This window comes from Bidens hawaiensis, unplaced genomic scaffold, assembly GCF_021521415.1.
Source record: "Bidens hawaiensis isolate Kalapana, Puna unplaced genomic scaffold, B.hawaiensis_p1.1 tig00022140_1, whole genome shotgun sequence".
Lineage (NCBI taxonomy): Eukaryota > Viridiplantae > Streptophyta > Magnoliopsida > Asterales > Asteraceae > Bidens > Bidens hawaiensis.
In genome coordinates this window covers 6,843-78,931 of record NW_027493426.1, presented here as the reverse complement: position 1 = coordinate 78,931, position 72,089 = coordinate 6,843, and the positions used below count along the sequence as shown (strand labels likewise).

General features: G+C 34.6%; 2 protein-coding genes, 1 long non-coding RNA gene and 1 pseudogene across 4 annotated transcripts; 1 reads left to right on the top strand and 3 right to left on the bottom strand.

Moving 5' to 3' along the window:
- Nucleotides 1-16,874: 16,874 nt before the first annotated feature.
- On the bottom strand, nucleotides 16,875-18,117 carry LOC143564640 (uncharacterized). Of its 2 annotated transcripts, XR_013140909.1 has the most exons (4): nucleotides 17,796-18,117; nucleotides 17,630-17,725; nucleotides 17,436-17,544; nucleotides 16,875-17,109 (listed from the first exon to the last, which is right to left on the bottom strand). It is a non-coding gene; the product is annotated as an uncharacterized LOC143564640 (long non-coding RNA). The 2 variants fall into 2 exon arrangements; XR_013140908.1 differs by having other exon boundaries at nucleotides 16,875-17,544.
- Nucleotides 18,118-18,530: 413 nt separating this feature from the next.
- Nucleotides 18,531-22,197, bottom strand: LOC143564647 (uncharacterized). Its single transcript, XM_077051860.1, has 10 exons — nucleotides 21,991-22,197; nucleotides 20,341-20,472; nucleotides 20,016-20,270; nucleotides 19,825-19,945; nucleotides 19,606-19,745; nucleotides 19,397-19,531; nucleotides 19,282-19,335; nucleotides 18,920-19,212; nucleotides 18,729-18,845; nucleotides 18,531-18,546 (listed from the first exon to the last, which is right to left on the bottom strand). Exons 2-10 carry the CDS (start codon nucleotides 20,464-20,466, stop codon nucleotides 18,531-18,533), a joined length of 1,257 nt encoding a protein of 418 aa, XP_076907975.1. The 5' UTR covers nucleotides 20,467-20,472; nucleotides 21,991-22,197.
- An 11,924-nt stretch (nucleotides 22,198-34,121) lies between these two features.
- On the top strand, nucleotides 34,122-36,477 carry LOC143564639 (protein TUNICAMYCIN INDUCED 1-like). Its single transcript, XM_077051855.1, has 2 exons — nucleotides 34,122-34,520; nucleotides 35,268-36,477. The coding sequence occupies exons 1-2, from the start codon at nucleotides 34,158-34,160 to the stop codon at nucleotides 35,973-35,975; spliced, it is 1,071 nt and encodes a 356-aa protein (XP_076907970.1). The 5' UTR covers nucleotides 34,122-34,157; the 3' UTR covers nucleotides 35,976-36,477.
- A 23,729-nt stretch (nucleotides 36,478-60,206) lies between these two features.
- Nucleotides 60,207-62,218, bottom strand: LOC143564638 (L-type lectin-domain containing receptor kinase IX.1 pseudogene; annotated as a pseudogene).
- Between the last annotated feature and the right edge of the window lie 9,871 nt (nucleotides 62,219-72,089).

Below are 72,089 nucleotides of genomic sequence, written 5' to 3'. Positions count from 1 at the left end.
TTGCACAACAATACATTTTGGCATGCCTAACTACATATCCATATGGGTGCTAATAACAGTCCGGATGTGGCAACCATTTGATATAGTGACGCATTTTATTTTGAAAATTAGTTTTTATACATATCTATGTTTTGTTTTACACCTATGTAATTTTTTAGTACATGAATTTTAACATATATAAAGTTGTGATTAATATATGTAATCAAAAACTTTTATATAAAATATGATAAAACTACTATTAAATAATGTTAATACATAAAAGAAATTAAACAAATATTTTGTTGTTTAGAGTTCTTAAGAGTTCTTAAATGACACCAACCTTATATATATATATAGAGAGAGAGAGAGAGAGACCTAAGAAAATCATTTGAAAATTAAGAACTTTAATAATCATTAATTTGGACCACTATAAAACATTTTAAAAAAACAAAGAAATTTAAAAAGTAAAAAAAAAACAAAAATATTATATTTCATTTCGGCTTCATAAAAAAAACTTTGTATTATACTGTCACACCCCAGACCACGGCCTAAACGTATGACACATATGTTGGTACAACAATTGTAAATGAATCAGAGTTAGCAGATTAAAGCGGAAATATATTTTACGTGGATTTAAAATATTATATATACATAACAAAACACAGGATTACAAAATACCCGTTTAGTGTTTATAAAAGATTACTTGTTTATAAAAAAACCACCATTTATATTTTAATATTAAAATGATCCGATCCATCAGATATCAAAGCACTTCGAGCATTCCAAGCTCCTAATCTTGATTACCAGCAAAATGTTTAGAAAATACGTCAGCAACACATGCGGGTGAATAAGCTGACGCGTAAAATATTTTCTTTTACTCGGTTATCCCTCGAGACATAACTTAGGTTCGGTCCATCGTGGCTTAGGAATAATCAAGCTTTAAAAACAAAACACAATTATAAACTTAAGTCACACACAAGACACCCCAGCAAACACCGCAGCGTTCGACATTAATTAGGTACCATACGTATACACATGATCACCTTCACTCGGACGTAACTTAGGTCCGGTCCATCGTGGCGGAGGCAAATGACCATGTGTGGTGCGGTGTGCCCACCGACTTTTTACCACATATGTAAGGATCCAAAAAAACGTACACAACAGCCTGAGGTCTAGTGATTACTTTTGTTTATAACGTTTTAGAGATACGTAATCTCATGTAATTTATTTTATTTGACTTGATTAAACAAGTTTATAAGTTGGGGGCGTATTCACCTTTTATTGAATTGATCAGCTCTAATACACTGATCGGTTCTTTTCTTTCTTTGCTATCTCGCACCTATATTACGAGTATAACCTTTTATTAATACCGGATCCTTAATCCAGCTTAAGACCTCTAGTCTATTTTTATAATCTTTACGTCAATTATATTTTCTTTACGAACCTTTAGTTCAAAAACATCTTTTCTTTATTTTAAACCTTTATTTTAAGAATATATTTTCTTTCTTTTCTTTTACAAGTTCAAAACCTTTAATTTAACTTGTTTTACTTTTCTTAAACTCTACGTTTTTTTAAGAAACTGTTGGGTCATAAATTGGTTAGACTGATGCATATCAAAAAGCCACGACATGATAAAGACTAAAGTGATGTAAATGAAGACGAGTTGAAGAATTACATTGGTGTAATACCGAAATCCATAGGGATTTCGGTTAGGCCAGTTTAAAGACGAGTCATAAATCATATTGGGTTTCGTTTTGGGCTATGTATGTAAACCGAGATCCATTATGGATCTCGGTGAGCTTTGGGCTTTGTTGGGCTTGTGTATTGAGTACCCTATATATAGAATGCATTGTATAGGGTTCTAGGTTGCTAGTTCAGTGTTTTGGTGAGTAGAAACGTAAATCATAGCCACCATCTAGAGAGCAATACAGATTGTGTAATCTCATGTACCGGACGGTTTAATAATATAATCGTGTGCATTTGGAGTATTACATCATTGTTCATTAACTCACTTGTATTGTGTTTTGTCCGTCAACGTGTTTACGAGACGTGGTTGTAATAGTGCTTAAGCACCCGATGTATAATAAACATACGTGTGTTTTGAAGCAATCCCGTGTTACATTATTGTGTTTACTTGTGTTCTTAAGTCACCAAGTATTGGATTTCCGCACCAGTACTTGTTTAATGATATCATCATTGTATTGATCCAGATTCGGGACTTACAGAAACGTATACTTTACTCCTTTACTTATTATTATCTAAGAATACTCAAATAATAATAATATAAATAACAAAGATGTATTTTATATCTCATATTTCTTATTCACATTTATTTTGTTATATTTTCTTTATTTTATCCTCGAGGTGTTGAGTATATTCTCGACTTAGGGTTTTAAACCTTTTAATATTTTATTATTATTTTATTCGAGAATTATGTCTACCTTGTTTTGCTTATAAATACCCTAGGAAATTGGGCAGCACTTCGACGTCTCTTTGGTTCTTGAGTTTCTTGATCAACACCTTCTTCGACACGTTTATCGAGGTACATCGTTTCTTCAATCTTGCTTGGCACGTACTTCAAGGCGGTCGTTGGGTCGTCTCTTGGCAGCACGAACATCAAGATAATGTTGTTGGTACTTTGGGGTATTAGAGAAACGTCGATTTAATGGCACGGAAAACGAGGTTTGTCGTGGCACGTTTTACGAGGTAACCTCTAAAGAGAGAGTGAGATTTTTAGTGAGAGAGAAGAGAGATCAAATTTTGGTGTGATGGAATGAGGGCTGGAACCTGCTATTTATAGACTTTTCCAGGGACCCATCGTGATACGCGATGGTCCCTTAATCATTCCATCGGGTATCACGACGTAGGTCAAGTGAGTCACACATAGGGCTGCCACGTGGCGCCACGAGGCAGATGCGGTGCCACCTGGTGACACGTGGCGAGACATAGTGCCACTAGTTGACACACGGCGACACGTGTCACACGTGTCAGACCACGTCATCGCGATACGTGATGACGTTGGTGCTTTAGCGTCGCGTATCGCCCACCGCCCATATTCTTGGGTTTGTAAATAGCCCTCGCGATAGTTGATGGGCTTGTCCTCTAATCCGCCGCGTATCGCGACGGGACAGGAAATCAGAATTTTACATTTTAGTCCTTGGACCTTTGGAATGTTGGTATTTTTTATCCGTTATTCACGATGTCACATCCTCCCTACCTTGTAATGAATCTCGCCCGCGAGATTCGCTTTTTAGAGCAAGTAGGGGTACTTTTTCTTCATCTCAGATTCCAGTTCCTAAGTGTATTCGGGGCATCTTCGTGAGTCCCATTTTACTTTAACTATTTTCAACTTTCGTCTCTTTAGTTTCTTTCTTTTAGAGTCTTCGATTTGGATTGGTCGTTCTATGATATTTAGATTTTCATTTATTTCGACGTCTTTTAAAGTCGGTGTGAGTCACACACCCCGACTTAGGGCCCATATGACCAACAGTTGGTACCGGTTTTGTAAATGTATTAGAGTTCAGCGGAATTCTTTAAAAAGTATATTTTGAAATATTAATTTATTTATAAACTTTTATTTATAATATATATATTTTTAAACATTAGTTTATTTGTACACCTTAATGAAACATTTTGATTTATTAGAAAACTTCTCGGATAATAAATATCTAAGTGGTTGATTTATAAACCTTGTTTTGATTTTATAAAACTTGTTTAAATATTCTTTTCAATATTTTATTCATTTAAAACTATGAGCCATCTCTACCTTGCGAACATCCACTTCATGAATGGCTCCAACTTTTGATGCGGGGATCATTTTCCCCATTTCTGATAGTGCTTGGGTGAGTCCAGTCCAAGTGGTTCCTAAAAAGGGTGGCATGACTGTCGTCACCAACGAGAGGAACGAGCTTATTCCCACGAGGACTGTGACAGGATGGCGAGTCTGCATCGACTATCGCCGACTGAATGATGCCACCAGGAAAGACCACTTTCCTCTCCCATTCATTGATCAGATGTTAGAGCATTTAGCAGGTCAGCAGTACTACTGCTTCCTAGACGGTTTCTCCGGGTACTTCCAAGTTCCGATAGCTCCCGACGACCAGGAGAAAACCACTTTCACCTGCCCTTACGGAACGTTTGCTTACAAACGTATGCCGTTCGGACTTTGTAACGCTCCGGCCACATTCCAGAGGTGTATGGTGGCCATTTTCCATGATATGATCGAGGACTCCACGGAGGTGTTCATGGACGATTTTTCCGTATTTGGGAGTTCCTTCGATCATTGTTTATCAAATCTCGAGAGGATGATGTCCCGCTGCGTTGACACCAACCTAGTCCTTAACTGGGAAAAATGTCATTTCATGGTTCGCGAGGGCATTGTTCTAGGTGATCTAATCTCAAGTGCGGGGATAGAGGTTGACCGGGCAAAGGTCGAGACCATTTCTAATCTTCCCCCGCCTACTTCTGTGAGATCGATTCGTAGTTTTCTAGGTCATGCCGGGTTCTACCGCCGGTTCATCAAAGATTTTTCTAAAATAGCGAGACCCATAACCAAACTTTTGGAGAAGGATGCTCCATTTGTTTTTTCTGAGCAGTGTATCGAGGCGTTTGATCTTCTAAAAGACAAACTAGTTAACGCCCCGATCATGGTTGCTCCCAACTGGTCGTTACCATTCTAGTTGATGTGTGACGCGAGCGACTTCGCAGTCGGGGCGGTTCTTGGACAACGGAAGGATAAACATTTCCATCCGATCTATTATGCGAGCCAGACCTTAAATGGCGCACAGGAAAGCTATACCACCACCGAAAAAGAGCTTTTAGCTGTGGTGTTCGCTTTCGACAAATTTAGGTCTTATCTGGTTTTGTCCAAAACGATTGTTTATACGGATCATGCCGCTATTAGGTATCTTTTCAGCAAGCAGGATGCTAAGCCTCGTCTTATCCGATGGATCCTGTTGCTTCAAGAGTTCGATATAGAGATCCGTGATAAAAAGGGGGCCGAGAATGTGGCGGCTGATCATCTTTCACGTCTAGAGGGAGTTGATTCAGGAGTTAGGATCGACGATCGTTTTCCGATGGAGAGTCTGATGTTCGTTACTGCACAGGAGGAAGGTTTTCCATGGTTTGCTGATTTCGCGAACTTTCTTGCTGACGGATACCTCCCAAAGATGCCTTACCAGCAAAAGAAGAAATTCTTTGCTGACATCAAATTTTACCTTTGGGACGATCCATATCTTTTCCGCATTGGTGCTGATCAGCTTATTAGAAGGTGTGTGGATATCAAGGATGGATGGCAAATTTTGAGCCATTGTCATGTGGGACCGACTGGAGGTCACCACGGTGTGAATTCTACGGCAAAGAAAGTCTTTGATTCTGGTTTTTACTGGCCGTCTATCTTTAAGGATGCTCACCTGTTCGTTAAGAGTTGCGATAGTTGCCAGCGTGTCGGCAACATTTCTTCGCGAAACGAAATGCCCCAGAATGCCATTCAAGTTTGTGAGGTTTTTGATATTTGGGGTATTGATTTCATGGGACCGTTTCCATCTTCGCGTGGAAACAAATACATACTTGTGGCCGTCGATTACGTTCTAAGTGGGTTGAGGGCAAAGCTCTACCCACCAATGATGCCCGAGTGGTAGTCCGTTTTCTGAAAAGTCTATTTGCTCGTTTTGGAGTCCCGAAAGCCTTGATCAGTGATCGAGGTACTCACTTTTGCAACTCGCAAATGGATAAGGCGTTGAAGCGTTATGGGGTCACCCATCGGCTTGCGACCGCCTACTACCCACAGACTAGTGGGCAAGTGGAAGTGAGTAATCGGGGAATCAAACGTATCCTCGAGAAAACGGTTGGTTCAAATCGTCGGGATTGGTCCGACAAATTAGATGACGCTCTGTGGGCCTTCCGTACAGCCTACAAGACTCCGACTGGTTCCACACCATTTCGAATGATTTATGGGAAGGCCTGTCATCTTCCTGTTGAATTGGAACACCACACTTCATGGGCCCTTCAAAGGGTTAATCTTGAGTTTTTACAGGCATTATTATGCGCATGGTAGCTCTGATGGCGTTTTGGAACTGGTTCACCCGAGGTTGCGGCCGCGAATGAAATGCTATACGGTCGTTCGTTTGAGTCGTACACAGCTGATGAAGAATTTGCATCTAAACCAGGGGAGTAACCCGTTCTCTATTTTAATTTCTGTTCTTTAAAGTTTTAATTTTATGCTTTACGTTTTATTTTTATTTTATTTCTTTTTCTTGTTCTCATCGAGGACGATTTCGTTCTAAGTGTGGGGATGGAAATTTATTTTACTTAGTTGTAGAAAAAAAAAAGAAATTTAAAAAAAATAAAAGTTTTTCACTTGTTTTTCGTTTTCGTACGTTGTTTAAGTTTAAAAAAAATAAAAAAAATAAAAAGTAAAAAAAATTGTCCCTTGTTTTTAGCTTCTGTTGCATTAAAGTGGGAGATGATGATATTTATCGGAAATCGGTTTTTCAAACTACTAATAATATGAGATAAATAATAGAAAACACACTTAACTTGGGGTGTGTCGGTAGGCTCAGCCTTGAAAATGAAAGGGCAAATTTGATAAAACGGTTAAACGGAAATCTTTTGTGGGTAAAGCGTTTTGTCCGTGGAAAATAAGCAATGAAAGGTCGGGCCATACTCAAGCCTCAAATTTTGGTATGAAAAATTGGAAATATCATGAGTTTTAAAAATTTGAATACGTTATCATATGATGCTTGGGTAGGTTTAACGTTAGAGTATGCCGTGTAGCCTGTGATATAAATCTTAAAATGCTAGTTTAGTGTTTTACACCTCATCGGCGTATGGTTTTATAACCTTAAATCCTGTATTGATGTTCGGGTCCGGAGACCATGGGTCTGTATGCAATCTATTTAGCTGGGTATTCACAATTCCTAAGTGGGGTTGTGGATATTTAAAATAAAGCCAAAGAGGAAACCCTTATAAGTCTATAAACATGATCACAAAAAGTACGAAAGTACAAATACACTACAGACTTGATCATCCACGCTGTTAGCCATGTGGGGTCCCCTTGCTCGCGTCTCATTACCATTAAGAAACGGACCACAAGGGACACGCTACATGTAAGCCCTACAGATAAAATTTTGCATACTCACCTATGGTTATGGATTTGGGGTATTGCTTGATAACGGGGGTATGTCATGTTGTGGGGAGCACTGGCTATAAATAATTGAACCTTAATTGTATCTAATGGCTGCTTGGTAGACTTTGATGCTTAAGCTTAGGTGGATAAACAATACCCTTGATCGTCTTAACTATTCATAAATATTGAGCAACAAAGTTTTAATTCTGCTAATTTTGAGGTTTAAGTCAAGTTGGGGTGGTCTGGTCCGGTAAAAGCAGAAAATAAGCGGGTCTTAATTGTGTAAACCACTAAGTAATATTATTGTCGGATCTTATTTGTCCCGGTAAAGATTAAGGCATGGGTTTAGGTGGACAACAATATCGATGATCGCGGTTTTTGCGTTTTTCTGAGCTTTAAAATATAACCTATATGTTTGATTTAACTTTGATTTTCCGATTCTGATCCAACTGCATTAGACTTTTTCAGGGACGAAAAAGGTTTAAGTGTGGGGATGTTTGATGTGTTGTAAAACACGCTTACTTTCCGTATCATTTTTATCATGTTTTAATTGCTTTTTAGTTTAATTATTAAGTTTTATGGTTTGTTTATGCTTAATGTTACAAAGATGATTGTTTACTTGTAGGTTATGAGGTTTGGTGGAAAAAAGAGTTAAATTTGAAGAGTTTAGGGGCTTAATTGGTCAACTTTCAAACTTATAAGTCAAGGCCCGACCCAAGCCCACATCTTAGAAGCCTTTTATAATATTATATGAAGTTAATTATTAGAGAAATCAGTCATTAGAAAGCCAAGAAACCCGAAAATAATAAACCCTAAAACCCTAGCAGGTTCCGATCGGAACTCAGCAGCCAAAAGAAGAAAGAAAAAAAAGAAAGAAAGGCGGCTGTTGGTGGCTGTGACGGCTGGAGAGGAAGAGGAACATCAAGGGGGATCTTGTGCAGCTGCTAGGAGTCTTATACATCATAAATCTTAGCCATAAACCCTAAGTAATCATCTTTAAACTTTGGTTATTATTCAAGAACCCTAACTTAGTTGAATTGGTCTTTTGTTTTGGATTGTTTTGAAATTGATTGATAGTTTGACTTGTGATTGATTGTGTTTGAATCTTGAATGAGTTTGATTATGTTTATGATGTTGTTTATGATGTTTTTCTTAAGTATGCATGGCTGTCCAAAATCTATGTTAGGCTAAACTTGCTTGTTCTGCCTAGGATAGATGATTGTTGAGTAGTTTAGACTTGTATAATGGATTGTTAATGTTCAAGACTTGAATTATTGATGTAAAGTTTAACTAAACCATAAATTAGATTGTGTGTGATGGCTGTGTTTTATGTTTTATTACTTATAATCCTCTTGCATTAGTTAATTGAATTAGTTTTGATTAATTGATTGCTTGTTAGACTCTTGACTTGGTGTTTAGGGTTTATTTGCGGGGTGTACAACCGTAGGGATAAGTGGGTAATATAAATCATCTAAAATCAGTTAAAATACACCTTCTTTGAGACCGAGAGGTGATAAGAAGTAATATTGTCTCGTTGCTTTTACTTGTTAGAATTAAGACCGCGCGAGAGCGGGTTTTTGTCTTGTCAAGTTTGAGTGTTTATGTGCAATTAGTTGGTTTAATTTGGGTTAAGTTAAATTGTTCCTCTATCCTTGGTGACATAGTATTTGTCTCCATTAGGATAGTGTGTCGGTGAGACCGAGAGGTGAGTCGTCATTTGAACACGTTAATAATTGTTTTTCCGGTTTATTCTTTAAAATCAACTAAGATAAGTTAGAGATTGTTAGAGAGACTGAGAGGTAATTTGACTTTCTTAAACAAGTTTTAGTTGTGTTATCTTTTATAACCGGTGTCGTGAATATTTTCAATCCGTTGTCTTGTTATTTTTATCAACATGATTCATTCCTAGGTAGACGTTTTTTTATATATTGAATTTAAACCAAAGTTTTCTAAAAGTGTTTTATCAAAAGTTTTCATTTAATTAAGTTAAGTAGTTTAATCAATTTTAAAATCAAATAATAAATCAATTAAATATTTTGGTGAGTCTTGGTTAGAGTTTAGTAATTATAAACGTTTTCACGTGTCTTCGAGTTCGATATCCGGACTTTCCTTATCTGTGCTATACGCGATCGGTACACTTGCCGTTTGTGTGAACTAGGATAGATTGTTTGGTTTTTAAAGCTTAGTTGCGACTTGTGTTTTATTTATATATATATTTTCGCACATCAAATACACTGTCCGAGGGTCTTTCCTTCTTCTTCGTTATCTCGCACCTATAGTACGAGTATAACTTTTTGTTAGTCGGATATACAATCCGGCTTAAGACCTCTAGTTTCTTTTATAATCTTTACCTCGATTTTATTAACCTTTAGTTCAAAACATATTTTCTTTATTTTAAACATTTAGTTTAAAATATCATTTATTTCTTTTCTTTTTCAAGTTAAACTTTAACTTGTTTTTCCTTTTTCTTAAACTCTACGTTTCTTTTTTAATTAGAAACGTATATTTTTCTTTTACTTATTATTTAAGAATAATAACCATAAATATTATCAAGTAGAACTATTTTTTATTTTTATCTTTTCCTTTTCTTTTATAGTATGTTTAAACCTATAGTTCAAATCATATATCTTTTATTATCATATTTGTACCTTTAGTCCAACATGTTTTTCTTTTCTAAAATCTACGTTTTCCAACAGCATATATATATATATATATATATATATATATATATATTCTTTTATCCATTTAATATACTTTAAAATGATACTCATATCTTTATTTATTAATAAAGATTCTTTCATTTATTTCTTTATTCTTTCTCTTGTATTATTATTTAAAATCTATTTAAATAATAATTATACTTTATTTATAATAAAGAATTTATATTTTTATCTTTATCTTTATACTTTATTTATTTTATTTTCTTTTGTTTATTTTCGAGGTATTGACTATACCATTGACAAGGGTTTAAGTCTTTATTATTTTACTATTATTTTATTCGGGTATTATGCCTACCTTGTTGGGCTTGTTATTTTCTAGACTCTCGGGTAGCACTTCGACGCAGGCACGTATATCGAGAATCTTGATCAACACCTCCTTGGCACACAAATCGAGGCAGGCCGGTCTTCATGTCCAGTCGGCACGCACTTCGAGGCGGGTCTTCGGGTCATCTCGGGTCGCCATGTACTTCGAGGCGGGTTGTCGGGTCGTCTCAGGTCGACACGTATTTCTAGATTATGTTTTCGGTATGCCGGGGGTATCGTTGGTTTATTGGAACGGATTATGAGGTGGTCGGTATACGTTTATCGAGGTGATTTTTAGAGAGAGATAGTATATTCTAGAGAGGGAAAGTAAATGTGAGATTTGGTGTGTGTGAAAATGAAAGATTTGATGCCTTATTTATAGGCTGAAAACGGGTTCCCATCGCGATACGCAATGCTCTAAAGAAGAACTGTCGCGTATCGCGACTAGCTTTGGTGAGTCATAATGTAGACTTGCCACGTGGCGCCACGTGGTTGACGTAGTGCCATGTGTTGACACGTGACAGACGCTATGCTACGTGGTGACACGTGGCGGGACACAATGACACATGGTGACACGTGGAAGCACACGTGTCGCTTCATTAGACCACGTCATTGCGATACGCGAAGACGTTTGGTCTATGGCCGTCGCGTATCGCGATCGGGCCAGATGACAGATTTTTCATTTTTGATTTTTAAGTTTAAGAATTGTCATATTTGTCTGCTCATTTACTTTCCACCTCATAAAACAACTGCTTGGTTGCTTACCTGTAGGCACCGTTTCTTCAAACCCTTAGCGGTACGTTTTTCTTTTGTTTTATAAATTAAAACAAAGAATAATAATGTTGATGCAAGATTAATTTTCTTATGACTTTTTTAAAGAATATATATCCATCAAATACGTATTCATATTCAAGAGTTCCAACGAATTGATTTTGGTATGTTCCTCCCTATAAGATTGTTTTGTAACATCATACTTTTAATAATAATAAATAAAAGAATTTCGTTTACTTAATGGTATGTTATTATTTAGTTAAGTTAAATAAAAATAATAGAGTGTGGGCTTGGACAATAAAAGATAGAATAAGGGTGGTGATGGGCCTTAAATCCATGGGCTTAAGGGTATATAAACACCCTTAAATTTCCTTAAAACCCTCATTTCCATCTTCCGGCCACCATAACACACTCAAAAACACACACAGACACTCTCATCACTTCGGGCCTAGATACGAGCTGAAGAAAGGTTGGGTTTCGTGCTCAACATTATCAAACAATGAGAAAAACACGTCTGGATTCACGTGTTGAATCCAATCCAAAGCAAAACCAAACCTAAAAGGTATGTTTATGTGTACATGTTAAGTTTTTGAGGTCGGTTTTCCCTAGAATTTGATACTAAGGCAAATCGGGCCTTATTATGTAAGAAAAATGTAAACTTGAACATAAATAAGGTGTTTGGAATGAAACGGGACAAACGAGTGACGTTTGGACCGTGTTAGAATGAGAAAAACAAAGTTGTTATGGTCTGAAACTCGTTTTATCAGTAAAACGGGCATAACGTGATGTAACGATATGATTAAAATGGAAAGACACGAAAACCCATGTTTGAATCGAGTTCTGGAAGAAACTTGAATCATTTGGAAAATGATTCGAATCGAATGGAAACGATTCGAACCGAATGGAAACGATTCGAATCGAATGGAAACGAATTGAATCGAATTGAAACTCGATTCGATTGGAATTTCATACTCGATTCGATTGGTTTGAAACTCGATTCGTATGGTTTGAAAATATAATTCTAATGGTTTGAAAACTCGATTAGAATGGTTTGAAAACTCGATTCGAATGGTTTGAAAACTCGATTTAAATGGTTCAAACTTCAATTAGAATGAAAACTCAATTCGTTTAAACTTCAGCTCTACCCCAGCCAGGGGCTCAGCCCCTTGGACCTTTCTAGGGGCTGCCGCCCCTAGACCCTGCTGCTAGGGGCGCTGCCCCCGGACCCCCTTAGCCGTGGACAGCTAATGAGGGGTACTATCGTTAACCTAGAAAGGAACCGGACACATGTGAGTTTATATCCCCATTTCCTTGTTATGTTTTTAGGGATTGTGTGCATATTTGATGTGATTAGTTAATACACTTACTTTAAGTGGTAAGTGTAGGTTATGTGAATGTTGGATGAATTATATGGAAAAGGTTAAGAGTATGTATGATAGTATACGTATAAGTATATATATATATGTGTATATATATATATATAATGAAATGTATGAATAGTTTTATGGAAAGAATGGACCAGATCTTAATAATATATGAGATAGAAGGGACCAGACCCTAAAAATATATGAGATAGAAAAGCAAGGGACCAGACCCTACAAATATCTGAGATGGTAAAGATAGTTATGCATGTAGTATAAAAGTATGAATGTTTGAAAAAATGGATGTATGTAAAAAGGATTGTATGTGAGTACGAAAGAAAGGTAATATGTTAAGTATATAATATGTGTCTTCGGATGCGTATATTTAAGAATGTGTATGAAATGTATGTTACCTGATTAACTAGAATTTACTCAGCGTAGCTGACTTTTAGTATGCACACAGATGAATAGGTTAAAGAAGCTACCTTAAGGATGACACATGGTGTGGACTGAATGGCTGACATCTAAAGAAAGAAGACATGATGCTTTATTTTACGTTTTATGTTGACACGGTTTGTTACGTTCAAGACAAGTATTTTAAGGGGGTGTTTGGGATTGCTTCTTTAAATTGCTTATGGTTTTTTGGAGAGATAAAATGTCCAAAATGCCGCTCCAAAAGCACCTAAAAGCTTCAAATTGGAGCTTTTAGGTGCTTTTGGAGGGGCATTTTGAACATTTTACCTCTCCAAAAAGCCATAAGCAATTTTAAGAAGCAATCCCAAACATGCTCTTCTTTTCGGGTCGGGTTGGGTTTACATTCAAAGAGTTTGAGTTATTTTACGTTTTATGTTGACACAGTTTGTAAATTTACTAAATTTACATTACCCAAAACCTGTTTTTTTCGGGTCGGGTTGGGTTTCGGGTCGTGTCAAGAATTGATACCCCTAGTATATATAACTCAAACTCTTTGAATGTAACTATTGTTTTCAAATCATTTCATTGAAACTAGTCTTCTACATAATCAAACATTTAAATCATTAGGTAATTTAAAAGATTCCTACGTATTTTATCAATAAAGTTAAACTAAATAATATATATATATATATATATATATATATATATATATATTTAACTTAAAAATATTTTTATACGTTAATTAGTTATGTCAATCTTATAAATTTACACGGTTTGTGAATGACTTACATGTTTAAACTAAATTTACTTTATTTGAGTGCATGTGCGTGTAATTAAATACTGTCTAACCATGTTTTTATATGCGTTTGAAAAACATGTTCCTATTTAATCTTTTGGAAAAAGTTGTATAAGATTGACATAACTAATTAAGCTAATTAAGGTATAAAAATATTTTTAAGTTAAATATATATATTTGTAGTTTTAACTTTATTGATAAAATACGTAGGAATGCTTTAAATTACCTAATGATTTAAATGTTTGATTATGTAAAAGACTAGTTTTAATAAAATGATTTGAAAACAATATTTACATTCAAAGAGTTTGAGTTATATATTATATACTAGATTACTGGATATTTTGTTTATTTACATATATAAATATTTTTTAATGTACATGTTTTGAATTATGATTTCTATAAGCCACATGTACTAATTAATATACATGTGATTTTTTTTACATTATAATTAGTTGATAAAGAAAAAATTTTGACAGATTGATTTTAATAAAAGGACAAGCAATGTAGCTATTATATGTAAAACTAGGATTTTAGGTTTGGTAACAAGTTTCTATATTTTTTTGTTATTGACTTGTAATCTCTTTTTATTATTTTGCATTGTTAACAATTTTGTTTAATTAATTGTTAACAATTTTGTTTAATTGTAATGCATGCAGTCGCCAGAAAAAAAAAATCAGTTTGGGTAAGTAATTTAATTATAATTTTTGATTACTTTATAGTTTATGAATTATGTTATAACTTTATCTCATTATCTATTATAGGTGATGAAATCTTATAAAGCCCATTCTCTCTCATCAATTAAGATTTTGTAAAGCTGTTTTATATTTGGTGTATATCAATATTAGGTTTGTATGTAAATGAAATATGTATATTGAAATGTATATTCTAGTGGATGAATAAATATTTTTATTATATATTGTGGTTGTATGCACCCATTGCAAATAATAAGCCTGTTGTATTTAGTCATTGAAAACAAAACGATTCACAGCCCGTTGTAATGGTTGTAAATACCAATAAACACCGGTTTTGGGCCTGTTGTAATAGGTTGTAAATATTTTTAAATACCGGTTTTGGGCTCGTTGTAAAAGGGTATTAACACAGTTTTTTAGCCCGTTGTTAAAAGTTTTAAGCACCGATGAGTTTCTGTTCTAATTATTTCTCAACAACGCCAATGTTCCATTGTATTTAGTTACTATACGACGGTTTTTAACGTTGTAAATTACAAATATATACACCAGTTAGAGGCCGGTCTTAAATTTTTTGTACCACCTTTAAGTGTTAACTGCCGTTTAGATATAACACACCGTTTGTTGAACCGTTATAAATATCAGATTTCATCTTTTGCAACGAAACATATATGACGGTTCCTAGATCGTTTCAAAAACCCTAAATAAACGTTTTAAAGATCATTTTCTGTACTAGTGAGAAAAAGTATCAAGTTATGATTTTTATTTAACTTTATATATATTTTTTGTTAGTTATACCAATATACCATGAGGGTAAAGTTAAAATACAAAGGGAGACAAAAATAAGAATGAGAAGGATTTGTGACCACACAAAAACCTCTTAAAAATAAATTTAAAAAAATAATAAAAAAATCATAACTTAAAATAAAAATAAAAATGAAAAAATTTAAAAAAACTAAAATGTTTTTTCGTCATCCCCGTTAAAAAAAGCGAAGAAAAGACACGATGCCGAGATCAAAGACACAATGTTTAAAATGAATAAAAGATACAATTATAATTAAAAATAGACTCAACATATCGCAAAATATAACACAATTCCAAACAAAATATAACACAATACTGAGTAATATAACATAATATCAAGAAAAAATACACAATGTTAAGGAAAAAAGACACAATCAATGACGAAAATAAACACAAAATACAATTATAAAAAAAATCATGATGATCTTTTTCATTCACCATTGTGTCATTTTTTTAGAAAGAGAATGACAGTAGAAACATGTTTGTATTTTTACTTATTTCATTTTTTTATAAAATTTTGAGTTATGATTTTTTTATTAACTTTTTAGGGGTTTTTTATGTTTTGTGTGACTACAAATCCTTCTTATCGTTCTCATTTTTATTTTCATTTATAAAATAAATTGACTATATATAATAATAAACCTTATTTTCTTCAAAACTAGAAAAATTAAATCAAACTAACTAATTAAAAAAATGTGTAGATGGTGTGAATGGCAAATGACTTTTTTTTAACATTTCTTTTTAATATTACAAAGGATAATGATACTTTTAATTAGCGCCTACAATATCATTGACAATTTTCCACGCAATATTTTCGATTCACACCACGTACATTAATCAAAATCTCACAACACACGTTACGAGTTTATCTTTTTTTTTTTTAAATTTCCTTCGATTATTCAAAAGAAAATAACGCAACTATTTTAATATGCCTCTGCCTTATATATGTTAATGCTCGCGCAAGAAAGAAATAACTCTTACAATCATAAGTTACGAAAAAATATGATTGTTTATCCATTTTAACTTGTGCATCTCACTTTGCTAGCTCCTTCCATACCTAACAAACAAAATGCACAACAAGAAAAACAAATACTATAACATAGAAATCAACTCATATTTATATATACCACACTCATATATAGTCCACATGTTAACCGGTATATACAGTGTATACTTGTTTGTCACAGAAGCTTGTCATAGAAGATAGTCGCTATACAAGACATGACAATAAGAGATACTGGTAGTGCAACTATAAGTCTATAAAACCATGAGTATCACCTTTCACAAATATATAAAGTGTTCAATAGACAGTTATTTAGCGAACTAAAACAAATACCAGGGCCGGCCTAGACCTAATCCAGGGTTTAACGACAGTCTAGGGCACGGTTTTGATGGAAGACACAAACATTTAATATTATACATATGTATATCAGTTTTAGAAACATTTACTAGTGAAATTAGACCTATAACTTGTTTAATACTAAGAAAAGAAGGAAAAATAATATAAAGAACAAAAGGGAATGTCGCGGGAAATCTTTCCGGCATATGGATTTGAGGTTTGGAGGAGATGATGAAAATATTAATATTTTATTATTATACTTTACTATTTTTGTTCTTTCCTTCCATCTTTCACTCGTATGCTTTCCAACACTAGTACAAATATGATTTTTTGAGGTGGTGAAAATGATTCTATGAGGTGGTTTTCGAAGCACCTTGTAAAATAGTGTTTTATAAAATCCCTTTTTTTTAGGCGTTTATATGAACCACTACAAAAAATAAAAACCACCACCTCAAAAAGCACTCCGGTAAGGGCCACTACTATTATTTAAGACGGTTTGTGAACCACCTCAAAAAAATGCATTATCTTTAAAGGCATTTTTAAAGATTGCCTTAAAGTCCTTTTTTCAATAAAAAATATAATAATAATTTATAAATAACAGAAACTTCCAACAAGCTTAATTTATTAAATAACCATATCCATTACAGCATACAAATAAAACATACGATCCATTCACAATTTGCATTAAATGTCACAAAAAAAGAGTAAACATACTGAACTACAAAAACTACTAATCAACAAAACCTAGCTTCTGTTTTAAACAAGTAATGCCTTGATCCACCCGCTCCCAGCCGTTGATCGACAATTCATCTACAAAAAACATAATATGGTATTAATAGAATGGAACTTAAAAAGATACCTCACCAGCAAACAATATGAAACTTGCAACCTATAACACGGGTCTGTAACCCATTTTCTCCCATTCAATTCATAACCCTATATTCATTGTTACTGAAATTTGGTAACCTTTTTGATACTTAGAACCCATAACCCATGTGAAAAGTAAGAACGCTTTTCAACCTGACCGACACGTTTAGGGTCGGGCACAGTTTAACCATTTCGTTTCAACCCATAACACAATACTATAGACGCATTTTCCTCCACACCCGTAAACCAATTTATATAGCTTCACATACCTGAGTTCATATCTGGTTAGGTAAGCATCTTACTAAGAAAATGTTGCACTGTGTTTAAGACCAATTCCCCAATCTCTTCTTTTGAAACCAAGTCGTTTTGATTCCAAATCTAGAAATATAAACAAATATTGATTAAAATATATATATGTATAGTGCATTAGACATAGTATATAAAATATATACTAAACGCTTACTGTCTCGGGAAAAGTATGATGATAAAAATTCACAAACTCTTGCATATGCTTTATCACCATCAACCCGCATTCCTAATATTGTTTTTGTTGTCGACACTGCATTTAGTTAACAATAATTTAATTTATGTACACGAAAATAAATGAATAAAAAAAATAGAAAACATACCTTTACCATTTGCCAATCGAATGATAACCCAAAAGCATTATCAATTGTGGATGAAAGTTTGTATGAACCTTTATGTTTTCCTTTGTTCATAGAATCAAAAATATATCCTTGTTGATTTAAAGGACAAACAATAAACAACGACCAATGGTTTCTACAAAAACGAATATTATAGAATATTTAAGCATGTATATGAATGTGTAAGCATGTTGAAATAACATAAATAACCTGGCTACATATGGTGCAAGAAAAAACTGTTTGTCATGATGATGCAAAAATATGTCTAATATGTTTTGCTGAGCGTGAAGAGGATTTGTAATGCACTCCTCACAGGGGCGGACCCACATAGTGTGGATCGGGGTCCCGGGACACCAATGTTTTTTAAAAATTTATTAGAAGCGGTATATTAAATTTTTTGAGGACCCCATAAGATTTAATACTTGGAACCCATACTATTAATGTTGATGTTGTCTGGTGGAAAGTCCCTTGTTTTATCTTTGAAAGGTCATGGGTTCAAGTCTTACAAGGCTCAGTTTTTGGTTTTTTGTGTTAATTTTTAGTGTTAATCAATCATTTGATTGCTAATGTTGCAATGATAACTTTGGAAACATTCAAACACCTCTAAAATACATATCATTGTTTTCAACTTTATGCATGGTTTTCTTTAGAAACATTCAAACACTTTAAAATATCAGTTTTATTTTTCACTAGTTTAAGTTAATGGTTTTCAACACATGCTTATGAAAGAGTGGATCTAGGTTCAATCTCAAAAATGTTTAAGAAAGGGAAAACAAAGTGTTTATGTGTCAACCCGACCCATTTTGACCCGTTCAGGTAGTGATGATTGAAAAGAAAGTTTTATTATGATATTGTTTTTTATTATGTTCTTCGCCTCGACCCGACCTGAACAACGACCGACCCGAAAAATTTGAACACCGAAAATATGGGACCCCATTGGCAAAAAATCCTGGGTCCGCCACTGACTCCTCACCATTGATGTGGTCCGGATTAAAGAAAGCACATTTAGAATTCATGCCAGATTTATAAAAATCCCTTACATTAAGAAAAAAATTGTTATTGTATCTAAAAATATTATTGAACCAGAATAAAGAATAAAAAAAACTTACATAGCAAACCAATGTACGATGCTGAAATCAAGCCAATCATTGCAAAATAGCTGTAAAATTTCCACATATGGAATCGCCATAACAATCGTCTCGCGATACATCCCTGCAGGTGAAGAACTCTCAATGTAATGGCGCTCGCCCATGAACGTTTTTAAAGTTTCAGCCAATTCTTGAATTTTCAGACTTATCATCTTTAATTTTTTCCAAGAATCTTCTACTTCAGGATCGATAAAACGATCTGGATCTGGATCAGGAGCATGTGTAGTTGGCATTACTTGTTGCATCGTCGTTAACTTACAAACGATTATGAACTCATTAGTACTCTTGTGGATCGTTATTAAAAGAAGTTCTTAATTAATTACCATATTAGTAAAACTCGGCTGAAGAATGTCATTGCATGGATCGGCTTCAATAAACTAAAATAAAAAACAATTTGTTATAATATAAACATATCAAACTAAATTAAATGTAGATTACCTGTGGTTTATTTACTGAGCTCATTGCAAGGTCACTTGTGTTCATTTGTGACGAGACACGCCCATGACTTGAACTGGAACTCGGAGTCTTTCCCGAGGTGCTCATTGACTTGCGAGGTGCCTCTTTGCTAACAAGCTATCATTTAACAACAAAATGTTATAGTAACTATTGTTATACGAAAAGAATAAATAATATTTATACAAATATACCTTTAATGCAGATCCAGGAATACTTGGGCTCGCGTCAACCCTTGGTACCGAGAATCTCTCATGGTTAACAAATAGTCCCGCTTCATTTCTTATTAGTTTCTGACTACCTTTGAACAATCCTCCACGGACTTTTGTGGATTCTATCAATTCAATATCCAAAACTACATCAATATGAATACAAATATTAAAAAGAAAACTCATGTATATTAATGGCATTACCTATTACATTGGAAATTGTTCGTGTTCTACCCTCATATTCAGGTCCCAAAACCCTTATTAGAGGATCATCCTTTCCCTCAAAATAAGTGCCATCTTCTATCATTCTCTTCTCGATACAGGCCTATACAAAAATAACAGTTAAACCAAGCAACTACAACTATATATAACTAAATAGATGTATATTTATTTACCATTTCAATGATTGTTTCATGAGCATCATATGGAAGTTCATATGAGTCAGTTCCTTTGATATTTTTTGCTCTAGCCATTATATACGATTTAGTTCGTTCATCTCGTATATTTTTCAGATAATTTGGATATTTTGTAACAAGTAGCTGCCAAAGAGTATTAGCTTTTTCTCTCAAACCCGCATAACCGGTGCGTCCTAGACGGGCGACATTTTTGTTAGCTTTTGCATTTTCTTTGGCTTTATAACTTTCTGCCTTCTAACAAATCAACAAACTGTTATTAATATTTGCAAACATATATGTACACAAATAATAACCATTTACGTACCAAAGATTCTTCGGTTGATTTTACTTTACAGAATTCCTTCCACATTGTAGCACCAAGAAATGGGTAATCATCGTGTTTCTTTGACAATGATGCCCAACCTCGTTGACCTCTTTTACGCTTAGCCATAGTTTACTAATTAAGCAATAACATAATCAAAGTTATTTAACTAAAAAGAACAAATTAATAAACTAAAGAAAAACACATAAATACGTATTAAATCAAAACTTGGTAATAGTGTTTAGATTTTGCATGATTGTGCAGTGTATCTTTTGTAATTCTGTTTTATTGTATGATTCTCAGTTTGCGAAGCTATGTATGCCTGAGATGTAGTGTACACACAACATGCACACATATTCAGTGGCGGAGCCAGAAATTTTTTTATATGGGTTCGGAATTTTTCGATTCTTGGATTTGATAACTATCCAACGTTAAAGTTTTCGGGTAAAGACGGGTCGGGTCGGAGCACATAAAAAATGCAATATCATTACTATATTGTCAATATTCAATAAAATAAAGAGTCATTTTAAATAAAAACGAGGGTCGCCGCCTTACTGGTCACCGAAGTCTTGGAGAATCGATGGACGATAATGTTGGAGTCAACATAGATGTGAAATGGGCGAAGGCGACATGCAAATTTCAGAAGTTAGAAGGTACTGTAGATCATCGGGCGTTTGGTTTTGTTATTTTGTAGCTATTTTACATTTTCATATTTTATTTAACTAATATTTATAATTTATATGTTAATTGAGGGGCATTTTTTTTTAAAATAACCAGAACTTTTAAGTTTTAACACATGGTTATGATAATATTCACTAAATTTTAATTAGTTGGTTATATAAGACACAAATACTAAAGCTCATTGTTCTATAACTCCACGTTTTTATCGAGCCATTTTATTATATGTAAATTGTATGAAAGAATTTGATCAACCCTTACGCTTAGTTAGAAATTTTGACTACAAATATATCTTTAAAAATTAGTTATATCTGTATTTTTTTTAATACTAACAGAAAAGGGTATATAAGATAATAATATGTAGTAATGTTATAGGTCTAAATACTTTGATAGGCTTATTTAATTTTCAAGTTAACGAACATAAGATTAAAAAATATTGTAAATAAATAAAAAAAAAAGCTAATAAAGGAAACTGATAAATAAATAGTTACAAACTTACACATATATTTTGATATTTTTAGTGGTTTATTTTCAAATAGACCCCTAACAACAAAAGCTAATCAACTTTGTTTATGTATTATCTTCTTTTCAAACCTTTCTATCATCATCTTCTTTCTTCTATCTTGTTGCCGGCCGGAAAAAAACCTTGGTAAATACTTCACAATAATATTCTTTTATAATGATAATGGGTTCGGCCGCCGAAAAAGAATGGGTTCGTTCGTTAATACAATAGTATAGAGTATATACAAAACCGAAAAAGACCGGGTTCGGACGAACCCGGTCCCTTGGCTGTACCTCCGCCACTGCACATATTTTACTATATATATGAACTCTTAAGTCTTTAATAGGAAGCAACAAACTAACTACATGTGCAATCGATTAAAAAATTAACAAAAAATCAACATAGGACCACCTGAATTTATTAACTACTTTAAATATATCAACCTAATACTTAAAAATTAAGTTCGTATCTACCTTTTCGTCGAAATGTGTCAAGTTCGCCACAAACAGTGAAACCGGTGGCGTTGATGCTCCAAACGGTGGAATCGATTAATAAGGCTTGAGGTGGATGATTTCTATGGACTCCAACTGATAATGCGCTAGGTGGGTGGGTGGTTTCTGATAGGAGGCGGGAACGATTAGTCATCTAGGGCTCGAAAGATTTTGATTTGAGGGGAAGTAAAAAAAAAATTGGCGCTTTACACATTGATAAGGGGACTTTGCCACCGGCGTTGTGAACTAAAACGCGGGGGTACACCCCCCCCGCGTTATGTTGATTTCATTTTTGCAAGCGTTGTATATAAAACGTTGAGAATTGCACCAAAAAACAAGTGTGTAACTCTGGAAATACTGCCCCCTCCAAATTATGGAGGCTTTATGACTACACTTGTTTTTTTGTACAAAACCATAACTCTGACTGGGCGCCACATGACACATAACCCCTGTATATGAAGCTTTACCACTACACATGGTCTTAATTTCTTTATTTTGTTTCTTCTCATTACTGATCAAAGTGGTTGACATATTTCAGTTAATTTAATATACAACTTGCTTTCTTCATATTATAAATTAAAGATATGACTTGAAATTATAATTTACTTTTGGGAATTGTACCGAAATCATTTAATATACAACTTGCTTTCTTCATATTATAAATTAAAGATATGACTTGAAATTATAATTTAATTTTGGGAATTGTACCGAAATCTGGACAATCAAAACAATAAAAATAAATATATACTTAAAGCTAGGCTGTTCAAAAAGCTCACGGCTTGAAACTCACTCGAAACTCACTCGAAAAAAGCTCGGAGAAATCTCGCTCGAATCGGCTTGATTGTAAACGAGCCGAGCCTAGCTCGACTCGATTTCTAAACGATCCGAGCCTGAGCTAGCCCCGGCTCGACTCGAGCTCGCTCGATTGGCTCGAACTATTTTATTTTAATTTATATATATATACATACATACATGCATATAATTATCGAGCCCAATTATTTTAACACATGGGCTTTCATCTAATTAAGCTCAATTTCCTTTCTCACTCCATAGACCTTTATCAACATATATTCCTTCATTGTGGTCCGATCGAAAGTATGTCTCGCCATTGGTTGTGTCCACTGCGGATTGAACTCCAACAGAAAATGGTGGTAGATCATCAAACTGATCATATTCTTCCTCATTGACAACATCATCAACGCCAAGAATGCGCCGTTTACCTTGCAACACGATGTGGTATCTTTTTCTGCTCGGGTCATTAACAAAGAACACTTGCGCTACTAGTTTCGCAAGAATGAATGGTTCATTTGAAAAGAGGTATAGTGATAGAATATTATCGAATTCGGTCGTTGATGCTATTACTGTAACTCTACTATTTTGCACTGTACTTTTTTCATCCTGATCTTTGGTGTAAAATGTATAACCATTAATTATGTACCCTTGGTCGGATGTTACATTAACATGTGGGCCATGCGCCAACCTTTTCACAGTTTGATCGACGTTAGTTAATGTTGTAACCATTCGTCGGTGAACGGGTAACTCGGTCTGAAACATGACCCAAGCCCACCAGACCCGTTGTGGCACTAATTGCATGTCACGTATCATGTTATTTTTTAAATTCTAAAAAGTATAGTAATATCATACTCAAATTAAAGAGAATAAAATGTTCGTTTTTATGGTGTAATTTTTTATAAAAAAAATACTCCCTGCGTCCCATTATAAGTGTCCTAGTTTGACTTTTCAAGTTTTTTTTGCAATATTGACCGTAAATATTTTTGTTCGTGTCATATAATACTTGATGAAAATTATATCAATGTTAAATACATTTAAAATCCAATCCATTCATATATTTTACATCAAGTATTATATAACACAAACAAAAATATTGTCGGTCAAAGTTAAACAAGAAAGACTTGAAAAATCATACTATGATACTTATAATGGGACGGAGGGGGTATTAACATGTAAAATAGTTATGGTCGTTAAAACTTCACGGGGTTGTTGGTTTAGAATAAGAGGGTTAATATGTAACTATTTAATAAGTAGACAAAACTTACCCTTAAGTTTAAGGACCATAACTAAATTGTTAAATTTTAACCGTACATGATCATAGTAAGCAAAGACTATACTACCCCAAGATTTTCAAAATTGATTGTGTTAGTGATTATACTTTAAGCAATAGTGATTGTACCTCTTAAAATTTAAGAAGTCATTCACTCATGCATTATATATAGTATAGATATAGATATAGTTAAGTCAATGATTAAAGCTTGGAGGTTAAGGGCAAACGAGTTATTATTTAGCCGGAGTTCTTGAGAGTTGGTCGGAATTGGTTGTGTCGAAGAGGTATGGAAGGACATATTGCCTTTGAGGCGGATGGAAACTCTAACGGTCAACTGTTGACAGGAGCCATATTGTGCCCACTAAAAAACTACAATGACACAGATCACTCAATTTAAAAATATGACCTATAGATTGCCCCCGTCTATAAAGCACATGAGCACAAAAGATAATTTTTACTAAAACTTTCAAACACTTGTAAATAAAAACAAATAATCAAAAAGTTCTTCTAAAAACAAATAACCAAACACTTATTCGTAAAACAAATAAACAAACAGAAAACAAATAAACGAAAAACCCCTCTTATCAGCTTCATCATTGTTTAGGCTGCATAAAAAAACTATATTAGCAAATTGACTATATTTTAAAATTTAAAATAGAAAATACATAATATATACCATACCTTTTGTTTCGATGCACCACAAGTAGCACAATTATGAAGATTTTCTAAGTCGTTTCGATGCAGCAAACAATCATTTGGACATGCATGTATTTTTTTAATCTCCAATCCCATCGAACACATCAACATTTTTGCTTGGTATGTCGAAATTGGTAACTCGTTATCTTCCGGAAGTATGTCATGCAAAATTTGTAATAGATTTGTGAAGCTTTTATCACTCCATCCGTAATTTGACTTTAAGGTAACTAACCTCAAAACAACACCAACTTTAGAAAATTAATCACAACCAGCATATAACGGTTTTTCTGCATCATCAAATAGGTGCTGTAATTTTTCACGATCATCATCACGAATATTAGTCTCTAAATCATGTAACATCTCATCTAAATGGTCATCGTTGACATGTATGTATGAATCATTGTTCTCAGTATTACGATCCATCTGGAAATCAAAACAAACAAATATATGATATAAATGTATGCAAATGTAAACCGGTGCTTCTAGGGGTGGTTACAACATGAAAATTCATATCGGTTTCCATAAGTTTGGTAATCTATAATATATATAAACGAAAACACAAAAATCCTACGTGTCGCGATGTGATCGCTCCCTCTTTTTATGGAGTCGCCAGATTTGCTTGATTTTTTAATAGAGGCTTCTTATGCATTTGACCCGAATTCATGGGTATGGATCTTACCAAACCTAGATATTCCTTAAACGGGTTATAACATCTAATTAAATAAAAAAATTATTCTCACTAAATTATTGATGTAAAAATCCTATAAAATAGGATATACTAAAAATTAATATCTTATCTATTTTAAAAAAGATATATATATTATTTAAATTAAAAAACCAATTTTATAATAAAAATAAATAAACGGGTCTTGGTCTCATCAAACCATAAGTATATTATTAACTTTCATAAATATTATTTATAATTAAAAAAACCAATTTTATAGTAAAGAAAATAAACGGGTATTGAGTCTCATCAAACCATAATTATATTATTAACTTTCATAAATATTATTAATAATTAAAAAAACCAATTTTATAGTGAAAAAAATAAATGGGTCTTGGGTCTCATCAAAACCATATAGCTTTTAAACCGGCTTATAACATCTCATTTATTTGTGAAACAATTTATCATCAAACCATAAGTATATTATTAACTTTCATACAATAAAAAATATATAAATTCAAAAAATAAATAAATATTAGAACAAAAAATATAAAACAGCCCCCGTAATACGGAAGATAAAAACTAGTATATTTATAAACTAGCAGTTGGAAAGAGGCCATAATTCATAACTTCATCTTATATTTAGTTTCCTAAATACTTTGGTATTGTTTACGATCTTGTAACAGTTGTATTTACACCATGGCCGGCTTTGATAGGATGGCAAAGTGGTCGGCGGTCCCCACTGCTAGGTCCGAAATTTGTATTATTTGTAAAAAAATATGTATTTTTAATGTTTAAACCTAATCATTCAACTCATTAAAATCTATTTTTATTAAAAAGAAAACTTACACAATCCAAAATCATAACTAATTAAGTTCTTTTAAAAACTTAATTGTTTAAACCCAATATTAAACATGCTTACTTAAGAAGAAAAAATAAAATTTCACCTTATGAAAAAATTTAACAATTCTCGGAACACACATACACAAGAAATCAAGCTAGCTACCTAAAAAATCTATGGATATAAACAAACCTGGTTAGGCAGTTGAAGACGACGAAGGTTCAATTTTTATTTTTTTTCTTTGAGAAGAAGTTTTGATGGTTTACAAAATTGAGATTCTAGTTTAATTATTTAAAAGATAAGTTAGGCAGGTAGCTCTAGATTAAGTTTTTAAATTTTGAATGTTAATAATTATCTTGTGTTTGGTTTGAATTATGAGCCACCGCTTGAAACGATATTGGTAAGGGTACCCTATTGCTAAATAACACATTTTGGTTTATTTATTTATGAGGCACCGCTTCATATGATGTATACGGCGGTTCGATTTGGGTTGTGAAGTGGTTTTTGTAAATCCTCTAAAATGTGAGGCGGTTTGGCTTTGAAACCACTTTAAAAAATAAAAATTCAACCGCCTCAACAGTTAAGATTTGTACTAGTGCAAATTGAAATTTCATTTTTTTTTCTTTTACAAATAATACAAGCTTTTATAATCAACTATTCTATTAATTGTCATTGTTAATTTGTTATTGGTAGTTAGTTTGTTACTTAAAAATAAATCAACATCATTTTTAGTTTTAGTTGTGTGAGTCATTACTATAATAATTTTGTTTTTTATTTTTATAATAATATTGATTTTTTAAAATAAAATCATACAAAGTTCACTTTTTATATTCATCTTAGGCACTTGAAATCTCAGAAAAGACACTGACAAATATTTACACAAACAAATGAAAGAACATACATCATGAACTCCTACAGTACAACTCATTCTATTTTTAATGATCTTATGGCATACAAACACTCGCAAAATCCTACTTTAGCTCACTTAGTTAATTTCATCACAGTTTCATCATTTAAGTGTTTTTTCTTTCTTTCTTACTTTTTTTCCCTTTTTTATGGCATGTGATATCTAGCAAGGATCGAAAAACTTACAAGCATAGAATATTAGTTTCTTGCTAGAAAAAAATGGTATAAGACCGGATAAATTTAATGTTATCTTAGGTCATATGTAATGGGGCTACAATTTGAGCGATTTTGGGCGCGAAGGGGCGCGAACACCGCCCCCCCCCCCCCCCCCCGCGGCGATAATTGGCCGAAAAGGGGCGGGGGCGGGGGCGGGGTTTTTTTGTCGCCTGGGTGAAGAAAATAATAATATTATTATTATATTACATGTTGTGTGTGTATATATGTATATGTATATATGTATATGTATATGTATATATGTTGTGTGTGTATATATATGTATATATGTTGTGTGTGTGTATATATATGTATATGCAAAATGAATCCTAGAAACAACCCGAACCAACCGAACCACCCATTCCCTCCTTTCGGTCAACACCATGGTTCGCAAAACCAACCGAACGTGAACTTACAATTGAACCCGATGAACCTAAACCAACCGAGCTATCTGTTTCAATTTCCCGACCCGAACCTAAACATGTACGCCAACTGAGCTATACGTTTTTTATATTTTTAGTTATGGATTTTTTTGTATTTCTTTTTAATTTTAATGCATTTTTATTTAATTATTTGAAGAAATTGGTTTTTATTTGATTAGTTTAATTATAAAAAATAAAATAATAAAAAAAGATACTGTGAGCCCAATTTGTAACCACTACACTATTACACCTCAAAAACAAATTCTCACCCATTGTTGATTGGGCACCATGTGTCACAATTCATCCCTATTTGTAGCCCCTCCACTACACATAGCTTAAGTATCTAACAATAATTTTATCTTGAAAAATGGTATTTTTGTTTTGTGTGTTAAAAATGCTTAAAATATATCGTAGTTTGTTTTTAGACAAATAAGAAAATTGTTCCCAACTCCCAAGTGATCGTTCTTAATTATATTTTCTGTATTCATACAAAATTATAAGGAATCTTAAATACAAATTATACATCTAATTTTCTCTTTGTAAATTGAATTTCACATTTCTTTTTAGAAAACATCTCTCTTAAAATAAGCTTTGAGATCCGGCCAATCCTCTTAGGTCAATGGTTTAAGGGTGGGTTATGAATTTTTTCTATTCTTTTTCATACATACCGATATTAGGTTCCAACTAACGTACCATTATTGGTTAATTATCGAAATATTCTATAAATCCGAAAACAAAATTAAAATAATTATTTTATGTGATTCACCTTCCTTCAAGAAATTATTGGCTTGGAAGCACATCTCTAATAGTTGGTGATGATTCTATAATAAGCCATAGGCCCATATATAGGCCAAACTCTGAATATTAGGAATTTTAATAAACTAGTAAACAATTTATAATTTTTTATTTTATTTATAATATATATATGAAGAGCAATTAATGATTCAATCTTGCATATTAAATTTGAAGGGATTATGATCGCTTAGCAATTAATGAGCAAACTAGAGGTGTTTATGACCCTCGAAAAAGATCGAGCCTTAGTGGTGTGCAAAAGAATATGAATTCGAAATCAAAATTGCTAACATGATATATTAAAAAATTTGTGTATTTGAATTTGAATCCGGATTTCCGTATTTGAATATTAATTTTAATAAAATTTATGATATCTCGGATATCCGATTTGTCTAAAATATTTTTTAGAATTATTAATAATTATATAGTATTCAGATATTTTGGATAATTTTAAGATATTTCAGATATCCGAAATAATTATTTTTTCTAATTCTTAATATAGGATGAGTATCATTACAGAACTGCTAAATTATTTAAAAACTTGTTTTTTATAAAATTTTTTGTATGTTAACGTTCTTAGAGAGTAGTTTTATCATTTTCTATATCTATATCTACAATTACAATTTTGAAAATTGGTTTTTATACATATCTATGTTTTGTTTTACACCTATGTAAATTTGTTTGTACATAAATTTTACATATATGTAAACTTATGATTAATATATGTAATCAAATTTTTTTATATAAATTATGATAAAACTACTTTTAAATAATGTTAATATATAAAAAAAATTAAAAAATTGCTTGGTTTTTAAGGGTTCTTAAGAGTTCTTATCTTTTTTAGAGTTCTTAAATGATACCAATCCTATATATATATATATATATATAAATATATAGGATTATGTTCATTTCAGAAGTGTTTTTTATTGCGAGAAGTGCGAGAAATAAATCCAACCAATCACATTTTTTCTTTTGTTTTATCATTTATATAATGATAAGGGTTTTATAGTAAAATATGCATTTTTTTCATATTTGGTAGGTCATAATGTATGGAGAAGTTACAAATAATTTGTTTTTATATTTTTTAAAACATATTCAAATCAACCTAAATTGAATTCTTGTTTTTTTATGTTATCAAATTCAATTTTGTTGATTTATCAATATTATTTTTCTATTCTCAAAATTTGAATTTTATACATGTATTCAGAAAATAGTTCTTCAATTCAATTGTATCGATAAACTTACACAGTACATAATGAACATACACATTAATAAAATTATACATACATAATTCGAAATACCACCTAAATAGTACATATACGAACCTACACATTACACAAATGAACCTACACACGATAAATATTACACATACATCATTCGAAATACCACCTACACAGTAATCTATGAACATACACAATACATAAATGAAACTACACACGATAAGAATTACATCATTTTAAGTATTATGATTGAATAGATTTTAGTATTTGATTCAAATTACATTAGTTTAATTTATAACATGAATTAAAAAATAAAAATTATTGGTAATTTTCAATTAGTTAGTAATAATAACAAATAAATAATATTAATTACTTAAGTTTCTCTTTGAAAAGTCTACGAAATAAATACCAAACTACCCTTCTTTATTAATATATTGGTAGATTAATATCTTTATAATTACAAGTTTGCCATAACTTTTCTAATCCATTGATTACACATAATCAATGGTACAGATTGATTTCTCGCACTTCTCGCATGATCCATCCCCTATATATATATATATATATATATATATATATATATATATATGTATTGGATCATTTCAGAAGTTTTTTTTACAATGAGAAGTGCGAGAAGTGAAGGTATAACTCCATTCATCTTTAGTTTCATCCCCTTTCTTATGTGTAGGTGTAGGTGTATATGTATGTGTGTAGGTATGTATGTTTGTATATGTGTATGTATGTTTGTATGTGTGTAGGTATATAGGTTTGAATGTGGCTCGGTACATTTATATGTTTGTAGGTAGGTTTGAATGTGTAACTAAGCCATAAATACAACCAACCAACATATATTTATGTAACATCATATGAAAGAGAGTGAAATTAGGGATTAATGGAGTTATACATTCATTTCTCGCACTTCTCGTTGTAATATCACTTCTCGCAAGATCCGTCCCCTATATATATATTTTTAATATTATTAATATTTCAAAATTCGGATATCCAAATCCAAAGTTTCGGATATATTCTCGGGAAGTTATATTAACTACCTGGTTTTAAACCACCCTGATTACAAACTGTCATGGCTCATGTATTACCCAACACAAATGCATAAAAAGCGAGACACGTTCAACAAATGATAATGAAAGCGTGATATATAATTAAATAAAAATAATTAAAATATAAATAAATTGTCATTTTGTTAATTCACAATGTTAGCTTCGATCAATATTCTTGTAATTAGTTTATTTCATTGTTTTTGCCCCCCTACAACGTTGTGGTGCTCCTCGCACCTTTTCGCTGCCATATCAGCACCCTCCAAGACCCTTTGAAACAACTCTTAGGCGCCTAACCCTTAACATAAAAGATAAACTTTTTTTTTGAAAGAAGGCTTTGTTTATATTCGTTCATTATTTAAAAGTTTAACGGATTTACGTCTCATATTTTATTAACATTTAACACAAACCAAATTAAATCTGGATAATGGTTAAGCGAGCAACAAGCTGCGCCGCTATCCCCTTTTGGATCGCAAAACATATTCTACTAAATATAAATCTTTGGTTCTTCGGGCTCTGCGAGTCACTATGGACCACCTTTTGCACCCGCTCCAAAAAGCGAACCGCCTCGGGAGCTAGGGATCCAAATGTGTCGAAGGCAAATGGAATGCTGATTCTCCAAACACGCTGCCTTATGCTTAGCAACCTTCTTAGATTCCGCCCTCAAAACCGCCTGTCTTGGGACGAAGCCACTGTCTCTCAGCCCCACCAATGGGGACACCCCAGTGAGGTCGACACACGCATGCTTACCCCCTACCCAGCCAAACACAAGAACGTCCGCAGGACGCAGTGTAGATCTTCCCTCTCTTGGATCAGTCAGAAAGTTAACAGGTGCCTCTTTTTTGGCTGAGATCCCTGCACGCCTAAGCACATCCTATAACACATCTCTAAACCAGTCGTGACGATACTTGAACTCCAGCAATTCCTTACAGTGAAGGGCATGCTCACTAAACTTAAAATTTAAATTCAAATCCAACACCTTCAACTATGACATCCTAAATTAAACAATTGTTGTGACGACCTTTTTAAATATTAATTTGTTCCTCAATGTTCAGGTTAAAATCAGAACTTTCAAAGTATTTCAATATAATAACCTTAACGGGCGTCTAATTCATAAAGTAGAACTTTATAGTGGGTTGTCGTTTATAGATTTACACTACAATTTAGTTAAACCGAAAACAAACTTAAATTCCACTAACTTAGATCGCAAACATTATACCAGAGTCAAACCACATGGATCATGTATAATTAAGTATTAACGATATCATGAAGTGTCATGAAGGCCATGTTATAGTCAAATACACTAACTCTTTTAGTTGGATACTTTGAATAACTTGCTAACACAATAAGTTATTGAAATTTGACAACTATAATCTTACTGTATCAAAGTTGAAAAAAACACGTCATTCAACTTTATAATTGAGTGTCGAATCCTTGTGTACAACATTATAGTTTAAAGACACTAGGAGATTGAATGATCTCATCTTGACTTTAGAGTCTAAACCTGAAAGTATCCCAATTGTCCAAAATACTAAATCCAAATATACAGCGACATGAAATTACAACATTGTTCACCATCATTTGAGTACGAATCCAGTTACAATCAATAGACAAGTAAACAGATAAAAAGTTGTGTCATAACCCCGCTTTAAATGACTAACTAACATAAAAGAATCTAGTTCATGCTAATATTATACTAGTGAGGCTAACCAACAAATCCAACAAATGTATGAATGGTTTATGTCACTTTATGCTTGTTCATTTGGAATTGGTGAACTACCCTACAACATTTTCTTAAATTCATATCAATGCTATTTTTTTTTGGCTGAAACCAAAAGCTAAAATATAAAAATATTTTCTTGACTTCATTTCAATGCTATTTTTTTTTGGCTGAAACCAAAAGCTGAAAACTAATTAATATAAAAGTAATTTGATCATGTAATAAATACTAACAAGGTCCCCAAGTGCCTTTCTTCTATCGTGGCGGACCGGAGGGTTCAAATTATGCACGCTGTGGGTATAGATGCTTTATAAGTGTATTATTAGAAGTATATGCACCTGAGGCTTAACAAAGCGTGAGCTCGACTGGCTTGGTTATGCCAAATTTGTCGATAAATATTCAAGCTCAACTGCTTGAATAGCTAGAAAAATTATTGATCAAAATTATATTGAATGACAAAAACTTAAATTGGAACCTTGAACACCTAAACGGTATGATTGTAATTATTTTAGTATAGTCCAAAAGCACTAAATAAATATACTTTTTTCAAACAATCGTGTCATCATACCCGCCACAATTACCGGACTCTCTTGATCGTTAATTCGTTAGTTATAATTCGACCACTAAAATACATTTCCGGAATATACTCTCTACCATCATTCCCACGTCATCTTCTTCATATGCACATCTCTTAATTAAATCCCTATTAACCAATTTTGTATTCTACCTTTAACGAAACAAATATGGTTCAAAGCAATAATAATAATAATAATAATAATAATAATAATAATAATAATAATAAAAATTTGATCACCAGTTGAAATCCCCGTGATTCTTAAACCGTTACACCTTTCTATTTGAATTTGACGATTCAATGGCTGTTAGAGATTCGAATTTCGCAAGCTACGCAATGTTTCTAGCCTTAACGATTCATTTTACTGCTTCGATGGCAGCGGTCTCAACAACAGACGTTAATCGCTATCCTAAAGCCATATCGGTGAGTAAATTATCATAATGTGTCGAGAAGTGAAATTGTTCTTCCGCTTTACCATAAGGGATGGGCAATTTGGTGCAGAGTACTGGTACAGTAACTATAATGGTACCGGTATTTGTTTTTCGTGTTTCGGTTTCTATAGTTTCAATGATACCGGTCCGGTACAAATTGGTGCTGACCTAACACAAAACTAGTATTCATTTTTCATGTTTTCGTTTCGGTATTTTTTTTTATTTATTTTCAATGGTATTGGTGATATAATAACCTTGTATCGTAACAAACTGTTACTGATTCAATGGTATCGCTATCGATTATGTTTTTCATTTTTTAATGTTTTTGGTATATTCAATGGTACCAGTACCGTAACAAAATGCTACTGATCAAGCATAATCGGTACCGGTGTCAATATTCATTTTTCATGTTTTCTGTTTCGGTATGTTCTATGATACTGGTACCAACCAATATACTTTCACTCGTTTTGATATATTCTTGGGCACGGTAACCAGTACCGGTCTCATCCTAACATCATGGCCTAGATGTTAATAGAAATGTTTCAATTGATTTATGTTTCAGGATTTGAAAGAAGTTGTTGTTAGGGGATTAGGGCTTCAATCGGATGATCTTAAGATATCTGGATTTGATTTGAGGGACGCTTTAGTTGGTCGATCTATTGTTTACGAGATTCATTTGGAAATAGATGATAAAATTCTTCCATTGAAACTTTTGGATGATGTGAATCAGTGGCAACATGAGGATTTGCCCATTCTGCAAGTGGAGGAGCATGCAAGAAATACCAGCCATGAGAATGTGTTGGCGGCAAAAACGAAGAAGAGTTCACACAAGTCACCTGCATTGGCTCCATTTCAGCTTGCAGGTCCAGTGGAGCTGTGGATTCAAGATGCCAATAACTTGAAACTTTCGGTACCTGTAAGTCCTTGTACGGTATCAAATGACGACATACAATAATTTTAAGATTTTTAAAAGTAGGCTACGTCTAAAGGAACGACAATGATACAGTACGTCAGTGTCCATACACCACTAACGCGTCATACAGACCGTAATCCCGTATGACAGGAACATGGTTATATGGGCCGTATGATTGTATGAAGGTGGTGTTTGTATAGCAGGACCCTAAAAATATATGTGCACTAACTAATTAACACAATGCGAAACTGTTAAATTTTGTGTGCGGTTTACCAATTCAATCGGTTCAAGTTGAGGTGATTTAATTACCTAAACCAGACCAGACCGGATATGTAGTCGGTTTCCGGTCTGACATGCCACTCTGTTTATAGAAAAAGTGGTCAGAATAATCTAAGTTACTTTATCATTGTTCCATTAACTTTAAATCAAACTTTTTTCAATCGAAAAATCAAAAACTACTTATGTTTAAATATTGATCAATTGCTGTGAAGTGTTTTAACTCATTAAACTGCCTAAGAGGAACATTTATGAAACGCGGTTACTATTCAGTATTATTTTTAAAGTTTAACATAAAGTAACTATTATAACGTCCTCCAATCTAGTAATCAAGTTTCAGAACTGCTCCATCTGGTTTTAAAAATTTTCATTAGCTTAGAACAATATTAAAATGTGAGTCTTTTGTAATTATAACCAAGAAAAAGTTGAAGTAGCATTTTTAGAACAATAGCTTGGTTACTGTTTAATATACAGCATCACATAGACGGTGTCGCGGTGAGAAAAGTGATCATAGCCGAAGGGGCCGTCGTGACAGTCAAGGGGGCCAAATCAGTTAGCTTACTCACACCCATTAAGGTTGAACTTCCATTGACCAAACCTCAAGACGGGTTCGCGTCACGAATGTTAAACCTAGCTGACCACCTAAGGCACGCGGCTCGTACCCAAGGCCACCCACTCTCACTATCTATTGTGGGCCCAACATCTCTCACTTCCCCTACACCCTCCCCCTCGGCTGACAAACCCGAGCTCAACTTGTTAGTCAACGGGTCAAACACATTCTGGCCCATCAAGTCGCTTAACGGGTCAAACAAACATTTGATTGGTTTTGATAAACTACTCTCCTCAATCTTCGGTCCTAAAGCCAATGAGGACGGTTCTTTCAAGTTGTTGAAAGCAGACGTGTCGGCCCAAACGTTTGTGAAGATAGGGTTTCAGGTAGAGAGGTCTCTTGGAAACGGGCCCGAGTTGGCGGGTTATCCAAAATGGAGAACCAAGCCTACAATCACAAGAAAGTATTTTGAAGTATTGGCCAAGGTGGATGGTGATAAGTTTGTGCCAGAGCAGGTAATTCAAGTCGAGCCGGTTAGGTTGAAGGATACTATGGCTCCTAATGTTATTACTGGTAATGTTACCTCATCAAAGGCCTTTACTATGACTCCTCCTAAGCTATTTACTTTGTAAAGTCTATAGGCCTATTTTTGTTTTCCTATTTTACCCTTTGTATGATCAAGTTTTGTGTAAAATAGGAAAGTGATTATTGTTAGAGGCATTTGGTAATGAATCTGATTGGTTAAGATGCTTGTTGTTAATCTCGTGTTGGCTTTCTTTAATCTAGTTCTAGTAATGTCAAGCTAATTAAAGACAAATGAGTGGTTAGACGGATGCCTTTTTTATTAGGGGTCGAAACAATTTTAGTCGATTTAGAGAGTAATTATATTAGCCAAACATAAATATGGATCAAGTAGTGTTTATAAAATACACATTTGCATAGGATGTCCCAGTTCCAAAAGTATTAACATAAACTCACTACTTTGTTTGAAGCTAGGACGTTCGAATATCTCGATTCTCTTTGCGGTAAACGCCTGATTGAAATGGACCTACAGGTCAGGCTCGTGTGTTATAAGTTTATAGATACTAAAAAGGTCAAGTCTCAAGTTTAAAACCTAAATTAACAGCTTGGTCTTGATTCATGTTTAAACTAATTTAAACCATTCTTTATAAACATAAAGTTTCTGTTTTGAACATCATATGCCCCGTATGATATCATCGACCCATAGTGATAGTATTTGGTTTCTTTTTGGCCCATGTCATATAAAATTCGTTTACATTTTGCGTAATAGAGATCGTACGGTCCTTATTATAGCATAAACTCTATATGCATCTTTGATCAGAAATCTAAGTTAACATGTTTAAGCAAAAAAACGTAAGTTTAAATTTCTTTATTGGTTTATCTGTTTATCAACATAGTTAAGAAGCATTTTGACTCGGTTAATACTTAAAAATGTTTAAAAGTTAACATGCAACATCTTTTTGTGCCAGTTTAACTGAAATCATGGTTTAAGCTAAGAATTGAGTTTTGGAAAGGTATTATACAGCAAATCTTGAGTCTTTACTCCTGTCATTCATTGAATAAGCTTTTTACACTCTCTAACAAATCAGCATTTAACCAATACTAAGTGCTATAACTTTAACATGGCAATACCTAAGGTAAATAAGGTCTAATTCAAGTTTCATACCAAACTGATGATCTTAAACTTGATTTTTGGACAATACTTCATAACCCGATTATAACTTGTACAAAGACTTGAGGATGAAGCACTATGTGTAGAACACTCAAAAATCTTGCTTAACGAAGTGTACGTGTGATTGAAGATGTGTTCTTGGAGTTATGATGATCGATCTTGAACAAATAATGACTGAGCGTAAGAGTGTTTTGTCACAAAATTTTAGTTGCAACATGTAACAATACGTGTAAAATATGGTTTCGGGTTCAAAATATGACGACTAGTCCATGTTCTCTATCTTTTGCACTTTTGCCAATTTCAGTCCTTTTGACTTCTCCAATGTCATAAAGGATCATCCAATTCTTAGGATTTAAGTCGCAAATACTCATATACACACTACGTGAATATCGACCTTCCGCCACACATGTGGTCTGGGCGATTTGCCACACTTCGGTAAATGTGTGGCTATAAGGTCTTTGACCATGTTTGAAAACCTTCCAGAATGTTTTGGCCACACATATTATTCTTCATTTGACCATTTTGTACCTAGTCAGGTACTTTTCGCCACACTTTGAAAAAAACTGTGACAAAAACTAGCCACATTATAAAAACGTGTGGCGAAATATGACCTACAGTCATAGTTTGTTTGATCTTTGATACATGTGACCAAAAACACATGCATTAGCCACAAACTGTGACATTTAACTAGCCACATGTTTGAATAGTGTGGCCAAATTTGACAAACGGCTACTGTATTGATAAGAGATGTGTCTAAAAGGTAAAAGATATAGCCACTTATATTACGTTGTGTGACCTAATGTCACATTTTCTAACCACATTTTTAATAAAGTGGTGAAATATAACGAACAACCATTGTATTTATTAGTAATGTGGCTAAAACGTTTAAAATATATGGCCACTTACACGACGTTGTGTGACCAAAGAGTAGTTTACTTTTATTTTTCATAAGTTTTTTATTGTCACGGATACACTTATTATGTGTGGCTATAAGTTATAAATGGTCACAATAAAATATTTTTTTAGTGTGTCCAAATGTAATTAATGGCCACTTATACGAGGTTGTGTGACCAAAGAGTATCTTAGTTTTGCTTTTTATAAGTTTTTTATTGTCACGGATACACTTATTATGTGTGGCTATAAGTTATAAATTGTCACACTTAAAGGATATTTTAGTGTGTCCAAATGTAATTAATGGCCACTTATATGACGTTGTGTGACTAAAGAGTATCTTAGTTTTGTTTTTTATAAGTTTTTTATTGTCACGGATACACTTATTATGTGTGGCTATAAGTGAGAAATTGTCACACTTAAATATTTCTAAGTGTGTCCAAATGTAATTAATGGCCACTTATATGAGGTTGTGTGACCAAAGAATATATTAGTTTTATTTTTTCTAAGTTTTTTATTGTCACGGATACACTTATTCTGTGTGGCTATAAGTGATAAATGGTCACACTATAATATTTTTAAGCGTGTCCAATCGTAATTAATGGCCACACGTTGATTTGACGAGTGGCGACGTCATCATTGCCTTTACAGTTTCTTATGCCGCCAATTTCAAATTGTCAGGGAGATGTACCGGCGGTTTCCGATGGTGTTTAAGTACCAGTCACAATCATAATTCACAATCACAATCACAATCCATAATCAGAAGCCACAATCATAATCACAATCCACCTTTCTTTCCGATAATGGCTGCAACATGGCTCGAACGTGCACCGGGTGCTCATGCCCCCATCTACTACGACCCCACATTTTTCACCATTCGATTCCACTTTTTTTCCGGCGCCGTCCGGAGGAATCAAAGGGTGAGGTATATTGACTATGTCAACCCTCAAACCTTCACGTACCAACAACTTAACCGAATGGTTAGGTGGCTTGGGTACACGACTGCTGATTATTTCAGCATTGAAATGGTAGTGCCGGGAATCGAGGTGGCGTACATCGAGTTGAACGACTTGGAGGACTTCAAGGCGGTGTCCGTTTATGGGGCATTCCATTCTCAGGTGAACCTTCGCCTCCATAGGCTTAGGGACTCCACCTACACATCCGATGGCATGTACGAGAGGATCATGCCCTCTCATACTCCATAAGAGAATCCGGATGTAGATTCGGATACGGAATCTGATGGCAGGACTCCAAAATCCGATGTAGATTCCGATATGGAATCGGATGCTAGGAGTTAGTTTTATGTAATTTGGTTTTCTATGTTAATGTAAATGTTATTATTGTAAATGTTATTATATTTTGGTATTAATATGTTATGTGAATGTTATTATTGTAAATGTTATTATTAACTGTAAATGTTATTATTATATTTTGGTTGCGTTTTTGAAGTGTAGTTGATGTTGATTTTTTATAAATAACTTTAAAATAGATGTTAGTGTGAGTGAATAACAAAATAGACCTAAAATTTAATTTTTGGTAGTTGAGACAGTAATTTGTTGTAGTTCAGTTGATTTGTAGCGTATCTAGTAAGATAAACTAGTTTTTTTTATTTTAATTAACTTGAATGTAGGCTATTATTACATAAATATATTTCAAAGATTTCCTGACAGGTATTAAAAGCGTACAAAGCGTGTGATATACTAGTTTTTTTATTTTAATTAACTTGAATGTAGGCTATCATTACATAAATATATTTCCAAGATTTTGGACAGGTAGTAGGTATAAATGTAATTAATTTCCAAAATTAATTAGCTTCTGTGCGTTTCCAAAGCGTGTGAAAGCCATTTTGACAGGTAGTATGCAGTTATACACTCAACAACCAACTATATAACAACAGAGATTTTAATGACTGCAAGAAAACTGGTGACTGAAATTTATTACACTTCTATATATGTTATGTGAATTCAAACTTGGCCAAGCAGAAAATATCTAAGGTTTCCACAGATCTTAAACTTCTCAAAGATGTTAGATTTTGATAAAATCCTTTCCAAAACTCAATGCCGTCACCAAATCTTAAATCTAAGGTTACTGGTGATGGCATTGAGTTTGGAAGCGGTTTTTCAAAACTGAATTTTATTTGTTCAAAGGCTTATTCAAAGTCTGGAGGGTACAATTTTGGTATGCAGGTTAGTGAAAAGAAGGTCATAATGGTCTTTTTTTATAAAAAGAGTTGATAATGTTTTGCAGGAAACTAGCTGTTGAAAAGTATGTTGAAACATAACCAAATAGAGGTTGTGCAAGAAACAAAACCATCAGATGAGAAATGATGCATTTTTGGGCTTTCTTTGTATTAATGTAAATTTGATATAGCACGAGTCAGTTATGAGTGTAATGACTTTATTGATCTTACTATGGTACACTACAGGTCAATTGTGACTTTTATCGATGTAACATGATGTATGTTTGAATTTGACACCAATTGACCAAAATAGCCAGAAGATGAAATGAATTCAACAAACCGGCCTGTACGTATAAGTAGTAATAGTATTAAAATCAACCAATATTTCTTTAGTTCGAATTAATAAGTACAAAGTAAAGAAGGAAGATATCATGTATCACAACTATATTTAAACATTATTTACATCTAACTAGCCGAACGAACACAACTGCTGGGTCGACAACCCCGACATCGGTGTTAATCTCCATTACGAATAGTTGTAGGCTTTTTCCCGGGTCACCAGTAATCATCCGGGGACTCATTACGAAGCAGTTGATTTGGTTGTACAAGTGGCAATGTATTACCCTCATGAGGGAAAGTTACCGTACTAAATTCCTCATTGACTTCATCATACGAATGCCTATAATTCTTGGGTGGAGTCATGAGGACAACATGCTTTTTTCTATCCTGCTGATCTTGAACATAAAACACCTGGCGTGCTTGCGAGGCCAATATAAACGGATCATCCTTGTGGCCAAATTTTTTTAGGTCGACCGACGTGTAACCAAGAATATCATGTTTGACATGTTTACGGTCAACCCATTGGCACATGAAGACCGGATTATGTTAGTATGATAATCTAGGACCCATATCTCTTGCAAAACCCAAAAATAAAAGTTTTGTCCATACGTCACCACGTCTTTTTTGATGTGCATGTCATCCGCCTCTACACCAACCCCGCTGTTCTGGTAAACTCTACCATCATGAGATTTTGTACGAAATTCAAAACCGTTGATGTCGTACGAGTTGTATTTGTAAACGTTGCGGTGTGCTCCGTGTGCAATCCACTTTACGGTTTCCGATACAGAACCTAGGGAGTCCGCTAGCTCTCTTTCAACCTGAATTTCATTACAAGGATTAGATTCTTCACCTACATTGCAGAAACTATAAAAGAATTTTAAAAATTATAGAAGACTTAATAAATTGATCTACCTTGTCGCGTAACTAGTCACCAAACTTTAAAGTATGCTCCTTCTCCAGCAATGCTTGTCGTTTACCAGGCATTTGGTTTTCCAAAGAGGTCTTGTGTTGTCTGCAAGTAAGAGTATAATATATTGCTAATTAATATATATAAATATACATACATAAATATATATATTAATTTTGGGTGCGTTTGCTTAGCGTTTTAGGTTTTTAGCTTTGTTTTTTGCCTTTGAACGTCTCGCGTAACTACCGTACGTTAAGGCATTAGCGTACAGTAACTACACCCTATATATATATATAATTTAGAGTATATATGTTAGTAATACTTACTCGATAAACGGCGCTATTTCAGGCGTATTCTGCAACACATAGAAATGTGCTCTCTTGAAAAGATCAGGAGAAACTTCAACTGATTTAACGCCTGTGATAGGGATTGTCTCCCCATTATCATCATGCTTATCATGTGGAATACCAATAGTACTCTTGATGTTTTTTTGGTATTCGCTCAGAAACTCGATTGTTTCTTCCGCAATGTTCTCCTCAGCAATGCACCCTTCTGGATAAGTTTTGTTTCGCACATGCCCTTTGATAACCTTCATACACCTTTCAAAGGGATACATCCAATGAAAGCATGGTGGCCCACATAATTTTATCTCTCTAACAAGGTGCACGGTTAAGTGAACCATGACATCAAAAAATGTTGGCGGAAAGTACTTCTCTAGCAGGCACACTGTAACTATTTGCTCTTCCTGCATCTTATCAAGCTCTTCTACAATGATTTCTTTGCTACAAATTGACTTGAAAAAAAACAAAGCCTGATTATAGCATTTCTCATTGGTTCTGGCATGATGGACCGTATTGCAAGGGGCAGAAACTGTTGCATAAGCATGTGATAATCATGTGATTTAAGGCCTTGTAGCTTCCTTTCTTTAAGATTCACCAAACTAGAGAAGTTAGAACAATACCCTAGTGGAGCCTTCAGTTTATACAGTGTTTCAAGAAACATGTCTTTTTCTTGCGCTCATAATGTGAAGCATGCTGCAGGCAGTTCTGTATTGTTGCCTTTTGCTTTCGGTTGCAACCCCTTTTTAATCCCTAAAAACTCCAAATCCTTTCTAGCTGCCAATCCATCTTTTGTCCTACCGGGAATGTTCAGCAACGTCCCGACAATACTTTCTGCCACATTCTTTTCAACATGCATCAAATCAATACAATGTTGGACAGGTAAATACTTCAAATAGCTGAGCCGTTGGTACCATATGTTGAACTTCTTCCAATATTGGTGCGGCGTTGTGTTATCCCTTTTCCTCTTACTCCCACTTAGGGATTCAGATCCCTTTCCCCATTCATTGTTAATGTTTTTGACCTCGTCGTATATCTCTTCCCCTATCATAGTCTCTTTAGCGGTTCTCATCTCTTCTTTTCCGTTGAACGTCTTTGTTTGTTTTCTGAAAGGGTGGTCATGTGATAAATACCTTTTGTGGGCAGCATAACTCTGCTTCTTTGTGTAATAAAGTTGAACACACTGAGTGTCGCCCTGACACACCACACAACCTTTGAATCCACTGTAAGGGCAACCACATAGTGTACCAAGAGCAGGGTAATCATTAATCGTCCATAACACAACTGCACGTAGTGTAAACATTTCTTGTTTATATGCATCATATGTTGGCTCCCCGACCTCAAATAAAGATGCTAGATCGTCAATTAAAGGCTGTAAAAACACATCAATATTGTTTCCTGGCACTCCGGATATTAATAAGGAAAGCATGATGAATTTTCTTTTCATACACATCCAAGGTGGAAGGTTGTAAATGACTGCTAAAACAGGCCAGACACTGTGGTTTCTGTTGCCTCTATGTACGTCGACCCCATCAGTGCATCTCCCTAGACGAAGATTTCTTGGATCGCTTCCGATGGTATCAGAGTACCTGTCATCTATGGCTTTCCATGCTGGTGAATCTGATGGTGGCGTAAAACACCGGGTTTATTGGTACTCGTGGCGTGCCATGTTAAATTCTCTGCTATTGTCTTTGATTGAAAGAGGCGCTTGAATCGTGGAATAATGGGAAAGTACCACAGTACCTTAGCGGGTGTGTTTATGTAAGTTTTGTTAGTCTTCTCATCCACCTTCCACCTTGACTTGTTACAAACTGGATATGCTTCCAAATTCTTGTAATCCTTATAGTAAATAATGCAGTCATTGATACATACATGTATCTTTTCGTATCCTGAGCCCATTGCCTTCATCATCCTTTTACCCTCATAAATATTATTTACCATTTAGTTATCTGCAGGTAGCATCTTTTTCAACAATTTCTGAAGTTCATCAACGAACTTATGAGATACCCCGTGCTTGCTCTTCAAGTTGAGTAGTTGTACTAATGCAGACAACTTGGTGAAGTCAAGACATCCTTTATATAGGGGCTTCTTAGCGTCAACAAGTAGTTGTAGAAACTGTTGATACTTCTTGTCGCCTTTGAAATTGTCTTTTGTAACATTTACCATTTCTACAGTTTCACAGGCATCTGTTGGATTGTTGGTGTCAACAAACCCAGTATTATTTTCATAATTAGTTGGAATGCAGGTGCAGGCAAACCCAGTATTATCAACATAATTAATTGGAATGTTGGTGTCGGCTTCTCCATGTTTTATCCAAGTAGTATAACTCTTATCAATTCCAAACCTGTACAATTGATGTTCTACCTCGTCTACACTAAGAGATACGTGGTTCAAACACCGAACACATGGATATGAAACAGAAATTGGTGGTGATGTCTCCTGGCAATTACGAAGTGCAAATTGTATAAATGCCTTAACACCATCTCTATATGCGTTATTGCACCTGTCGCCTACTAACACCCAAAACTTATCCATCTTCCAAGAATTTTTTTATTAACTGTGTCATCAACGATATATATATATACTAATTAACGCCAATAAATGTAACTGACTAAAAGCAAAAATATTTGGTAGTCACCTGAGATTAATGAAGCTGTTTGGTAGGATTGAGATTGATGAGAGTTCAATAAATACACTACCAGATCATTTATTAGGTTTTGGTGAGATTGTGAGATTTTATTTGGTCAATGCTAATTGATTTGGGAGTCTTCTAGAAGATAACTCGATTAATTGGCGGGTAAAAATGAAAATTTTAAACTTCTAAATTTCGTTATATAAATATTAAAAGAGGTTCTATAACGTTCTCAGGGTGTAGCTCAAACGGTTGAGGCGCTTGTGATTAAACATAGATTGCAAATATCGTGGGTTCGAAACTCAGGAGGGAACATATTTTTATTGATTTTTGATAATAACCTCTGTTTAATGAAATATTATAATAACCTCTTTTTAATGAAGTAAATACACTGTGATTTTGGAAACACTCAAACTAAACTACTCATTAAGCCTTTAAATACGTTCAGAAATATAAAAATACATCATAATAGCCGGTCCAAAATCATAACAAACTTTCTTAGCTTTTAATTACAAAACTAATTAAAAGCCCTAAAAACAACAAGAAGCAAATAAAATACAATATCTTCACTTTTTATTCTGATTCAATCCCTGAAGCTACACTCCTTGCAAGTTGATCCTCTAATGACTTATTTGCCCTGATCAAGATAGGAATTATGTCTGTATCTTGTGCACACATCAGATCTTGTGGACGAAACACAATCAGACCATATAAAGAAATCACATTTTTTGCCCTAAGTTGAAAAAAAATATAGGGTTTATGGTCAACAATTGTAGATGAATTCCAACTTTATTTGAAATTTCACTAACCTGAGATGCACAATTGTAGAACCTCCGATCTGTATTTTTGGTGGTGCTTGATGTTCTTTGAATGACTTATTGACCACAAAAACAATAAACCAGAGATCGATTGCTTCTGTTACTGGATGTGGTGGTCCTCGATGAGATTTCTTCCATGGTGAAAAAGGAGTTTTTATTGAAAACAAAACTAGATATATAAGTATATATATGTAGGAGGGTTTAGAAAGGAGTTGTTGTACACATGCTTTTTAAAACCGTTTTAGGATATTTATATATGTCTTTGTACAGTAGCGGGTTGCAAGCGTAACAGACTCTTTTGAACAATTATATTACATATTTTAACCTAATTGATTACACGCATTTTTAACAAAGAAAGATGAGAACCATTAATCCATATTTATCATTCATCAAAAGATGCGTCACAAAAAGTACCCTTAATTACAATACATAAAACATGCTAAGAAAGCATTTTAAGATAATATATATTTACCATTCATCAAAAGATGCCATACAAAAAGTACCATTAATTACAATACATCACAAAAAAACCAAGACCAGCAAAGCTAACATCACCATCACTCCGCCTTGTCCACAGTCTCCGCCCCCCATCTCCTTAAAACTCATGTTGGTTGACACCGTAGTTATGGTGTCAACGAGGGTCTTACACACTGAGTCGTAGCATTCAGACTGTTGTTGCTGATAATCAGCAACTATTGCTCGAAACTCAATGTCGTTTTCCCACAACATGAGGTTACAGGATTGGAAGGTGTTTGTTTTTTTGGCTGAGAGTGTAGCCTTAATCGCTTCGACTTTCTTCAACAAAGAGTCGTCTTTCTCTTTCTGAAAATTCATCGTTTTTTTCACTATGGCCTTCAAGGTTTTCTCAGAAGAATTCATTTTGAGTATATCTTTCTGAAACTGTTAGTGTGATTGAATAATCAAACTTGAGAATAATTCATTTTGAGTATATCTTTCTGAAACTGTTAGTGTGATTGAATAACCAAACTTAATGTAGTTAAGTTTGATTTGTAGTAAGATATAGTAAGATCTAGTAAGATATAGCTTAACTTTAATGTAGGCTATCATTACCATAATATTTTTCCCGGCATTTTTGACAGGTGACTTATAATTGTGATCAATTAATTCTGACAGGTGATATTAATGCAAGTAATCTCTAGATTAAACAAAAACACATGAGACAATTTGGTGCGTTTCCCAAGCGTGGGACACCCTTTTGTTTTTTTATTACAGTTTCTATTCATCTGTGAGCATTTTGGTTATATATACCTACACCACATTTGTGAAACTCATATACCTACATAATTTTAAATTATTTTTTTAGTTAATAATGGATTGCTCATCATCATCATCCAGATCCTACAAGGCTGCCCTCAGAAGGCAAATTGAGGCTCAAATTGAGGTAGATAAAGCTTGTTGGGAAACTCTTATTGAAGAATTTGTAAAGACTAGCAACAGCTTGGATGCCAGGGATCTCATTACAAAAGTTCTTACTCGGATGCCCGCTAGTTGTATCCGAGATCTTGCTGTTTTGTTTATGGTTGATGTAGGACAGAGAGAGCTTGACGAGTTAAAACTTTTGGGCAAGGCAATTCTTGAACTGAATTGCTCAATGGAATTGAAGTTGAAGTTTCTTATGTCACTCAAAGATTAGTATGTGATGGTGTGTCATTGTGTGTTTTTATGTGTGTCACTCAGAGATTAGTAGTAATAAAATTTGTATGTTTGTGATGGTGTGTTTATATGTGTGTTTTGGTAATAATAAAATTTTTATGTTTGTGTTAAAACATTGATTCAACATGTAACTATTATCTTAAAGTGCATTACAAACTGATAACAGAAGTCCATATCATAACAAGTATCTTAAAGTACATAGCAGTCACTTTTGAAATCATTCAAATTTGTTGTTGCCATTTCTTAAGTTCGTCAATCAACTCTTCTCCGGTTAAACGAGTGTTGTCATTTTCATGGAACAACAGTGCTTTCTTGAATAGAGTATTTCTGTGTTGGTTTATATCCTAGAGGAGGATTTTGCACAAATACTTTAACCTCAACCATTTTAACTGTCTTTGTTGTTAAGGGCCTTCATTTTGGAGATTACACCCCCATGGTCTCTTCCCATCATATTTCTCCATGTGTCTCATAGCAAAAATATCACAATCTATTCCATTACTTTTTGTTCTCCATGTCATCTTCAATCTATTGATTGTTGCTACTTGGATTTGCTGAGTAATGGGGTGTTTGATTGTTTTAAGATACATGCAAAAGACGTTTCTCTACACAAAATATAAAGCAATTTAAGTATTTTGACAATTTTTATAACAATTATGTATGTTTTTTGGGTTAAAGGTATATATGTTTACCAGTATATCAGGAGTCTTTCCATATCTTTCTTCAAAATTCTCTCTAATTGCTTTTGATTTATCTTCTAAGCTTTTAAACTTTGCATCAGCTGGTATTTCTTGGTTTGCACTGTTGTCAAGTAAGTCTATCACTCCTGTTTGAAGATTGAAGGCAACCATAACGAAATGATCGTGTTGTAGAATTGGCACGAGCACTATAGCAACCTCCTTGAGTGATAGAATTCCACTCCTTGCCATTTCTCTTGTCATGTTGTCTGAAAACACATCCAGTATTTCTTTGTCTGTGTAACCCGTTGACTCAGAATAATGGTCACTTGTCTGTATATTAATTAAAGTGCAGATGATTAAAGCGTTTATTCAGCGTTTTCTAATAGTACAAACAAAATAGATTAATTTGTACCAGCACATTTCTTGAAGCGCAGAATCTGAACGGTGATGCTACAGATTTTTTCTTTTCTTCATAGTTCATTACTTCACTGAATGCATCCATTGCATTGGCGGCTATATAAATGCCAGGATATAAGCTTTCAAAGACCACCTTGAACGATTCTGTGTGAGTGGACTTGTAGACCTCCTCCCAAATGTCTCCAAGACAAAAAAATACATACTCTGAAAGTATTTCTTCATCTTCTGTGACACTAGCGGATACATCAACCTCTCTCAGAAGATATGTAGAGTTTAGTGTAATGAGGCTATCACTTGTTGACAATCCGGTGTCAACTGTTAAACATAAAACAACTCACATTAAATTTGACTGAAAATAATTGTAACTATAAGTAAATACCTTCAACCCCTTTTGGTTTTTATTTATAATTACATACCCTCTTTTGCCCACGCAACCACTGTATTAACAACTTCATCAATATCTGTGCACGAGACATTGTTTTCTTGACATGCATCACCTGCATCATTTTTTACGACAGCCAAAGATGTAATATGTTCAATTGTGATTATAATTAAGCTGGTACATATATGATATACCTTTCTGAGCAGCCACTAGACCATCAACACCAACATCTGAATCAACTGCATCACACAGATGTAATAAGTTTAAAAGAACAACATAAGTGTTTTAAGAGCGTTTTACTTATACTAATAATTAATTTAACCCAAATACCTTTTAGAGCAGCCACTGGACCACCAACACCAACATCTGAATCTTGTGTTTTATGGACCACATTATTAGTGAATATGTTTTCCCATTCACAACATCTAGCAAAGATACTCTCATTTGATGGATGTCTATCCTTTCCTTGACGGACCAACTCGTTGATCTCGGAGCAAATTTTATCAAATTTCTTCAACTTGTTATCCATTGCCTTATTCCAAAACTGTAAAAAGAAAATATAGTTTGGGTTAATTCAAAAACATTTTCAATTTATCCCAGCCAGTTGTAATAGAGTTAAATAATAGTCAACAAGCACGATAGGAATTTGCAAACTTAAAGGTGAATAATCGCTTACATAATCATCCAAATCTTGTTCAGCTGTTTGATCGACATTATCTGTTTCAGATGCACTTTGAACATCTGTTTTTTAATTACATATAATGTTGTATTACATAAAATGCATGTAGAGATAAGAGATATGAGAGTTTTTTACAAGAAAATAACAAGTTTAATACCATGTTCTTGTTTCTCCTCAGCTGCAGTGTTTTCTTCAACTCCAGGCTTACCAGCAGCACTAACCGTCACAGCAGCAGCAGTCTCATCAAGTCTCTTCCCGGCAGCACTAACTGTCACAGCAGCAGTATCAGCAACAGCAGCATCAGCAGTCTCATCAAGTCCCTTCCCGGCAGCACTAACGGTCACAGCAGCAGGAGCAGCAGCAGCCGCATCAATCCCTTTCTCGTCAACACTAAACGTCACAGCAGCAGCAACCTCAGTAGCATCTTCTTCTAAGGGGGGACCATTATTGTCCAAGTATTTTTCCATCTTATTAAGAGTAGTTGTTGTTATGTAGTTGACTGCAGGCGTTGTGACGGGAGTCCCAAATAGACCATATTTTTTATGGTATTCATGCGTGTAAAGCATCACAAGGAAGGTGATCGGACCGTTGTATTGAACGTTGATACCTCTCCATTCTTTCTTTGTCGTTTTCAAGTTTTCAATAACATAGCTGCACCAGTCCATATTTGGTATATCGGAGGTTTTATCAATTGCGGAGATGAATCGTTGATTGACTGTTGTTGATTTTGTCACAAATCCTATACAGGTGTTGACCAACACAAGGAAATTAATCTTAAACAGTTCACCAACTCTTTGATCCACGGCTAGTTTGTCTTTCACATGCATTATACTTATTCTTGCATTTGTCGGGAATTGAGATTTGAACAAATCTGTAGTAAATCTTCCCCCAATCTTGGTCTACTCTTGCCTAAAACAGGAATCTTACCCATTGGTATCCCCAACACTTCATGTACTTTTTGTGGTGTTATCTTAATAACACCGCTCCTTATGTTAAATTCATTTAAACGGTTATTATAGTTCATGAGCAACCAATATCCCAAAATTGTTGGAGTTTGGGTTACTTGAAGTCTTAACATTGACCCGAAACCCATTTCTTCTACACAAGTTTTTTGGGCAATAGTCATTGCCTTCACTGCATCAACAATATTAATAGGTGCACACCTATTCATCAATTTTTTGTCTACATATTCAACAAAAGGTTGTCCCCTCTCGGCTGGCTTCTTTTCTTTAACGGCTCTCTTTTTCGGACGCTGAAAGTCCGGGTCAGAGGTGCTGTGTTCCACCTGTTTCTGCTTTGACAACAACCTGTCGATTTTTGTGTCAAGGTCTGAATCAGAGTCTGCTTGCACAACATGTTTTGTTTTCCCCACCGGAGCAACTTTTTTAGTCTTCCTTTTATCAGTCTTGTTTTTTCTTTAATGGCTCTCTTTTTCGGACGCTGAAAGTCCGGGCCAGAGGTGCTGTGTTCCACCTGTTTCCGCTTTGACAACAATCTGTCGATTTTTGTGTCAAGGTCTGAATCAGAGTTTGCTTCCACATCATGTTTTGTTTTCCCCACCGGAGCAACTTTTTTAGTCTTCCTTTTATCAGTCTTGGTTTTTTCAACAACTGAATCACATACATACAATAAAACACGGGGGTAGGGGATAACAACACGAATCACAAGGAAACAGAAAACTCTTATAAAAAATCACAATGATAAATTCTCATACCAAAGCCATAACACGCTAATCATACGCATATAACATGCTTTAATATTATACATAGATTTAAAAAAACAAGGATATGTATTACAACAACAACAACAACACGCTTATCAAACGTATTAATACATAAGAAGATTCAAACAAATGCTTACATTTTAAGATTAAGTAAACCTAAAACGCTAAAAAAATCATAAAGTAACACATGTTCCATCTTCATTCTGAGACCTATCGTGCTTTTGCTTCGTCCTTGGTTCCGTTCCAGAAGTAGATGAGTTAGGGTTCTTCATTTTGGTTCCGTTCAAGAATTAGATGAGTTAGGGTTCTGAGACCTATCGTGCTTGTACTTGTGCTTCACAGTAGAAACAAATCGTTGACGGTTTTTAGGAATTTTGACTTACTTATCCACGTTCCAGAAGTAGATGAGTGACTTACGAGGGTAGTTATTTGACCCTTTTAAAAGAAGGCGCGTGCTTTTAAATTTTAATCGTACAGTTAGTATTGTATAGTAGCAATATATATATATATATAATATTAGTGGGTGGTGGTGGGTTCAGGTGGTCATGATGGTGGTGGACGGTGGCGGAGGTGCGGTGGTTCATGGTGGCGGATGTGTGATGGTGGGTGGTGGGCAGTGGGTGGTGGTGGCGGAGGTCGGTGGTGGTGGTGGTGGGTAGTGGGTCGTGGTGGTGGATGGGTATAAATAAATGTATATATATTTATATATAATATTAGTGGTGGTGGTGTGGTGGGTGGTGGTGGAGTGTGGTTAGTGGTTGGTGCTGGGGGTCGTTGCGGCGAATGTGGGCGGTGGTGTGTAGTATGATTGCGGATATGTAATACATGAGACAATACGGTGCAATCCCGTATGATGACCATGATGATTGGCCCAATTATGACGAGACGATGCTAATATAACTACCTGGGTTGGTGGTGGTTATCATATTGATGCTGCTAACCAATATATACGGTTTGCTTACGCCAACCCAGACGATGGCGACTGTAGCTCGTACGACGAGCATGACGTCTATGATGATGATCACACATATATAGATGAGGACCAATTATATGTACCTTTATGACAATACGCCACACAGGCGTGCGCGCATACACACACACATATGTTGATGATAATGGTGACACCAATGTTTAATGACATGTAACCCGTATGATCGACGACGACCATGATAACGTATACGATGGTCATACCGATGGTAGCATGTACGACTGATAATGTCGTTTGATGACGACAACAATTCATAAGATGGTGCTGACAGTGATCGCTAATATTGGGCGTTTTGTTTATGATAACCCATACGATGCTGACTACATCCCGTACATGGCAATCGGATGATGATGATGATGCTAATGATGATGGAGATGTGTGACGATGATGACGACACTGATAGCGAGATATATGTTACCCGTATGATCAACGCCGACTAAGATAGCATATACAATGACCACGTTGATTACCCGCACGTCTGATGATGATTCCGTTTCATGGTGATGGTGATCGATGATTATGATGATGATAACCACTATAATACATGATAACGATGATAACTTTATGATGTTGATCATCATCATAACACATATGGTGATGATGATAACCTAGAAGATGATAATGATACAAAACTGCATATCTGAAATGATAACACTAGAATGTTATGAGCCTCTCTATTACGAAGTTGTAAATCTTATCCAGAAAATCTTACTAACGGTTAAGATAATACTTCAATAATGGATAAAATTTTTAATTTATTTAAAAAATACGATTTATTAAACGAACTCCTCTTTTAACGAAATTTAATACCGGAATGTTAGTAAAAAAAAACTAAAAGTAAATGTTTTTATACTATTTTTAAAAAGTTATAAAACAAAAAACCAAAATATATAAATAATTAAATGTGTAGAAATAAATAATACCAAAATTCAAAACCCTTCTAACTTCAAAACCCTAAATCGACTTCTACTTCGCTTTACTGTAATTCGTAGACATCGCTTATCCTGGTAAGAACATAAAAACGCCACGTCTCAATAATGGAGTTAAGTTCCTGGTAGATATCGACAACGATTCCATGAGTAGGATGGTATGTTAATATTGTTATATGGTTAATTTTTTTTATGAAACATTTTACAGTTTTTTAACATATACATTCTAAGAACATTTTTTATGTTACTTATAGCTCATTCCTAAAGCTGTTCAACCAATGTTTGCTGACATGAAATCGAATACCGGCTGTTGTTTGATTTACGATCAAAGTGGTAGAACGTTTTCTGTTGTTATAATCAAAGTACTTGATGACTTTTATTTTGGAACCGGTTGGACTGAATTAAATAGAGAATGTTGTATAGAAGCTGGAACATATGTTGTTTTTGAGATTAAACCAAGATCTATGTTGAATATGTTTACTTTCAAAAGAAACGTAAATGATCAATCCGGTACTATGATATGTATTCCAGTCAGAAACCGACACGTCCATTACTTGGTAAGTTTTAATTTTTGTTTTTAATGATTGTTTCCAAATTCAAATGTCCTTTAATTAACATGTTTAATAGGATTTCCCTGAGTGGTACGTGATTCAAGAATTTGGTGACAATTACATGAATTCGCTTTTCGAGCTTATTGCTCCAGATAGATATATGTTTAAAGTTTCATGTCTTAGGGATGGAATGGGTTGTAGGCTAGAGGATGGATGGAATGAGGTTTTTAAACAAACCAACTTGAAAGGTGGCTCGTTTGTTGTGTTTGAAATCATATCAGATAAGACATTTCATATTAATGTCTTTCATGAAGATGGCATAGAATTTATCCTTCCTAGTCCAAATCAGCTGTTTCTCAACTATCAATCAAGCAATCAAGATAGTTCCTCCCGAAACCCAATTCATCTTGATGAGCAAAATGATGACTCTAAAATCGTCTTCCACATGAACGTCACCAAGAAATTGGTAAATTGAATTTTTAAATTTCTTTTTTATTTACAAGTATATTTGAAATTTGCTTTTCACAGCGTCTTCCGCGTCACATTGCCACCAAGATTGATGCCTATGATGGAATGCCAATCACTTTGGTCAATCCCGAAGGTCGTACAAAAAATGAGACTTCACGGTGAACTGTCGGACCTGAAATTCAGATATCGGTTATCAAAATGGAAAAATTTCAAGGTGGAAAATGAAATACAGATTGGTGATAAGTGCAAATTTGAATATGACTTCAATGAAGCTACTTTGTTAGTTTCAAAAGTTGATTAGTGATTTGGTGATGTTTGGAACATTTGGGAAATATTTGGTGACGTGTTTGGAACATTTGTGATTTGGTTGGTTATTTGTATATGTATGGTTGTATTGATACACTTTTTAGTTTATTGTGTTGAATGTTGGTTGGTTAATTAGCTTTTGAATGCTTTAATTTTATAGTTTCTTGTATCATCTATTTTGTTATTCACTCTTATTTTTGTTTCATGGAATGTATTGTAATGGTGCATTTTGTATGAAACTTTTAATGAATGGTAATTATGGTTAAATCTAAAAATAAAACAAAAAACACTTTGTTAAAAAATACTATTACGCTTGTAACATGCCAATGTACGTAAACATATTTAAATATCCTAATACGCAATACACACTTATCCAACCATCTTCTGTCAAAGTGCCTATTTTCAGCCACAGGTTCTCTGCCGTAAAAACTATGCCAATAATCTATTGGTTCTTAAATAAAAGGGATGTAAAACTCAAAAAGCTCCAAACTATTGGCTCTAAATATTCAAAAACTCCAAATTACATTTAACACTCCAAAAATCAAGTTACACTCCAAATTATTAAAAATTTTCCACTCCACAAATCAGCCAAATTATTAAAAAAACAATCGAAGAAGAACATGCTTTATACTCCGATGAGGAAGCCAACGACGATGACGACGCTCAATCAGACGACACTGAAGGCTACTACAGCGAGGAAGCCAACGACGACGACGGTCAACCAGAAGATGATATAGGGACGATGGTTATCGAACCCCTCAACAGTTTGGAGGCTATCGAACCCCTCAACAGTTTTCCTACTACGAAAAAACCTACAAGGGAGTTGACAAGGTTACCTAAGCTGCGTACCCAATATGCAAACTCTGGTGGTGTCAAACTGGCAGTGGAGTTTGATAATCTGGGTAGGTTCACTGGCCAAAACAGATCAAAGTTTGCAAGTCTTTTAGGGTATGTTGTAAGGGAAATAGTTGGCTTGAGACATTTAAGTTGGAGGAAGGTCACTAAGGAGCTTAGAGATAAACTGTGGGAACAAATAATGGTTATTCTTTATTTCTATTTGTGCATTTTATATCTTGAGATGTAATTTACCTTTACTGTATTATATTATGCAGAAATATTTTGAGATTGAGGCTTGTCGCAGGCCTTCTGTGATGAATCGGCTCGGACACCTTCTTTGGGATTTCAGAAGAAAAATGTATGCCAAATACATTATGCCGAACATCGGTAAACCTCTGAAGCTGAAGGCGATACCCAAGGGATATAGGACTATGATCAGGCAAGAAGACTGGGATCGCTTCGTTGAGTACACACAATCAGAGCAGTTTCAGGTATAAATCCTCTACTCTGCAAACGTAGATTGATCGACTATATATGGTTTACGTTTTTTGTTTAAATATAATGAAATGATTATAATGTGTGGTTGAAGAAAAAATTGGCTTCATCAAAGGGAGCTCGAGCAAAGAATATTTTTGATCATCACATGGGACGAGGGGGTTATACCTACCTTCGAGAGAAACTAGTAATCACCGTCAGCTGCTTTCTCTCTAGTTCAATGATTTGTTGGTTATGTGTCTAACGCATGACCGTCAGCTGCTTTCTCTTGAATATTTTACAAGGTTAAAAAGAAGGAGATTGGACCAGATGAGATCCCCGTCCGTGCATTAATATGGATGAAAGGAAGGGAGGACAAAGATGGTGCATACAAGAATGTTGTTGTCGAAGGCGTGGCAACCAAATTAGTATGTTTTAGTATTAAACTTTTTAAATCATGTTAAAGTCAATTCATTGCCTTATATTGGTGTCAAAAAAACTTGAGTCTGTATAACTTGTCTCAACACTTTATGTGGATACATAAGCGTGTTACAAGTGTAATAGAATATTTTGTTTTCTTGTAGGTTCAGCATGAGGAGCAGATCGCCTCCGGAGCCCTGGCACTTGAACCGTGCACATATGCCGTCACCTTAGTGCTTGGCAAAGAGAAAGGTGGGTTTTTAAAAGGGATAGGGTACGGATTGACAACAGGTAAATATTGAGGTGTGAGTCGGGTAAAAGGCTCGTTTAAGCAACGGATTGCCCAACTTGAGTATGAGGCGGTGCAGAGAGATGTAGTGGTGAACAGGTTGACGTCTCTACTTGAATCCACAAATGCTATTCTAGCAAGCCGTGAGAAGGAACGGTTAGCATTTGAGGCCAGGTTCAGACATCTCGAAGGATTGTTGCCGGAAATGTCGGCAAGTCATGTAAGTGACGTATGCTACATATTAATTAATGCATTCGACATACATAATTGGCACTGTTTTTGTCACAATTCTTAGGTAAATCCTGTTCCCAACCAGGTTGGTTCTAACCAAAGTACTAGTGCTGTGGCGCAAAATAAAATGCCAGGACCAGTAAGTATCTGACAGTTTCTTTGTTTTTTACAACTTTCCATGTGATTTTTCATTTTCCATAACCTAATAAATTGATTTGTAGGCCAGTTCTGTGGGAAACATCTTAACCTCAGGTGAGGCTGTGTAACAAGAATCCGCTTCTTAGGTAACCATTTGACAATTTGATTGATTTGTTTTAATAATTAACTTTCCATGTGAGTGTGCTGATTTTGCATAAGTTAATTGTAGCCCAAGTCCGCGGATAAAATAGTTGTTGAAACGGTACCCGCTCCCCATATCGCGACATCAGTAAGTATTTGACAATTTCAGTACTTTTTATAATTCGTTTCCAATGTGAGTGTGCTCATTTTCTATTACCGAATTGCAGGCCAAGTATGTGGAAAAAAGTGTTGACCAAACGGTACCCGCTCCCCATATCGCGACATCAGTATGTATTTGACAATTTCAGTACTTTTTATAATTCGTTTCCAATGTGAGTGTGCTCATTTTCTATTTACCGAATTGCAGGCCAAGTCTGTGGAAAAAAGTGTTGACCAAACGGTAGTCGATGCCCATAGCGCGACATCAGTAAGTATTTGGCAGTTTTAGTTTTTATATTTTATAACCTAATAAGTCCTAACAATTCCAATTTATGTTATATTACCAATGAAGCCTGTAGAGAACAATGTTGATCAAGCATCAACACAACTACACCACACTCCGGATAGTAACGGCTCGAAAAAACAATTAGTAAGTATTTGGCAATTTTAGTTTTTCCTTTAATTTTTGATTGATTCATTGAATGGTTTTTAGGTAAAACGGAGAAGCCGTAAAAGAAAAGTTGATGTATCTACGGATGAAGCTTCCCAACCTGCTGAAATAAAGGTATGTACTGCGAGAAACATTGTTAATTTTCACCAACATGGGTATATACTTATATATTGACTTCAACTAAGCCATCTTAATTTCACATGCTGGTTTATAGGTGTATGAGTGTCGTTTGTGTGTGCATAACAAGCGTAACAAGGTGACAAATGGTAAAGTTTATTGGTCACCGGTTCCACAACAGTTGCATGGAAAAGCAATCCCGGAGGGTTGCTAAAAAGTTAGTATTGATGGAGCCATAAAGGAACAAGCAATTATTCCATGTGAGGCAGGTGAAATTACGACTGTTGGCAACGCAATTGGTACTTTTGCTGCTTGGCCAGAACACCTAATCGTATGTGACCAGGAGGTTTGTTCCCTTTTAACTTAACCGAACAAATATCTAAGTTCTTTTTCATTTAGTTTAAAAAATGAACACTTGTGTTCGTTTATGTTCGTTTGTTTATAATCTAAACTAACGTAATTGAACAAAGATAAATGAACATAAACGAACTTCCCGCCGAAAGGTTCACGAACAGTTAAACGAACGTTCGGTATGTATGCATACTATTTTGTTCTATTCAATTACAAAATACGACATTAATTATACATATTTTTTTTCATATTCTGTTGTTCCAGCTACCACCACTCCCGTCCTCAAAAGAACCAGACAGAGCTGGCAAGAAGGAAAAGGCAAAGTACACAACGATAGACCGGGTGACCAAACAGAAGACAAGGAGCAATGCCAAGAAAACCGACGCCTTAGCTAGTATATAGGTAGTCGTTATTTTTGTATTTTGTAAGATATTTTGCATATACATTTGCTTAAGTGAATATTATTGCTAATGTAATAATTTTGTTTTATTGCTTATAACTGTTTTATATTACTTCACAAAAAATAAAAATAATTTTATATTGCCTAATTACACACAATTTGGCCACATAGAATACATTAAATAGGTGTGGCCAAAAGTAAGACAATAGCCACACCTGAAATTACAAAAATTAGAGTCTATAAATGACCATTAGGCACAACATAAACATTTTTGTGCGACGAAAAGTATGATAATAGCCACACTTTATATTACAAAAACATTATGTGTGACAAACGGTAAAGACAATGGCCACACCACAAACACAAACTACAAAAGAGCGTTTGAGTGGCAACTTCACATTTTTAGCCACATTGACAACAACCTCCAGTGTCTATATGATATTATTAGCCACACAGTACCTCACTATGTGTGATGAAAAGTTTGACAATAGCCACACTTTAAATTAGAAAATGTTTTATGTGTGACAAACGGTAAGACAATGGCCACACCACAAACTACAAAAGAGTTTTTGACTAGCAAGTTCACATTTTCAGCCACATTGACAACACCCTCCAGTTTCTATATGATATTTTTAGTCACACAGTACCTCACTATGTGTGACGAAAAGTTTGACAATAGCTACACTTAAAATTAGGAAAAGCATTATGTGTGACAAACGGTAAGACAATGGCCACATCACAAACTACAAAAGAGTTTTTGACTAGCAAGTTTACATTTTTAGACACATTGACAACAGCCTCCAGTGTCTATATGATATTTTTAGCTACACAATAGCTCACTATGTGTGACAAAAAGTTTGACAATAGCCACTCTTTAAATTAGGAAAACCAATATGTGTGACAAACGGTAAGACAATGGCCACACCACAAACTACAAAAGAGTTTTTGACTAGCAAGTTCACATTTTTAGCCACATTTACAATAACCTCCAGTGTCTATAAGATATTATTAGCCACACAGTACTTCACTCTGTGTGATGAAAAGTTTTACAATAGCCACACCTTATATTAGGAAAAACATTTTTGTGTGACAAACGGTAAGATAATGGCCACACTATAATCTACAAAGGAGTTTTGAGTGACAAGTAAACATATTTAGCCACTTTTAATGTAATAGCTAGTGTCTATATCATATAATTAGCCACCCTATTATTAAATTTAAGTGGCCATTTCTTTGCTATATTCACACGGTATAGGTCACAATGTAAGCTTAACACAACCTTGTTGGCCACATTAATATAAAATTCTTGTGGCTGAAACATAAATTCATGTGGCTATATAGATGTAATGGTCACTCTTAGTAAATTTACATGCGGCCATTTTCTACCATTTAGCCACACTTATTGGAGAGTCTTCTTGATGGCCAGCAACTAATGCCTGTACCCTTTAGCCACACTTATTACCACATAAGGCCACTAAAAATTCTGTGTGGCCATATCATACCCACGGTGTCACGACCTTTGGCCACATATGTCCTGAACCAAATGTGTGTGGCTAAAGGCCTACGACCACACTTTTTTCGTGTGGCCGAAGGTCAATTTTCACGTAGTGACACCGTATACGTGTGTACTGATATACCAGGTGTTACATCAACTATACGCCTTCTAAATATGAAGAGAGGATATCTAGCTAGTAACTAATTAAAAAGAACTATGGTTATGGCGGTAATGGTAGTTTAGTTCAAAATAATGCACTAAAAACAACTTTAGCGGTTTTCTAGTTACACGCACTAAAATGAAACGAGAACTATAAAAAGTGAAAAACTATAGCACAGGCACATGGTGTAGCAATGGAGCTAGCTATAGTCGGGTGGTAGGGGCGTTGGGTCAGTTTTGAATATTTATTTATGTGGGAGGTGATGCTTGGATCAGATAAGTGTGCCGTTAATATATAGAAAGCTGATATGTTTTGAGTATATGGTGGCCGAAAGTTGGCACACGTCGGCGAAATGTGGTTTTGGAGTTAATATCCGACACAGATAGAACTTCAACAGCTCTTATACCATGTGAAGGTAAAAAGAGAGATTTTATTGTGATAAATTGTTTAATACAATATACAAGCATACATATACAGAATATAAAATCTAACTCGAACAAGCTGACCATAATAGGCTTAACCCTAATATAATTTGAAAACTATACTGAGTGCAAGTGTGATACGAAAGGATAAGAAGAAAAAGAAGAAGAATAAGAAACTGTTTGTTGTCGTTGTTTGCTTTTAGGAATTTGTATCTTCTACGCTTTTTCATGCTTGGTTATGGATGATTGAAGTGACATCAAATAAAGAAGACATGGAAGGTGTCAAGTAAGATGCCCTTGGCATCTTTGAAGGGAGTATGGGCATTGAAGCTTCAAGGTTTAATACTTGAATCACTTGTCTCATTGATGGGCGAAATTTTGGATCAGGATGCACACACCATAACCCAGTTGTCATCAAACACTTGATTTCTTCTTCCTCGAAATTGAACTCTAGACGTGGGTCGGCAACATCTAAAAGAGTCCCGGTCCCATAAAGCTCCCAAACCCATTCTAGTAACTGTATTTTATTTTCTTCGGCGTTGAACTCAATACTTTTTCGTCCACATGCTATTTCCATGGCAACAACTCCAAAGCTATAAACATCTGATTCCTTGCTGGCCTTCCCAGTCACTACAAATTCAAGAGCCATGTACCCCATGGTTCTGGCTAACGTCGTTGTCTGCCAGCCTTTCTCGTGGTCAACCAGCTTAGCTAACCCGAAATTACCAAGCTTCGCATTGAAATTTGAATCTAGCATCACATTACTAGATTTGATATCTCTATGCAAAACACATTGCTCCCATTCTTCATGTAGATACATCAAAGCCGAAGCCAGACCTTGGGCGATTTTGTACCTTTTGCCCCAAGTCAGTAGGCTCTTTGCATGGAAAATATGTGAATCTAAGCTTCCGTTTTCCATATATTCGTAAACAAGAAGGAGTTCTCATTTTTCGTGGCACCAACCGATGAGTTGCACCAGGTTTCTGTGTCTCAATCGACTAATGATCCTAACTTCTGATGCATATTCCTTAATCCCTTGTTTTGAACTCTTTGACACCCTTTTGACCGCAACATATGTGCTCGAATAATTTAAAAACCCTTTGTAAACACTACCAAATCCTCCCTCTCCAAGCTTCTCTTTCTCTGCAAACTCGCTAGTCGAATGAGCTAATTCGTCGTAAGAGAATCTTTTTGCCCCAATGCACATTTCGAATTCATAGTTCATCTCTTCATCCAATGTAAGATCCTCATGCCCATCTTCTTTGCTCTGCCTCTTCTTATTCTTCTTCTTCGTCTTCTTCTTCCTCATCCACCAAACAAATGCGAGCACAAGCAAGAAGCAGGTAACAACAACCGATATTCCAGCTATTAATCTCACGTTGCTGTTTCCGCCATTCACTATATTAGGACTGGGGTTCTGATGCAAATTCGAACTATTGAAAGCCCAAGATCTCACGTTATGTTTCTGGAAGTTTGCTCCAGGGGCTGCAGAAAACCCGAAGATAACCTATTCGGGCAACTCATTCCTGAGATCAACCATGTAAACAAGTCCTTGTCGTACGACCATATAATTTCGATAACCAGTGAATGAAACACTAAGATTTCTTGACACTGAATCATATGCAATCCAAGCTTGACACACGCCCCCACCGGTTACATTGCTTAACCATTTCTGATATCGAACAGAAACCAGAGAATTAATATTAATACCAACATGATCACCGATTGTTATATTTGGAGAGATATATGAATCAAAGTCATTACAAAAAGTATCAAACTCAACCGCAACAAATGGGCTTCTGAATGTATTGGTTGTGTAGTTGACTAGAAGCCCCATGGCTCGGCGCCTGGTGAGCACAGAATTATCCTGAGCTAGAAAGAATGTGAGGCCGTCACCATACGGTGTAACCCTGCCTAAATCAATTACAAATGTGAAACTGGTACTGAAGCTTGCTAGCTCACCGGTTCTGTTGTCCCAAAGATGGAATGTTTTGGTGAATGTTGCCCGTCCAGATCTCCCGCTTCGATTGGAACTAATCACATCTGGGGTCACCTGGATGCCACCATTGGAGATGTACCCTCCGTCACCTTCAGTGATTATTTCCCCCCGATGTTGGTCAAATTGAAGGAGAGTGAATCTACAATAGGTTTCAAAAGAAAAAGAACGAAAGTGTTGAAATGGGTCCTTGATGACTCCATTAATGCTGCAAATTGCTAGATAAATAAGTTTAGTCACTTATATAATCTTGGCCGCAGTTGGCAAGTATAATATTACAAAGGAATATAATTAGCCGTCTATGAACAAGGTTCCAAAAGGTAAAATCCAAGACATGCAAAATTGATGAACCTTTGATGTGTAGTAAAACATACTTACTTTCCTTATGATTTTATCATGGTTTTTGTGCTTAATTGTTTATTTTATGAAAGTATTGGGGGTTAAGTGCAATAATTTACAAAGTTTAAATGTTAATTGTAGGTTTATGAAAGATGGTGAAAAAAGAGTTAATTTGGAAGATTCTAGAGGCCTTGTTGGTCAAGTTTTAAAGCTACAACTCAAGGCCCAACCCAAGCCCACAAGTTAGAAGCCTTGCATGATATTATATTAAGTTAATTAATTTAATTCTCAGCCATTATCCAGCCCTAATCCCGAAAATAAAAGAACCCTAACTTCTTCACTAGTTCCGATTGGAACTGCAGCAAGGGAAAGAAAGAAAAAAAAGCTAAATGGCGGCTGTTGTGACAGCTGGAGAGGAAGAAGAACACCAAGGAGACTCTTGTGCAGCTGCTAGGCATCAAATACATCCACAAACTCAGCCATATAACCCTAAGTAATCATCTTTAAACTTTGTTTATTGTTCAAGAACCCTAACTAGTTGAATTGATCTTTTTCTTTGGATTGTTTTGCAAGTAACTGATTGTTTGACTTTGATTTAGTTATTCTTGGATCTTGAATGAGTTTTATTATGTTTATTTTGATGTTTATGATGTTTTACTTGAATGTTAATGGCTGTCCAAACTTAATGAGTAGCTAATCTTGTTTGTTCTACCTAGGTTTGATGAATATTGTTAGGTTTTGACTAGTAATATGGATTGTTAATGATCATGGTTTAAATTGGTAATGTAAAGTTTGATTTAATAGTGAATTAGATTGTGTTTGGTGGCTGTGTTTTGTTTGATTATACCTAATAACCTCGTGCTTTAATTAATTGAATCGGTTTTGATTAGTTGTTGCATGTTTAAGGCTCTTTACTTTGTGTTTAGGGTTTAATTGCGGGGTGTACAACCGTAGGGATAAGTGGGTAAATTAATTATATAAAATCAGTTGTGAAACACCTTCTTAGAGACCGAGAGGTGATAAGAAGTAAACTCGTCTCATTACTTTTACTTGTTAGAATTAAGATCGCGCGAGAGCGGGTTTTGTTCTTGTCGGGTTTGGGTGTTTGAGCGATTAGTTGGTCTAGTTTAAGTTAAGTTGAATTGTTCCTCTATCCTTGGTTGTGTAGTGTTTGTTTCCATTAGGCTAGTGTGTCGGTGAGACCGAGGTGAGTAGGTATTAGAACACGTTAATAATTTGTTTTCCAGGTTTGTACTTAAAATCAACTAAACTAAGTTAGAGTTTGTTAGTGAGACCGAGAGGTGATCTGATCTTCTTATCGAACCTTAGTTGTGTTATCCTTTAGAACCGGTGTCGTGAGAGTTTTCAATCCATTGTCTTATTATCTCCTTCAATATGATTCTTACCTAGGTAGACGTTTTTATCACTGCAGTCAAAGTTTCCAAAGTTTTGTCAAAAGTTTTCATTTAGTTAAGTTAAGTAGTTAAATTAAATCTAAAAAAATCAATTAAATATTTTGGTGAGTCTTGGTTAGAGTTTAGTGATTATAAACGTTTTCACGTGTCTTCGAGTTCGATATCCAGACTTTCCTCATCTGTGCTATACGCGACCGGTACACTTGCCGTTTGTGTGAACTAGGATAGATCGTTTGGTTTTTAAAGCTTAGTTGCGACTTGTGTTTTATTTATATATATATTTTCGCACATCAAGTTTTTGTCGCCGTTGCCGGGGACACGGTTTGAGTCGTATTGAGAACGACCTGAGTTAGGATTTGCCTATTGTATTTTCGTATATTTAGATTAGATTAGTTATTTTAATTAGTTTAGTTTTAGCTTAATTTTATTCTATTTTTATCTGGTGCCCGTGATCCTTTTCTTTTGAGTGTTCTTTAAAGGAAATATGTTTGGACGACACATTGGAACACCATGGTGCAAAGTGTGTGGCGGAGATCACTGGGTACATGACGCTTATGAGCGAAGGATGATAGAAACCGAGGCACAAAAGGCTAACTTCGAATCACTTTGGGTAGAACCTCCATACCGTTTCTCATATGATCTGATGGGGAACTTCTTAGGGTATAGGGATTCATTGGGAAATATATTAGAGCCCACCCCGGAATTGGAGGCAATAATGGACGATGTACTGCATGCTATTGTGAATGACTCGGTATATGTTCCACCTCCGAGTCAAACGCTTATCGAACGCCTAAGTGAGATTGAGGATTCAAGAGTAGGGGAAGAGATAGAGGAGGAGCATTTGTCCTCATTGGATGAAGAAGGTGAGAATCCACTCGGCCATGAAACAGATCCATTTGATGCATCACACTTGTCTTGTGAGAATGATATGATTGAGGATTTAGAAGGAGAACATCAGAAGTCTGAATTGATTAAAGAGACGAATGTGGTTGTCTTGGATATTGAGGGTTGTCATGAAGAGCTTGTGGATGATACCTCTATGGAAGTAGATGATACGCAATTTGACCCGGGAGGTGACATTGAAGGAATAGAAAGATTAATTTTCAGAGACACACCACAGAAGAGGGCACATGTATACTTGGATCAAACGAAATTGACGGTGAGGATACGACATACGAAACAACATAAAAAGTTGACACACAACAAAGATGACATCCTCCTTCATTACACGACTCGTATAAAGTTTGGTCCGGGTAAGTATAAGTCTTGGTATCTCTCTAAATTTTTCTGGTGAGTATTTCCGAACTAATAGTATACGAATAAAACGAAACGGGTCGAGTGGGAAACGGATAAAGGAGAAGCCAACTGATTGAAATTGAGATTTGGGGTCAGGCTGAGGACCCGTTAAACTAAGCGCTCTCTGGAGGCAGCCCGAGATTTAGAGTTTTGTTTCTTTTATTTTTGTTAATTAAAAATTTAAAAAATATATATATATATATATATTTAATAAACAAATCAAAAAAAATTTAAAAAATCAAAAACACAAAAATATGTTTATTTTTTATGTTTTTGTTTTCTGTTTTGTACGCCGCTACATGCGTGCGAGTTTGAGTTTTTACAGGTATTATTATGTGCATGGTAGCTCTGATGGCGTTTTGGAACTGGTTCACCCGAGGTTGCGTCCGCGAATGAAATGTTATACGGTCGTTCGTTCGAGTCATACACAGCTGATGAAGAATCTACATCTAAACCAGGGGAGTAACCCGTTCTCTATTTTAATTTCTGTTCTTTCAAGTTTTAATTTTATGCTTTACGTTTTATTTTTATTTTATTTCTTTTCCTTGTTCTCATCGAGGACGATTTCGTTCTAAGTGTGGGGATGGGAATTTATTTTACTTAGTTGTAGAAAAACAATTAAAAAAATAAAAAGTTTTCACTTGTTTTTCGTTTTCGTACGTTGTTTACATAAAAAAAAAATTGTCCCTTGTTTTTAGTTTCTTTTGCAATAAAGTGGGAGATGATGATATTTATCGGAAATCGGTTTTTCAAACTACTAATAATATGAGATAAATAAAAGAAAACGCACTTAACTTGGGATGTGTCGGTAGGCTCAGCCTTGAAAATGAAAGGGCAAATTTGATAAAATGGTTAAACGGAAATCTTTTGTGGGTAAAGTGTTTTGTCCGTGGAAAATAAGCAATGAAAGGTCGGGCCATACTCAAGCCTCAAATTTTGGTATGAAAAAGTGGAAATATCATGAGTTTTAAAAACATTTGAATACGTTATCATATGATGCTTGGGTAGGTTTAATGTTAGAGTATGCCGTGTAGCCTGTGATATAAATCTTAAACTGCTAGTTTAGTGTTTTACACCTCATTGGCGTATGGTTTTATAACCTTAAATCCTGTATTGATGGGATACTTCGGGTCCGGAGACCATGGGTCTGTATGCAATCTATTTATCTGGGTATTCACAATTCCTAAGTGGGGTTGTGGATATTTAAAATAAAGCCAAAGAGCAAACCCTTATAAGTCTATAAACATGATCACAAAAAGTACAAAAGTACAAATACACTACAGACTTGATCATCCACGCTGTTAGCCATGTGGGGTCCCCTTGCTCGCGTCTCATTACCATTAAGAAACAGACCACAAGGGACACGCTACATGTAATCCCTACATATGAAATTTTGCATACTCACCTATGGTGATGGATTTGGGGTATTGCTTGATAACGGGGGTATGTCATGTTGTGGGGAACACTAGCTATAAATAAATTGAACCTTAATCGTATCTAATGGCTGCTTGGTAGACTTTGATGCTTAAGCTTAGGTGGATAAACAATACCCTTGATCGTCTTAGCTATTCATAAATATTGAGCAACAAAGTTTTAAATCTGCTATTTGAGGTTTAAGTCAAGTTGGGGTGGTCTAGTCCGGTAAAAGCTGAAAATAAGCGGGTCTTAATTGTGTAAACCACTAAGTAATATTATTGTCGGATCTCATTTGTCCCGGTAAAGATTAAGGAATGGGTTTAAGTGGACAACAATATCGGCGATCGCGGTTTTTGCGTTCTTCTAAGCTTTAAAAATTAACCTAAATGTTTTTAAGACTGTATTTTCCGATTCTGATCCAACTGCATTAGACTTTTTCAGGGACGAAAAAGACTTAAGTGTGGGGATGTTTGATGTGTAGTAAAACACACTTACTTTCCTTATTATTTTATCATGGTTTTTGTGCTTAATTGTTTATTTTATGAAAGTATTGGGGGTTAAGTGCAATAATTTACAAAGTTTAAATGTTAATTGTAGGTTTATGAAAGATGGTGAAAAAAGAGTTAATTTGGAAGATTCTAGAGGCCTTGTTGGTCAAGTTTTAAAGCTACAACTCAAGGCCCAACCCAAGCCCACAAGTTAGAAGCCTTGCATGATATTATATTAAGTTAATTAATTTAATTCTCAACCATTATCCAGCCCTAATCCCAAAAATAAAAGAACCCTAACTTCTTCACTAGTTCCGATCGGAACTGCAGCAAGGGAAAGAAAGAAAAAAAAGCTAAGTGGCGGTTGTTGTGACGGCTGGAGAGGAAGAAGAACACCAAGGAGACTCTTGTGCAGCTGCTAGGCATCAAATACATCCACAAACTCAGCCATATAACCCTAAGTAATCATCTTTAAACTTTGTTTATTGTTCAAGAACCCTAACTAGTTGAATTGATCTTTTTCTTTGGATTGTTTTGCAAGTAATTGATTGTTTGACTTTGATTTAGTTATTCTTGGATCTTGAATGAGTTTAATTATGTTTATTTTGATGTTTTACTTGAATGTTAATGGCTGTCCAAACTTAATGAGTAGCTAATCTTGTTTGTTCTACCTAGGTTTGATGAATATTGTTAGGTTTTGACTAGTAATATGGATTGTTAATGATCATGGTTTAAATTGTTAATGTAAAGTTTGATTTAATAGTGAATTAGATTGTGTTTGGTGGCTGTGTTTTGTTTGATTATACCTAATAACCTCGTGCTTTAATTAATTGAATCGGTTTTGATTAGTTGTTGCATGTTTAAGGCTCTTTACTTTGTGTTTAGGGTTTAATTGCGGGGTGTACAACCGTAGGGATAAGTGGGTAAATTAATTATATAAAATCAGTTGTGAAACACCTTCTTAGAGACCGAGAGGTGATAAGAAGTAAACTCGTCTCATTACTTTTACTTGTTAGAATTAAGATCGCGCGAGAGCGGGTTTTGTTCTTGTCGGGTTTGGGTGTTTGAGCGATTAGTTGGTCTAGTTTAAGTTAAGTTGAATTGTTCCTCTATCCTTGGTTGTGTAGTGTTCGTTTCCATTAGGCTAGTGTGTCGGTGAGACCGAGAGGTGAGTAGGTATTAGAACACGTTAATAATTTGTTTTCCCGGTTTGTACTTAAAATCAACTAAACTAAGTTAGAGTTTGTTAGTGAGACCGAGAGGTGATCTGATCTTCTTATCGAACCTTAGTTGTGTTATCCTTTAGAACCGGTGTCGTGAGAGTTTTCAATCCATTGTCTTGTTATCTCCTTCAATATGATTCTTACCTAGGTAGACGTTTTTATCACTGCAGTCAAAGTTTCCAAAGTTTTGTCAAAAGTTTTCATTTAGTTAAGTTAAGTAGTTAAATTAAATCTAAAAAAATCAATTAAATATTTTGGTGAGTCTTGGTTAGAGTTTAGTGATTATAAACGTTTTCACGTGTCTTCGAGTTCGATATCCGGACTTTCTTCATCTGTGCTATACGCGACCGGTACACTTGCCGTTTGTGTGAACTAGGATAGATCGTTTGGTTTTTAAAGCTTAGTTGCGACTTGTGTTTTATTTATATATATATTTTCGCACATCAACCTTCTTAAATACTTATAATAACGTAAGTGCTTCTAAAGCAGTTAAAAATGTCTTCTCAGACTGTTGAAACTTGATGAAGTGGCCGGCACGTGAAAAAGACAACGGATTTTAGCTAGCTAGTTAATATAGTTTTTGGATCTGTAGGACCAGCACCAGCAATCTCAACTTAATTTCACTTTTAAACTATGATATGGAATTTCAATTTGAGGTCTTTTTTTTTCCATTTAATAAACAAACTGTGACATGTCACAACTTTTACGATTGCCATTCGACTATAATTTCGGTAGATAAACTAATATAAGAGGGGAGGGAGTCATCCCATTTAATTTCCCCTATTTTTCTTGCATCTTACATCAGCTTTTTTAATAATTTTCTTTTCTTCCCGAAACATGATGGTGTCATCGCACTTTCTTCCATTTCCCCAAAGTACCAAACACTCAAAATTCTACTAGGAGTAGCCGTGGTGTACACATCGATTTCCATGAAAAAAAAACCTCGGATCTGAGAGCTGGTGTTCACAGCCGGCCCTGGGTTTTTAGGTCTCTTCCTGGCTCCCATGTACTCTGCGTGTTCTAGTAACCTACGTTGTATCATTGATTCAAACTTTCTCCACCTTTAAACCACTTAAATTTGGTTATTGATCAATTATTGTGAATCTAACAGATTAGAACTGAATGACCTAAGCGTGTTGGTAAATTATATGTAATTGTTGCATTATAAATTTATAATCAATGTTTTCATAATTAGACCGGTTATTTAACTGATCATATTACCTGTTCACTGGTTGGGCCGGTTTCAAAACCACACGACATCATAAACACATCTAAATTATTTTGGAAATATATTTACTCTAATTTGACACGGAATAAAACAATTTCAATTATGAAAAGTAGTCATTTAAAAGGAACGAAATGTAACAGAATTCTAGGAGTTTCTTGTTGCACGAAAACTTAAAACTTCTAGCCATGAGATCTGGCAGTCTTTGTTGACTTCACCTCTGTAAATCATCCTAAGCTTGTGCGTTAACAACATTACTTGTTCATCCACTTTCCCACAATTCTGTTATACAAATATCCAACCACATTAGTATATAACTAATCTTAGTTAGACAGGTTCCATAAGTCTATATATTACATACCTCCAAACGTGACACTCGGACTAAAGGACTTCAAACCTTGTTGTAGGCAAACATTTGGTTAGAATATATCAGCAACTTGAGTGGAAAATTTTCAAATTTCAGGGATATCCATCAATTAGGAAAGTGAAAAGTAACTGGTTTGACATTCAAAAGTCAATCATGGTATCGTTCAACCTATAAGCGATAAGGACATGAAAAGCCAATCTCGTAATGCAGTTCATATAGTTTATATTAAGTGCAGGTATTAGTTGAAACTAATGAAAATAAAAATTTACTTTCTATTTTGACTTTTGAATGTTAAACATAGTGATTGAAAAGAAAGAAGAGCGGAAATTATACCAACACTTTAATTTATGCAAACTACTGTCCATGCTGAGGTATTGGTTGTATAAAACATGACGTGTATTGGTTCTTTCTTTTCAAATAACCCTCTCACTTTTGATCTTCAACAAAGTCAAACACTCTACATTTGACTTTTGAATGTCAAAGCTCTCTTCAAAGTTCAAACTCAAATCCACATAAACTTTAAAGATCATATTTCATGATTATCTAGAAGTCTATAAAAATTAGAGTACAGTCATATTTGCATGGATTAAGTATTTGTTTGGGTACTATTTCTGCTTGCCACAAGATTTTTTTGGCTACATACGCAATAGTGATTCCTTGTTTGGTTTAAAGTTCTCTTTGTTTGGGATTGAGTTTGTAAAATACTTATTGGCGTTTTCAAAAAAACAAATAAGTTAAAATGTGTTTGGCAATCACAAAAGTCTTTTTTATTTTAGCTTTTTGAAATGGTTAAAAAGTAGTTTTTCAAAAGCTCCAAATCCTGGCTTTTTAAAACTCAATCCCAAATTTTTGAAAAAGCTAATAAGCCAATAAACATTTTCTAAACTCAATCCCAAATATACATGCCTTTGTTTTGTCTTTCATAAGATAATTTTTATCATGTGAAGGCAATATGATATAAACAGTTATCGCATTTGGTTCGTCTAAAACCTTAACAATTTAGCACACCCATTGCACAATATTATACAAACTTAAATTTAATAAATTAAGAGAACTTAGGGTTCAAGATAAAGAAATAAACAATTATGCAATGGTTGAGTGCGTAGCACACCAGTTTTGGTGTATATATATAATAGATAAATAAATACGCAACAAAGTCAAATGAGCTAAGCAATAAAACCAATGAGTAAATAAATGAGCTGCCGATAAGCACGATGCCCGAGATTGCGATTACGACTATCGTATGATTATACAATTCTGAGATTATGCTGGACCTCTCCGAATGTGGTTCACATAAAGCATGTAGGTACATAACAAGTCAGGTACAAATTGTTAAACACAAGTGACAATAGTTGCAGTTTGTGTATTAAATAGTAGGGAAATAATTATAAAACGCATACGTCCCCAAAAGTTAAAGAGCGGTAAAAAAGGGGAATGTGGTACTCACCTTAATATACAAGCAAAAGCGAATAAGATTATCATAAGAATGACGGCCGCTGATCACGCGTTGACGATATAGTCCAAGAAGGAAAATTGAATGCGGAAAATACTAAGTAAAGGGAATAGATCGGATTTGAGAGTTCGATGATTAAATATTATTTATTTAAGTTACATATTATTTAAACTCGTTAAATTGTTAAATCCTTTCATTTAGTTCGATATTATATTTTTGTATGAAATATTATATGTTTAATAAACATAAAATTATAAAAAGATTATAAAATATATCTACACATTAATTAGTTTAATTTAACCATTTGAATGTATATTAAATTAATTAATAATTATACAATATATTTATATATACACACACATATACTTATACACATGGTTATAATTTGAATGAAGATGCTGAAAAAACACAAGTATCAATTGTCGGTTTTAGTATAAATGTATTTCATTTACTAATTTATTTTTTTTATTAATTATTAAAATGGTTTCAAAAAAAATACCAAAAATAAACATAAAATGGGGTGGTAGGGACTCAAACCCGCGACCTGCCACTCCGCAACCAGCGTTCCAACCAACTGGGCTAACAAGTTCATGCGTTTAAACTCTGGAAATCTTTATTAAAAATCAACAGAGACCAAACCATTATTAACTATAAACCCTAACAATAAAATTGATCAATTCTAATATCGATAATCGTTTAAGCTTAGGGCTTTTGTTATTTGAAACCAGACGGACAAGAAACAATATTCAATTACCTCTTAGCTTGTTGTATGACGGGTTAATTGATCAAACTGTGGCCGGCAATAGGTGATGAAGAACCAGCTACTAAACTGAGATAATAATTAAATGAAAT

What these genes read in the sequence shown, in the direction of transcription:
- LOC143564639 (XM_077051855.1), top strand. Translation starts at nt 34,158, where the DNA reads ATGTTTCAGGATTTGAAAGAAGTTGTTGTTAGGGGATTAGGGCTTCAA. An exon ending in ACTTGAAACTTTCGGTACCT is followed by an intron (nt 34,521 to 35,267) that starts GTAAGTCCTTGT and finishes TTTAATATACAG; the next exon opens with CATCACATAGACGGTGTCGC.
- LOC143564647 (XM_077051860.1), bottom strand. Translation starts at nt 20,466, where the DNA reads ATGGCTAAGCGTAAAAGAGGTCAACGAGGTTGGGCATCATTGTCAAAG. An exon ending in AATCAACCGAAGAATCTTTG is followed by an intron (nt 20,271 to 20,340) that starts GTACGTAAATGG and finishes TTGATTTGTTAG; the next exon opens with AAGGCAGAAAGTTATAAAGC. An exon ending in GCTCAGTAAATAAACCACAG is followed by an intron (nt 19,336 to 19,396) that starts GTAATCTACATT and finishes TTTTTATTTTAG; the next exon opens with TTTATTGAAGCCGATCCATG.